The 72,089-nt window shown below is 44.7% G+C and overlaps 1 protein-coding gene across 1 annotated transcript; it reads right to left on the minus strand.

The window, feature by feature from the left end:
* Positions 1-4,301: 4,301 nt before the first annotated feature.
* On the minus strand, positions 4,302-56,873 carry LOC148542088 (cyclic GMP-AMP synthase-like). The gene is made up of 5 exons (XM_088470522.1): positions 55,818-56,873; positions 35,038-35,263; positions 23,382-23,630; positions 16,696-16,795; positions 4,302-6,399 (listed from the first exon to the last, which is right to left on the minus strand). Exons 1-5 carry the CDS (start codon positions 56,871-56,873, stop codon positions 6,024-6,026), a joined length of 2,007 nt encoding a protein of 668 aa, XP_088326648.1. The 3' UTR covers positions 4,302-6,023.
* Positions 56,874-72,089: the final 15,216 nt, after the last annotated feature.

Consider the following 72,089-nt stretch of genomic DNA (forward strand, 5'->3'; position numbering starts at 1 on the left):
GCATTTGGTAGTCCAATCTGGGGTCTTATTTTATTAATTGAGAAGAGGAGGCAGTGGGTATGATTTTATTAATTGGGGGGTGTCAGTGGGTGTCCAATCTGGGGTCTGAATTTAGAGGCGCCAGTGCATTGCTTTGCCCAGGGTTTACTATGCTGTTAAGACAGTCCTGATTATATGCACTATCTGAACAGCAGTCAGCAAAACTGCATAGGTGAAGAATAATTAGTTTATGGGTGCAGGATGTGGTTAATATCCCTACGATCTGGATGCCAACTGACGAAATTCCGATCACCGACAGAACACCGACATTGGAATCTCAACATGACTGAAGGTGCCGTCGTCGGAATCCCGGCAGCTGGCATCCCGATCGTAAGGAGACTGAGGCAAGGTAAGCAGCAGCCGCGGGAGGGGGGGGGTTAGGTTTAGGCACCCCAGGGGGATTAGGGTTAGGCTGCGAGAGGGGGGAAGTTAAGGTTAGGTTCCAAACAGGGGGGGGTTAGGTTCAGGCATCAATGGGGGAGGTTAGGGTTAGTCATTAAGGGAGGAGGGTTAGGCACTAAGGGGGGAGGGTTCGGTTTAGGCACTTACCGGGAGGGTTAGTATTAGAGTACAAAAAAGGGGGGTTAGGGGTCAATAGGACAGGGGAATAGTGCTCACCGCTCCCCTGTCGGGATTCCAGCCGGCATTTCCTCCGTCGGTATTTCATACCGATTCCAGGGGTGCTATGGATGCCCCACTTATATTCCCTCTCTGAGCTCTGCACATATTGCAGGTTCCGATTAATATTTAAACAATAAAAAGCCACAAGTTGATTACATAGTTCTTCACAGTCTAATGCAGCACTACTCTTTGCTTAATTAGTGTTCACTCTAGTTCCGGCGGTTGGCAGGGTGCCGGAGCTAGAGAGGGCACTTCCATGCCACCCAAAAAGGGGGCATGGCCATTGAAAAGGGGGCATGTCTATAAGATGCATCACCTTTTTGTCACTCTTGGGGGTGTGCCCGACACTTACAGACATGCCGGTCAGCCCCCAAGCGCTACTGACAGGTAGAATAGATGCCGGGCACATGCGCCCAGCGTCTATTTACTGGCGGTGACCGGGTCACGGCACATTTCCCCACCCACGGTACACTGCGACCCGCGGGTGAAGACGGCTCCCGCATTCTGTCTTAGCGGTGCGCTGCGCAGTGAGGGCAGGGTGCTTTTTGCCCTCCAGAAGGAGGTCTGGGCACAGCGCCCCGCTAAAACAGCCTAGCGGGAACGCTACTTAATTAACAAATTGAATAACATATAAATTATAAATATGAATGGTAAGATTAAATGCTTGAACACCCTTCCAGTTGATATAATATTTAATGTGTGTTTTTGAGGCCTTTGGGAATGCTCTTACGAGATGTTTCCTTTGCCTAAAAAAACCTTCCACCTTACCAGAATGAGACCAGAGACACCTCCACACTGCTACAGGTACCTGTATCTCCTCCATCAATTAGCATAATAAAGTGTATCTTGTAATAGGATTACCTAGGCAGTTGAAAATTGTTGATGTACTCCTAGCAGGGATAGATTAAGATTTGTGTATGATATCTTCCAGATCCATTCACCACATACTCTAGTTGCCCATCGTGCAGCCTATCAGAAGGAACCATGGGTGTCTGTAAAGTGATGAACTAGGCTGCTACGTGGATATGGTTTGTTAATGAACAGCGCTGCAGATATAAAACCAATAAAGAGATGCAATTGTGCCCATATAATCTCAAACTATATAATTTATTATGTATTATGCACAGATATATAAAATAAAAATAAAACCACATAACAAATCTGGAAAAAAATGCATGAGAAAATCTGTTGTATATATTGTATCACATCCAGATGCTGGAAAAAGTACCAATAGATATACTGTACATATCAATGTATTTAAAAAATGTGTTCTGCTGTCCCAGCCACAGCAAAATCTAGATATAGACAGTTTAATGAATAGGCATTCAGCCGCGTCAGGCTGTAAGCATAAAGTCACTTTTTGGAAAAATTAAATCAAACGTTCTATATATATTCACTGCGACAATCAGCTCCTATGCCGTTTACTGTACTGTATATAGTGAAAACAGACAGTTAGTACAGACCTCCACCGCCTTTGTATTGATAAATCGGTTATTCCTGCCCGTTGCTTGAGTCTTCTATATGGAGGTTGGAACTCCCTAGAAATCCCTATGGGAAGAAATGCATTAGGTAACTACACAGATTTGTCTGCAATTCCCAGCTTATTCAGCATCATCCAGTTGAGTGGTTCGTATGTGCTTGCGTAGTCTAGAATCTTATTCGCCTCTTTGTTATAGTCCTTTGTATTGAGGACCACAATGCTACCCCCCTTGTCTGCAGGCTTTATTATCAGTTTTTTGTTATCGCTGAGTTCTTTTAGTGTCCCAATTTCTGCATTGGTCAAATTCATGCGTCTATTCGTATGTTTCTTTGGGATTTTTTCTATGTCTTTGGTTACTAGTTTTTCGAATGTTTCAACCATATGTCCTCTACAATGTTGGGGATAGAATTTGGATTTTGGTTTTAGTTCTGAATGTTTGTATCTTGTGTCTACAGGTTATCTGTATGTCTCTTGGTTATTGCTGTAATACTTTGCTAATGTTAGATTGGAAATAAATTTATGTAGATCCAAATATGTTTGGAACTTGTCAGCTTGGTTGTGGCTGCAAATTTCAATCCTTTGTTTAACAGTCTTTCGTGGTTCTGTGTGAGTGTGATGTCACTCAGATTGATTATGCCGTTGTCAGTGTTATGGTGTTCTGTCTCTTTGGGTCACTTGCATGCGCATTTCATCTATAGATTGTAAGCTTGCGAGCAGGGCCTTCCTACCTATATATCTGTCTGTTATTACCCAGTTTTGCTCTATTAATGTTTACAATTGTAAAGCGCAACGGAATATGCTGCGCTATATAAGAAACTGTTAATAAATAAATGCGCTGGCTTCCTTCCCACCAGTCCCGCATGCTAAAGCGCTGCTCCTGGCTCATGGACATGCAGGGATCCCCTCTGAGTCCGGTGGGAGAGTCCCTGTCTCACGCCTCACCATTGTAAGTAGTTCAAGTCAGGGGGAGAAAGCCATAGTCCCAGGGGAAACAGAGAACAGTTAATTCTGGCACAAAATGAGACATGTAAATGTCAGTCCCTGGCATAAGTAAAGAATATAATACACTCCATTGTATCACTAATACATCTACAACAAAACATGTACATCACTCTCTTTCTGATAAAATAGAGGCAACCTAACCCCACTGGTACTTGTAAGTGGTACTCTCAAAACTAGGGGTACCACATATGCCACCCCCAGCTCTCCGGCATTTCTGTCAAATGATCTATTGATCCCCCTGCAACCAGCTTTTTTATTACATGCTACCCCATTTTCTCTGACATGCCCCAGTAGTCACCAGCATTTCTATCACATTATAGCCTGCCTGCTAGTTTTTCATACATCATAGTGGTACGCAAACCATCGGCCTGTGTTTTTCAGTGTGGGGACTATAATATCACTGAGCAGAACTGTCTGATTTCTCTCACATAAATGTGATACGCTCGTTGTGTGGGGGCAAGATGATCACTCGATGTGTGTTGATGTTACCAATATTTACGCAGGGAAACGATATCATACACATATGAGACGGCAGCAGTGGGTGTTCTTATGCTCGGGCAAGCTTTGAAACTATTAGCATATTTTTGTTCCTGTGTACCATGCACAATTGTAGCTGCGATCGCATTAGCGTCCATCTCTGAATCAGGCCCTTAGTCCATAAACATGCTAGTTAGATATTCATGTGTTTTGTCACTCGACAGCTGTCTCTGATGTGGCTTGATTATAAATAGTTACATAGAGGCGTTTTACATTGCAGTTTTGTATATATCTCCTAAAAAAGATATGTTTGCAAAACCGAAAATAAGTAAAACAAAAAATTGAGTAAAGCTTCAATATTTAAAATGCAAGACTTCTCCAACTGACTTTTTTTCATTAATTTGTTGTGGAATTTTGCTGGAAGCACCCACAAATGGATCTCCAATGACCTGCATACTGTAATCGTAGCCCAATTATTTCAGATACTTTTTGAGATCTAGATCTTGAAACACCATGCCCCTCACAAAATTAACATGGAGATTTTGGACCCACCATTCATAAAAGGGCACAAATGTTATTATTACCCTGTAATGTCCTAACCCCATTGTTAGATCATTCATGTATCCCCTCTAATTTTTGGCCTTCACGTGTAAAAAAAAAAAGAAAAGCAAATTTTCTGGTCGTCTTTATTACCATGTAATGAGTAAAGGAGTTTACACCACAGTTAGTTAATTATAGCTCTATATCAATTATTCTTTATACAATAAAGTTTACATTTAAACTAGACAATGATTTCAAACTAAGGGGCCTATTCATCAACACTAAAATAACGGTTTTAAGGACATTTTCCTTAATTACCGTTTTTTTTAGCATTCATTAACACACTTAACATAGGAGATATCACTGATATATCCTGGTTAAGTCCATCTGAGTTAATTTCCACACTCCCCATACATTAGTATGGGGTTGCAGAAATTAGGCTATTCATCAAATTCTGAAACTTACGTATTTTCGGAATTTGATGGTGATACTATACGCCACTCTCAGATAGCGTATAGCGGTTTATACTTACCTGCTTTCAGCATGAACAGGTCCTCCTCGGCTCCCTCCATCGCTCCCTGGTCCCTCCTCCAGCTCCGACTGCTGCTTTGACACAGACTGTGTTCTCCCGGCAGAACACAGTAAAGTTTAAAAAAAAAAAATCTTCAGGCGAGAGGTTGGGGTCCGCGGCTGCATCCTGGCCTGGCGGCCAGGTAGGTGGGAGAGGGGAGCGGTGGCGAGGGGGATGGGGGTGGCGGACGGACACAGAATTACAGCAGCTGTAATCAGTGCTGCGCATGCGCTGCTTTTGTGAACGTAACGGCGCATGCTCAGCAATGATTACAGATGCGGTAAGTTAGAGTATATAGGGAAAAGTATCTATTTTCTGAAAAGCTGCCAGCGCAAACATGCTTTTCGGAATAGATACTTATGGAGAGGAGGAATGATAAATTCCTCCGGTAATTAGGTAGAACTCAATGCGAGTTCTAAACCTAATTACCTCCATCAATATTTTAGTAATGGTGAATAGGCCCGAGGGTGAAGACAGAGTTGATACATATAGATGTTTAGGTGTATTAGTATTTATCATGACCGGGTCGCTTTATTCATCATAAAAAATGCATAGTTATTTCAGTTACAATTTTATAATATTGACAATATCACTGATGACTATTTAGCACGGGCAGCAATATTGTTTTTAATCCAACTTACAGTATATCTAGGCACCTTGTTACTTGTATAATGCTTAAAAAGAAAAAGTAGAAATCATCCCCTCAAACCAGTTTCTCCCTATTTTCTTAAATTGCAATATTGCTAGCAAATCCTAATCAAGGCTACTTTAATCCTTTGGGACACCTTTTGGAGAGCCCAGGTATATTTTTTGCCACTAGTTCTAAACCCTTATGATTTTTAGTATTATAGTACTTTTATTTCTCATACAACTAATGACTAAGTGTAAAATTTTTTATAATTGCTAATTATACTGGCGTCACTCTGGTCAGAGATGCCTGTATGTTCTAATCAGATCAAAAATCAGCAGCTAAGACAGGCAGATAGGCCCAAACTGCAGTTTCGCGGTAAGAGGTAAGCACTTCCAGGCAGTGGGTTTAGACTGAAAGACAGGCCCAGGCATTGAGTTCAGGGTGATAGGCAGACAATGAGTTTATGCAGATACACAAGCAACAGGGAAGTGGGTTCAAGGTTACAAACAAGTAGGACGTGTAGTAGGGTTGGGGTGACAGTCAGGCAGCGGGTTCCGGAAGACAGACAGGGAGGTTTACAGGAACGGGTAGAGCTCCGCAGAGTGAGATATGAAATTGCCTTGTGCTGAGTTGCTCCTGTGATCTGATTCAATACTATTTATCTACTTTGAGAGGGCAGTTGGACATCCAAATTCTGGGTAAAATAATGGATAACTGTGATTTTTTTGATATTCGATTTGATCATAAAGATATTTACAGCTTGCTTTGTCTACAAACTCTGAACTAAAAAGATTGTGGGAAGGTATGAAAAAGTTGGGAAGAGTATACTTTATAAGACATGTCTGGAAGAATTCAATGTATGTGTGAAAGCATAAATCCAGATCGTCCAGTTTCCAGTCGTCATCTTTTGTATATTCCGTACACATATGCAGTAATGCAGTCTTAGCATGGTAGGAACAGAACTGGTTCATTCTTCTTTTGATTCCGCTTTCTTTAAGCAATTCCAGCAAGTTCTTCATCAGTTTTAGGCACTGTTTTCTGAGAAAAAAATAATAATACAAGAACATCAGATGCTTTTTTTATTTTACTATAAATGCTTTTTAAATGTTAGATTATTAAAAGATTAATAGAGGTATACTTACCTGCAAGCTAATATGCACTGGTCTCTACTATTTAGACATGGAAAGGTTCCCTCAATAGCTTTTCAATGGGACATTATAAGTAAATCTCTGTATTATTTTTAAAACAAAGTCCTCCGGTCTTGTCTGAAATATCTTTGACTCTGATAAAGCTTTGGAACATTACTTCATTACTTATTTATACTGTAACTATATTTTTGTTAATCATTTTTTATGCATAAGCATCTTGAATTTTTGTTTACACAAATATCATAAAACACAAAAATGATATTGTGGTACCAAATCATTAACTACAGATAGTATTGCTTATTGAAAACACTGTAGAGTTGTAAAAAGACCAGCTAAATCATCTTTCTCTATGACTAGCATCACAGAATTACAGAACCATTTTACAGCCTAGCAATAATATAAGCAAAAACTATGATGTGAGGATATGGGGTTCACAGATCACGGAGACTTGTTGATAGATGAAAACTTGAAACAAGGTTTATTTGTAAGGACAGGCTCAACCACAGCACAGCACAGCACAGCACACTCGAACAATAACAATACCCAGCAAAAAAGCAAAGAGACCAGCAAAGTCCATTGGCTTGGCATAGCCTGCTCATGAGCCAAAGTTAGTTCCAGCAACGGGTTAAGCTTTTGGGGCCTATTCATCATAACTAAACTTTCCCTGGAGGTAATTAGGTTTAGAAATCGCATGGAGTTCTACCTAATTACCAGAGGAATTCATCATTCCTCCTCCCTATAACTATCTATTCCGAAAAGCTGTCATTTTTGCGATGACAGCTTTTCGGGAAATAGATAGTTATCCCTGTCTACTCTAACTTACCGCAGCTGGAACAAGTGCTGCACATGCGCTGTTACATCTGTAAAACCAGCACATGCGCAGCACTGCCTACAGATGCGGTAAGTTTGTGTCCCCCCCTCCGCTCACCTGCCCCCCCTACCCCCCCCCCCTACCCCCCCCCCCCTCACCTCTCCCCCACTCATCACTTACCTGCTCGCGCAGAAGCCTCCGGCTCCGTCTGCTATGCTGTCATGTGGTCTCCCAGCAGCACACAGTACTGTTTAGAAAAAAAATCATTTTTTTTGTCTAAACTCTATTGTGTTCTGCTGGTAGAACACATGACCGCATAGCAGAAGGAGCCAGAGGACGCACCAGAGCGCCGGAGGAAGACGTCCGGGGACCTGCACAGCTGTAAGCAGGTAAGTGTTACCTGCTATTCGTCACCTCACAGTGGCGAATAGTAACTACATCAAATTCTGAAAATACATAATTTTCGGAATTTGATGGATACCACAATTTCCATATCCCCATACTAATGTATGGGGAGTGTGGAAATTAACGCAGGGGGACTTAGCAAGGAGATATCAGTGTTATCTCCTGTGCTAAGTATCTTCATGAATACTAAAATAACGTTAATTAAGGAAAATGTCCTTAAAAATGTTATTTTAGTGTTGATGAATAGGCCCCTTTGTCTTTAAGTTAAGGCAAAGTCTAGGAAAAGGGGTCTGATAAGTATTTCAAAAGTGCTGTGTCCCACAAGATCTCCTGGCAGAGCACAACCTCAGAACCTAAAGCCCAGAAATTACAAGATCACTGTCTGAAATGCTATTTATGCCTTCTTATTCCCTCCCCCCAGGACTTTTTTCACTTCCTAGAGTACCATACACAACGTTAGGTTAGTTTGTTGATTAGCTTATCCCCCGTACACATAGGGCTGCAACTTCTTGAGTGCCCAAACTATGGCCAGGAGAAAAAGGCCACTGGGTATTCACAACCATCCGCTCCCACTTGGTTCAACAAAACTCTTAGGCCACAATCAGAGGCATCTGTTTGTACAATGAACCGCCATCAGAAGTTGGGGGTGGCTAACACTGGGGACTGGGACAAAATCTCCTTAAGTTGGGAAAAAGCCTGCTCATACTCAGGGGTACAGTCAATATGTCGGGTGTACTTTTTGGTTATCAGATCATTCAGCAGTTTGGTGATGGTGCTGTACTGGGGCACAAACTTACGATAGTACCCCGCCATACCAAGGAAGGCACATACCTGTTTTTGGTTAGTGGGGTGAGGCCACTTCAGCATGGCCTTAATTTTTGTAACGCACTTATGTGCAGGTACTAGCACCATCACTTTCTGTCCAAATTGTAGCTCCCTTTCTTGTGTCTGCTGGTTGTAGTACTGGCGCTGCCATTCCTGTGCATCCAGTGCGAAAGCTGCATTAACTGCTGCAGTCTATTTCTCATTTAGACCACATATTCCAGAACAGGAACCTCAGGTTCCTGGAACATCCCTTCCCAGCTTTCCCTAACTAGGTCGAGAGGGGAGAATGCAATAAAATCCTGCTGGAAGTTCTCGGTACGTGAAAAAATAGATGCTACAATGACTTCTCCCAGTCCCCCCTCAAGCTCAGCATTTGCCCGCAGCAACTGCTTAAGGGTCCTGTTAAATCTCTTGCAGAGCCCATTTGTCTGGGATAGTCGGGGGTGGTGGGGAAGGGATGAATCCCAAATTTGTCCCATACTGTCTGCAGCAAGTCCCCTTGAAATTGTGTCCCCTGATTGGTAACCACTTCTTGGGGAAATCCATGAGTGCCTGGGCAATGTGCTTGGCATCTTGGCATTGCCTCTAGATATCTAGTCGTGTAGTCGACTACAGTCAATATGCATTTCTTCCGTGTTCAGCTTGGTTTCTTAAAAGGCCCCATGATGTCACTTGAATAGCTCAACTCACTTGAATAATTCACTTATGATGGGCATGGACTGTAGGAAAGCCTGATGTGGGGATCCCGAGGCACTGGCATACCTCGCTGGATGCCCTATACTGTCTTACCTCCTGGCGTTTTTTCCAGGCCTAAAGAAATAGTTGAGCGTAGGTTTTATGGATTCCCAAGAGGCCTGCTATTGTTATGTTATGAGCAAGAGCCAGCAACAGGGCACGGTACTGTCGGGGAACAATCATCTGTTTCCTTGGAACTTCAAGTTCTAAGGGATCTGTTTTGGTGGGTACTCTGTACAGTCTCCCCTCCTCCTACAGGAAGTGATCCTCCTGAGGTCTCCAAACTGTTTATTTTGCTGCGCTATGGAGGCTAGCCAGGGAGTGGTCTGTCCGTTGAGCTCTCCTAAATGCTGCTCTACCTACCTCCCCCAGGTACCAGTCACAATCTAGCAAGTCTGATACAGTGTTACTCACTAGCGGCAGTTCAGGGGTTAAGGTAGCTGGTCCAAACAAGACTCCTGGTACTGACATGGAAGTGTCCTCCTGTGCTGTCCCTAAAGCCTGTGATTGGCTACGGGTGATAGCTACAACAAAATTACTAACCAATCCATCATTTTCCAGAATAACCTGGGTGGGTACCCCATCCAGAGGTCCCACATTAAATTCCATCGAGCCATAGCCCCAATCTAGGTGTACCCTGGCCATGGGGATGATTGTAATCTGCCCTCCTGCCATGGAGATTTGAATTTTCAGATTCTTCAACAGCTGGCAGGGGGGAACTAAGCCTGGTGGCACAAGGGTGATGAAGGCTCTGGAGTCTCTTAACCTTTGCAGTTCCTGCCCAGGTGCCCCTTCATGTTATCTGGAGTAGCTTTCCCTATAGCTGCTACCACCTCCACCAGGCGCGCCAGGAACATAGTACCCCTCCCCACCCCCAAATGATGGTTCGTGGCAAGCCTACACACGGGGCACAGCTAGTCAGGCACCAGGAAATAGTCCTTTTCCCTTTGGGCAGTCTCGCTGTACATGTCCCACCTGGTGACAGTTGTAGCACAAACGGGGCACAGGCAGCGCTGGTCAATGAGGCCTTAAGTTGATGCTCACGTAGCTGGGGGGAGTAGTAGTCCCTGAGGTAGATCCTGATCTTGCTGGGACCGTTAGAGGGTTTTTGTCCTCTCCTCTGGATTGCCCACTCTCCACCAAGGCCTGTTAGCTGTGAACTGCTAATTGGGCTGCTACTTCTGGAGTGGTGGGGTCTCGATCCACCATCAACTCTCTTGTTAAGCAGCTGCTCTAGGATAATACAATTTTTAACATCCACTACAGTACTGGCCTGCTTTCCTGCAAGCCACCTTTCATAGTTCCGGTGCAGCAGGTTATTGAACTTGTTAAACGAGTAATCCCCTTTTCGTGCTCTGGAAGCGTCTGTACTCAAGGCATGGGATGCTTCCAGAGCCTATCCCCTCAGATTGGGTAACAAATACGGAGGCCACTCTGCTGCCTCAATCCCATACATAGTCATCACGGATTCAAACGTACAAATGGGTGTCAATGTCTGAATTGGCTTCGTCAAAAGATGGGAAATCCTTATACTGTATCTCAGCCTGGCTGTCTTCCTTGCCACTACTGCCAGGACAGGGTTCCAGGTCTGTGCCTCCAATGCAGGTTCCAATAGTGTTCTCCTTGTCCTAGTGATGCCTACGGCTCCCATAACTGATCTGTGCTGCCCATGGTCGGCGCAGCAACTGTTGCAGTTGTCCCGCTGGTTTCCTGACCCTCGGTCGGCTCTGGGACACAGTCCTTTTCATCATCCTCCCCAGGGTACTCTTGGTCCCATCGAGACAGTTTTTCCATTAATACAGTCCTGGTATCAAATGTCTGGAACTTAATCCGTCTTGTTTGACAGAGGCCCTGCAGTTGATCCTTCTTGGTGTATCTATAGAACAGTGGTGCTGCTCTTATTCCCCACTGCAGACATATGCAAACTCCGCCATTACAGTCCAAGTTTTAAAAATATCCATGCTTGATTCCAGATGGTTAACCAAATTTACTAAGGTACTAACTAAGGCCCTCATTCAGAGCCGCACGCTATTTGCGGTCGTTCGTTTAAAATCAAGGGGTGGCTATTTAAATGATCCGTACGCACATTGCAGTGTGGTCACACCTCTAAGTCTGAACGAACGAGCAAAACATACGCTCGTTTATTTGTTAAAAACGCCCCCTGGCCGCACGCATCCTACGTCATGTCCGCTATTTATTAGATTAATCGAGTACATCGACCAGCGTATGAACTGCTCGCTATTCTTGTGGTTGGTGTTTGCTACCACAAATTTGCGTGCAGTTCTGGCTATAAAATAACCCAGTGACGTGGTCAATGACGCTGCTGTTTTAAATATACACACCCATAAAACGCCCGTTTTGACCTTTAAGCACGCCTGCGTTCGGATCTCCACTCCCCATTTTCAAGCACCTTCCCCTGTTACCACCCACATACGCCTCATTCTGTCACTCAAAATAGCAGGCACTCGCTATATAGCGTACAAAGGATTTTCGGCCGCACTGACTGGTTCGCGCATGCGTACTAAAAAGCGTACGCATGCGCAGATATGCAAACATCGCTCGGAACGAGCGTACTGTTGTTAACGAGCGGCTCTGAATGAGGGCCTAAGTCACCTGTGCTCTAACATGGATTTCCTTAAAATGTGCATTGTAATGGCGGAGTTTGGGAACCTCTGCCCTACGTTATTTAAAAAATGTTGTGTTTGGAGTTTGATATCTGAGTGATCCTCCTGTCACTGCCACCAAATGTGAGGATATGGGGTTCACAGATCACTCAGACCTATTGATAGATGAACACTTGAAATGTGGTTTATTTTTAAGTACAGCCTCAACCACAGTATGGCACACTCGAACAATAACAATACCCAGCACAAAAGCAAAGATACCAGCAAAGTACCATGGCTTGGCGGCATCTGTATTTAATGCCAGTGGCTGAATAGAAATACCGACAGCAGAACCCCGACGGACCTAATTCTCGACTGGAGCTGGTAAGATAACCTAACCTTTGTCTTTAAGTTAAGGCAGGATAAGGGCCTAATGGTTCTAAAGTGCTATGTCCCAGCCAACCACCTGGCAGAGCAGAACCTCTTAGCCCAGAAATGACAAGAACACTGTCTGAAATGTTATCAGATAGCCCTTCTTATTCCATCCCCCCAGGACTTCTTTCACGTCCTAGAATACTATACACAAGATTAGGTCAGCTTGTTGATTAGCTTATCCCCTGTAGGTTCTGAATGACGGATAAACATTTTCTCCTGAAAGCATTTATACGTAGTATAAAATAAAGTCCCTGGTAGGTGTCTGTCTTTGTTTGGGCTAATCTCGAGAACCACTGGACAGATTTTGATACAGTTTTTAATATTATATAGAGCATTTGTCATGGAAGGTTAGGTGCATGAAACATTTTATGACAAAAGGGAGCCGAGCAGAGCTGGTTTTAGTAAAGCCAAAGAAAAGCCAATGAAAAAATGGATGTCCAAGCTTACGCTGCCTAAACTGTTAAAGATATATCACAAAGATGTACCTTTTTTTTTAGAGATGAGCGGGTTCGGAACTCAGAGATCCGAACCCACCCATGCTTAGCGATCTGAGTTGGCTCGTATCTCAAAACGAGGCAAATCGTCATCCCACTGTAGGATTCTTGCGGGTTTTGGATTGTATCACCGCCATTTTCATTCCTGCTGTGGAGAGTGTAGGTGCTCTGTCCATCAGGGGTGTACCCCCAGTGTGAAAGATATAAAAGGTTTTTTTGTGTGTGTGTGCGTTAGCCACACTTATCAGCAACGTGGCTGGGGAGGGGTGCTGCCGGTGTCATTTATCAAGGGGCTGCTGCCTCGTTAGGGGGTGCACTCCCCCCCCAAGTGCCCCCCCAAAATTAATACAATCAATGTGTTTTTTTTCTGTGTGTGTTTGCGCATTAGCCATGACATCACAAACGCCTCAGCTGAGATTTGCATAAACATTTTCAAAAGGTGAAAATAGAGGATATGGTTTAGAATAAAGCAACTAAAACTGCATTCTCTGATTATAGTGCCCCTACTCCCCATTCCTACCCATGGCCCCTCTACCTGAATTTCAGCGAGTCAGAGGGGCAACTCCATACAACCATATTCCAGAGTGCAGCTGCTCCTCCTGTAGCCCAGGTCAGTAGATGTGTAGGGGGTGTGGTGATGATATGGACTAAAATGGAGCTCACATCCACTAATGTGGACAATGAATCCAAAATCTGACAGGGAGCGCAGCTGTAATTTATACACAACACAGGATAGGATGATGCTATAGGCTTAGGTGATGGTATAATCTGGGGTGATGTATACATCACCCTTTTCACACAATAGTAATTTGTCCCTGCTGGAATCCACCATTACAGGTGCCTCTGTAATTTTTGCACGTAATTGACGGTAAAGGTCTTTCTCATAGAATTTGTAGTTCATTTTGATGGACATCATCTTTTCCACATTTTGGGGAAGTAATCTCAGGCCGATCACTGACAAAGTGCCCGGCTGTGTTGAAAACTCTTTCTGAATACACACTGGAAGGTGGGCAGCTCAAGTAAAGCAAAGGCAGTTTTGTGTTAGGGCCTCCAAATTGCCTCTTTTCTCCTGCCAGTAGTTATTTACATCAGATCTGTGTCCATTGGGAAGACGAAACAATGTCTTCATCCCTTCTGGGATGAAAATCCACTCCCAGCAGCAGGCATGGTGCTCAAGAATTCTCAAGAAAGACACAAACGTAAGACTCTAGCTGGGTACACACGTAAAGATTTTCTGTCCAACCATCCAACTAGTTGACTGGTTAGAATGAAAATCTGGTAATGTATGAAAGCAAATGACAATCAGCAATTTACTCCCAACGCCAGAAAACAGACAAAAACTGTTGTTTGAACAAATTATTTAGATCAAACAATTAACAAACTTGTCTGAACGACCATTTTCATCTGTTTTCTGGCATTTAGGAGCAAATTGCTGATCATCAGTTGCTCCCATACGTTATCAGATTTTCATTCCAACCAATCAACTAGTTGGATGGTTGGACAGAAAATCTTTACGTGTGTACCCAGCTTTAAACCTTAAATCTGAAATGTTGCATTTGCTGCTCTGTTCCGCTTGTCCACATATTTGCTTGGTTAAGTTGCCAGTTTGAAGGCCACTAAATGTGAGCATGTGGTAGGGAATATAGATTTTATGCTCCATTGGGGCAGGGAGTGATGTGAATGGACAAATAAAGAGCTGCAAAATATATGTGTGCGCTATATAAATAACTGGTAAAAAAGAATTAATAAATAACCATTTTTTTTTAATGTCCCTGTACAGGTTGGAAAATGCTTTTCATGTGGAAGCTTAGCAAAGGATTATTTAACAGTCAATTGTTTTGAAAAGCAGTAGAACTCTTCCTGGTCCCCTTCTGGGATGAAAATCCACTCCTAGCAGCAGAAGCAGGTGCAGGATTCTCAAGAACAACACAACGTAAGATTCTAGCTATTATCTTCTAGAAAGTGCTAGGTAAATGTTAAGTAGAATCTGATTGGTTGCAATGGGCAACATCACTACTAAAACTCACTTGTAAAAACTCTCACTGTAATAAATTAAATGTACTCCTTAATGTTAAATCGTGCGCTTGTCCACATATTTGTGCTGGTTAAGTGGCAGTTTGGAGGCCACTAACTAACTATGTTTTTTTTTATGTCCCTGTACAGGTTGGAAAATGCTTTTTCATGTGGAAGCTTTGCAAAGGATTATTTAACAGTCAATTGTTTTGGAAAGCACTACTAGAAGTCTTCCTGGTCCCCTTCTGGGATGAGAAAATCCACTCCCAGCAGCAGCAGGCATGGCACTCAAGGATTTTTCTGGGGCAAGGACTGATGTGAATGAGTAAAATATTTTTTTGTAAATGCCTCCTCTCCTCCCTCATAAATTTACTTCGGAATCAAAAAATGTAATTACATTTTCTAACAATCAACCCTTCCTGTCTCTACCTTCAACTACATACATACTCCAACTCCCTCAGGCCTCTCTTGAATAATAAAAACATTTGTTTCCTGATGTGCCATGTTGGAAGTTGAACTGCCACATGTTTGTGTCGCTTAACTTAGTCAGCCAGCTAGTTTGGTGCAAATTTTGGGCCTAAACTGAATGAAAACAATATTGTGAGCTGCGAGGTGGTCAAAATTGTCTGGAAACAAGTGGAAATAAATGTTATTGAGGTTAAAAATACTGTAGGAACAAAAACAGGCCCATTTTATGTGATTTTTAGCTGTTTTTATGATTTTTTAAGAAAAAATCCAGATCCAAAACCAAAAAACAAAACACAAAAGGGAGGTTTTGGCAAAACGAATCCAGATCCAAAACCAGGGGAGATACAGATCCAAAACCAAAAACATGGGGTCAGCACACATCTCTACTTTTTTTATACCATGTAGAGCAGGGGTTCCCAACCAATGTCCTCAAGACACACTAACAGTCCAGGTTTTAGATGAGCACAGGTGACTTAATTAGTACCTTTAGTTATTTTGATTTAACCATCTGTGAGAACCAAGGTTGGGAATCACTGATGTAGAGATTGATATGTATTATCTAGTTTCTCCAGAAAAATTTATGTAACCCTGTTTACTGATACAAAATTTAAGTTTTTCCCTCTTTTCACCATGTCTTTTTCATTTATGTGTAAAACTATTCTTTCATTTCATGGGATTCCAATTCCAGCTAAGGGCGATAACGGACGATTTTTGCATGTGCGCTCCCGTTTAAGCAAAAAAAAAGGAGGGGGCAGCCAGGTCGGTTTAGAGAGGGCACGGTGGCCGGGAAAGTGGGTGGTTCAGGGGATGTGTCGGCGCAACCGCTTTATCGTGGCCCGCCCCCTGCTGCAGAGAAAATAGGCATCGTATAGTGGGGGGGTCTATGATGATGACATTTACTGTGAATCGCGTCATCAGCCCCCATGGACCGCCAACTTATGCTCTGTATGTGGGTGGCGCAGGGGGGTTCGGGAGGGGGGTGCGAGCGTATAGAGGGTGGCCGTGGTGTGGTCCGAGTGGTGTGGGAGACTTGAGTAGGCAAGTATGCCATCCACTTGCTGCAGGGCCCCACAGTGACTGACAAGTACAAATGCTCACCCAGTTGTGATGTCAGGTAACACACATCGAGCGGCATATTATATAGCTTACCTGATCAGCCGATGTGTCGGCAGATCTGCCCGTCAGCGGATCTGTTGGCACAGTGTGTACCCAGCTTAATACACAGTAAATATGTATATAATATTGATGAGACTATAAGGATATACACATGATATGGCCAAACACCTGAGTATGGAAGCTGTTTTTGTTATATCATCTTTTTTGTCTAGTTGGTGTTTAAAACAATATATTCATTCTTATTTACTGTATGTGTCTGTAACATTGCTCTCAGTACTGACCTGCAACACATTTCTTTTCTTCTTTCACAACAGATTTTTTGACTCCCATGTTTGGAAATTATTTTCTTTTCAATATTTGAAAATGAAATTCGCCACGTTTCTGTGGAAAACAGCCAACTGCATCAGTATGGTAGACATAATTACCGTAAGACTTTTGAGATATATCATAATATAAAATAATTTTATTTCAAATGAACAAGAAAACATTTTTAATATACAAAATACAAACAAACAATCAGTGGTTCTCAACGCCAGTCCTCAAGTACCACCAACAGGTCATGTTTTCTGGATTTCTTTAATCATGCACCGGTGGATAAGCTTATTTTGCTTGGTCAGTAAATGACCCCTTCTGCTTCCACAGGCAGAAATCCTCAAAACATGAGCTGTTGGGAAAGCTTGAGGGTTGAGGTTGAGAACTACTGCATTCCACAAATAGCATGAACCTTTGCATAAACCCAGTGGTTTCCAAACTCTGGGCCTGATTCAGACCCGCTCGCGAGCGCTGAGCGCTCGCAAGAGGGTCGATGTTGCCCAAGTGCGCATGCGCACGACGGAGGCGGCTTCGTCGTGCGCATGCGTGAGACCCGAATAACGACGGCCAAGCCGTCGTTATGGGTCTCGCACCAAAGGGGGCGTGCTGTCGATGGTGATTGACAGCACGCCCCCTTTGGTGGGCGTGGCTGCCCAGATGGAGGCGTTCAAATGGGAACGCCTACCGTCTGGGGCCGGCCCCACTGACATCACTAGTGATGTCAGTGGGAGTGCTTTTGGCTCTGATAGAGACCCTACCGCAGGGTCTCGTCGCAAGCCCGATGGTCGCGATGGTCTTGACCATCGCGACCATCATTTTGGCCGCTCGCTATAGCTGTGGGTGGTCACCCACAGCTATGCGAGCGGCCAGGAGGCCTCTCCAAAAAGGAGAAGGGACGGCCCTGATTCAGAGCGAGCGCTCTGTCAGAGCGTCCGACTCTGAATCAGGGCCTCTGTCCTCAAGGCACCCTGACAGTCCAGGTTTTAAGGATATCCTTACTTGAGCACAAATGGTTAAATCAAAATTCACTGAGGTACCAATTAAGCTACCTAGGCTCAATATGTATATCCTGAAAACCTGGACTGTTACAGTGCCTTGAGGACCAAGTTTGGGAACCACTAAATAACCTATTTAATCTTTTCAAAGGCAACTACAAATGCTAAGTAATATGAAACTCCTACAGCAGTAAATGAATAAAAAAACATATTGTTTGTCAGTAATGCATACTTGCCTACTCTTCCAGGAGGCTCACAATTTTTCGAGGAACCCCCCCACACCCCCGAAAGAGTAGGCAAATCTCCCGCATCCCGCCCACTTCCTAGTGAAGCTGGCAAGATGGGGAGATTTTCCAAGCAATTTGCTGGTCCGTAGGGAGGGGGTGGGGCTAAATGATGCGAATCGCGACATTTAGCCCCGCCCCCTCCTCACAGACGCGCAAATCACGGTGCTTTCATGTAAAGGGGGCGGGCCTAATGACGGCTATAGTCAGGCTCCGCCCCCCCCGAAGATGACAGCAGTCAGGTCCCCTCCCGGGAAGGTGCAGCAAGAAGTCGGTAAGTATGCAGTAATGTTAAAGAACAAGTTTGTCATTTTCAAAGTTTTATTAGCAGATGTAGTCATATAAGTCTTCTGATGCAACAGACTCTAAAATACATAATGATATTGGGCCCCACATGTTTTACACCCAACTTGTGCTCTATCTTCAGTGTTTTGGGGGGAGGGTCATTAATAGTACCGAACACTTAACATGCATGCATGCTCACTTTACTCACAGAGACATTCATATCAGGCACTAGTCTGTTAAACACTAAAGCCACATACACACTACACGATGTGTGTATGCGGCGATATCGTACTCGGCGGGCCCGGCGAAGGTGTTGGCATCGGCAAGTGTATACACACTTGCCGATGCCAACCAGCAACTGGCGACGGCAGGGCCAAGCCATGATGCATTCAGCAGCATGGCATCGCTCACGATAACCCCAGATTGGGCTGCATGTACAGCCGACTGGGGTCATCATAAACGACCAGCAGGAGCGTGCACTGCTGGTCGTTTTTAGCATAAACACTAGCCGATATTTTTAAACAATTGAATGATAATGACAGGGGAGTATCTAGGGGTCTGAGCGCCCCTGGCAAGCTAAGGGACAGCACCCCCCCCCCCCACTCTCTTGCATTTTCCTCTACCACACAATAGGGTGGGTCGGCTTAAGAATGAACTCTGACTCCTCCCATCTCTACTTATGACTCTTCCTACTTCCAATCCTGAGCCCTCCCATTGTATTGTTATTTGTATAGTTTATATTTGATTAATTTTTTTGGTCTAACGCAACTCTTCACTTATATGTATAGTTAATTTTTTTTGTTGTTGCCTTCACCCCTTCTCTTATTTATAATTAATGATCCCCTATTACCCTTCACGTTCACTTACTGTAAATGTATGTGTGTGTGTTTCACCACACACACACATACATACATACATACACACACACATATATATCAAAAAGAACAAGCCCGTCACAATGAAGAAGATAACTGGCTGCGGTGCCCTCCTAGGATGACGGCCCATCCAAGCAGGCTTCAAGGTAAGTAAAAATCCTTTAATCCAACGTTTCGTATATGTATCCCTGAAGACGGGGGTTAACCCCGAAACGTCAGATTAAAGGATTTAGGGCTTCATTCAGAGGCGGCCGTACGGTCTACAACCGCACGGCCGCCTTGATGTTTGTCCAGTGCGCATGCGCACGAGGGAGCCGGCTCCTTCGTGCGCATGCGTGAGACCGCTACGACCGGCGCTGTCGGTCGTAGCGGGTCTCTTTCCAAAGGGGGCGAGCTGTCGATGTTGATTGACAGCTCACCCCGTTTGGGAGGCGGGCCGGGGGGGTGGCAGGCCAAACGGAGGCGTTCCCATGGGAACGCCTGCCATTTGGGGGAGGCCCCACTGACATCACTAGTGATGTCAATGGAGAGCTTCCAGCTCTGACAGAGCCAGAAGCTCTCCGGGGCTTACGACAAGTGAGACCCTACCCTAGTGTCTCGTCGTAAGCCCCGATGGTTGCGATGGTCTTGACCATCGCGACCATCACCCTTGTCGGTCGTTAGAACTGTGGGTGTTAACCCACAGCCTAATGACCATCATGGAGGCGGCCGTTCAGGATGCAAGCGGCCGCCCTGTTTCTGAACGACCGCTTGCATCCTACGACCGCCTCTGAATGAGGCCCTAAGTCTCTCTCTCTCTCTCCCCCTTGCCTCCTTTCTATCCTCTCCTCTGTCTTTATTCTGGAGGTGGGTCTTGGTTCTATTCTGATAGGACAGCCAGGGGCAAGCGCATGATTTTCAGGGGGGGGGGGGGGGAGATTTTGCATAATATATATACATACATACATACAAGCATACACACATGACATACTTACAAACACACACACAGCAAACATACACATGACATACTTACAAACACACACACAGCAAACATACACGACATACTTACAAACACACACACAGCATACACACATGACATAATTACAAACACACACAGCATCCATACACACACACATAATAAACATACACACATGACATACTTGCAAACACACACATAACATACACACATGACATACTTACAAACACACACAGCATACACACACATGACATAATTTCACACACACACACACACACAGCATACATACACACAGATAACATACACACATGACATACTTACACACACACACAGCATACATTCACACACACATAACATACACACATGACATACTTACAAACACACACACAGCTTACAAACACACACACACATAACATACGCACATTGACTTACTTACAAACACACACACAGCATACATACACACACACACACATAACATACACACATGACATACTTACAAAAACACACACAGCTTACAAACACCCCCCCCCCCCCTCCCGGCCAACATTAACAAGAGACTGACCTGATGACCTCTCAGTGCTGTGCCGCGCAGAACAGCTCCTCGATCCCTTGCACTGGGAGATGAGTCACCTCATGACGTCTCAAGCCAGTGCTTCACAGTGTACCATGCGGGAGCCGAGGGAGGCAGAGCTCACAGGCTCACAACAGGGTTGTGGATAGATCCCATTCCATAGATGTACCTACTGAAGGGGATCTATACACAACCCTCACAGTCACAGCAGTCAGGACAGCCGGGTGCGCCGCTGATATACACCGCAGTGGGCACCCGGCAAACAGAAATTGCAGCAGCGGCCGGGTCAGCATTCTCCACTCAGTGTGGCCACCCTACCTACCTATCCTTTGCAGCGGGTGCCCAGCTACCACACCAGTCTGTCCACAGCTGAGCGCATATATTGCTATGGTGGTACTTGCGGGTGTAGCCCCCTGGCAAGTGCCATCCTGGCCAAAGTATAGATACGCCCCTGGATAATGATATCGTTATCGTTCAGTCGTCCAAAATATTGGCTAGTGTGTATGCCCCTTAAGGGGGGTATTCAATTAATTTTTATAATAAATCTCAGGAGTATGACAGGGGAGGCTCTGCCTCCCCTGACTGCACGTCCCTGCCTATTTTGTTTGTATGTGTTTGTATAAGTGACTGTGTGTATATATAAGTGTGTGTATAAGTGGGTGGCTGTGTGTTTGTGTGGCTGTGACTGTATTTATGTATGTGTGTTTGTGACTGTAATTCATACAAAAACCGATGGCCGCTACCGGCCACCAGCAAGAGTAGGCAAGTCTCCCGGGATGGCCACCGCCCCGTGCGCCCGGGCAGTCTGGGGGACGATGATGTGATTCGCACTGAGCCATGTCATCATAGCCCCGCCCCTTGCCCAGAGGGAGCTTCCAGGATATCAGTAAGTATGCTGTATTTAAGTGTCTGTGTGACCCCCGTATGTGTGTGAGAACCCCAGAGGCAGCAGCAGGGAGAACTACATCTCCCATCAGCCACCTTGACTCCCAGCAGCCCCCTCCCCAGTGCAAAGATGAAGGGGAGATGACCGGGAGCCATGGAGTTCACCAGAGAGGTAAGTATATATATATTTATTTTTTCTCGCAGCCCCCTGGTATTCGGACTATAGATAGACAATTAAAAGGTCGACAATGTCTAGATAGACACCAGATGTTAGACAGGCACACTAAAGGTCGACATGGAAGAATATCGAAAGGTACAAATAGTTGACCGTGTTTTAAAGATCAACACGAAATGGGTGTCACACAAATGGTCGACACATTGCTTTTTTGTTTTGTTTTTTAGGGTTAGGGTTAGGCACTAGAAGGGACTGTGAGGGGTAAATTTACTAAGGTGAGAGTTTTTAGAAGTGGAGATGTTGCCCATAGCAACCAATCAGATTCTACTTAACATTTAACTAGCACCTTCTAGAAGATAATAGCTAGAAACTGATTGGTTGCTATGGGCAATATCTCCATTTCTAAAGACTCACTTTAGTAAATTTACCCCTTAGGGTCGGACACCTACCCTGATGGTTAGGCACCAAGGGGAAGGTTAGTGTGAAGATTAGGTGTAGAAAAAAAAAAATCACGTGTTGACCATTTGTGTGTCGACCATTTCCATGGCTACCTTTTGTCCCTGTCGACCGTTTGCCTGTATAACATCTGGTTTCTATCTAGACATTGTCTATCTAATTACTAATCAGTGCTGAAAACCCTGCGTGCATTTTTTAAAATTGAATACCGCGGGTATCGGGAGCGCGCATAGCCGTGGTAATTCAAAATTGGGCGCAAGGTCGGTTTGATTTTTGTGGACAAAACCTTGCTGCCAATTGAATATGCCCCTAAGCCAAGGAGCATATATTTACTAAAGATTGTTTTTCAAAGCTGACGATTCTTGGTGGCTTTGGGAGCTGGATTTACAAGGGCAATATTACTACATGCAAAACAAGTCTGATTTTGCATGTATTTCTATTGCCCTTTTTAAATTTGGAATAGATGGAGAAAAATTTTATTGGTATTTTCCTGTAGTATGCTGAGAAAAATACCTATCTATGCGGCCCATCAATAAGCTTGGTTTTATAACCTGAATTGCACCCGTCCTATCTCTGATGCCAGAGATCTGTCTGAGAACAGGAGTATATTACATATGCATAACAAATCAAACACCGTTATTTCAACAACATGACATAGAAGCACCCTCCACCCAGTTACATCCCTTCAGCCGCAAGTGCAGATGTGACTGAGTTGCATTGATGCGTTTGCTCTCGGCTACAGAGTGTAGCTCCTATATGGTCTCATGTCATCCATGCATGGCGGAGACTTTATCTCTGTTGTTAGGCAAGAAATATGAAACAGAACAATCAGACCAATATCACTGATATCACCTGGTGCAAAAGCACAGCACCGTGATTTTGGTCTATATTTTGTGCACTTATTGGTGTTTTCAGCCTTCACACTGAAAAAGAGCAGTGTGGTGTTGTCTGGTCATGCAGCCCAGGATTTGAGCTACTGTACTCAGGTTTCTGAGCCCTGGCCTTTTTTCATTGTGTTATACATATTGGAAGAAATCGAAGAAAAGATAAAACTACTTACATAATAAAATATATGTGTATAGAAACAAAAAAATTTCCAGTTAAAAAAAAAAAACTCAGTTAACATTGGAGTATTGTAGGGAACTCAGACAATCAAACTGATAAAAAATGTTACCTGTTTTATTTTCGTGTCCCAAGTTTGCTTGTTTAGGTACCATGTAGAATGGTTCTCTCCTATATTCTTGTTTCACCTTAGTGCCTAGCCAGCTATCGATCTTCATTCCGTCTCTTGTTGTATCAGGCCATGGCTGATTGAGCTTAAGGGCAAGAACCAGGTCCACTGATATAACTCCAGGATTTTTTTCAATGAGAAGAGTTACTGCAGGACTTGAACGATCTTTCTTCTTTAAATGTACGTGCAAACCTGGTATAACAATATATACATATATATGTATAGTTATGTCAGTGCAGCATAAACCTACACCATACATGCTACAAGCCACCACTTTGCCACTAGTAGTGTGTAGCACTTAGCACACTTAGGGCTCCATGTACTGTAGAGGTGAATGCATTTTATAAAAATAAAAAAAAAACTCAGATATAAAATAAGTGACAGGTAGGTAGCAGAATACAAATGACACAATTATGTGTGTATTCTGAGCTCACTTCTCTAATCTAATTAACTATATTATATCAACGTAGCTCTAATTAAGTTCGTTACTGGTAAACTGGGAGACTTGTGATTCATGACAACTCTCAAAGTAGTGCAGTATGCGTTGTCTATAGGTCTTATTTCCCACAGTATTGCCCCTTACCTTGGCTATTATGCCACCCCCCTCCAGCAACTCTCCCTGTGTCGCGCTGGGAGAATCTCACCTCCCCCTTGTGTCCTTCCACCAGCACCTGTATGCAGCCGCAGCCATGGGAAAACAGCGCTGTTGTAATTTTTAATAAGGCGCCGGTCGCCTAGCCAAACGTAACTCGTGGACCAGCAGCCAATTAGCAGTGGACCAGCAGCCAATTAGCAGTGGCTGCAGGTCTGCGAGTTCCTATTGGCTTGCGACCGGTGCCTGATTAAAAATGAAATCTGCGCTGTTCTTCAAGAGAGAAAAGTCACGCTTGTAAAAAACATAAAACATCTGATACATACATGAGAAGGAGATTTATACCCCTTTTACACCAGAGCAAAAACCTGGGTTTTTGCTGGGTCTACCTGGGTCGCAGCTCAGTGTAAAAGGGTCCCTGAAAAATAACCCAGGTCAAGTGACCCAGCAATCCAACCCAGGTAGCTACCAGGGTTGGAACCAGGATGGACCTGGGTAATGGTGCAGTGTAAATGGTGCAACCCGGGTTATCTGACCTGGGTCATGTGTAAAATGAGCTGATTGGTGGTTGTGGAGCATTCACCTCCCACTTTTTATGACCTCACAGGTTTAGAAGGGCAGAATTGAGTTCAGTGTGAACAGGGCTGACCTGGGAGTAACCCAGATCGTAGGTGCAGTGTTAATGGGTCTGACCTGGGTCTGACCAGGATTGGAACCATGTCCAATATTGGTGGAAAAGAGGTATAATTGATCATCCACCTCCGGTTGTTCCGTGCAAACTGGCCTTGGACACTTTGAGGAGGACACCATCTGGGGGAAGCAAGCCGTACTTCACCCTCAATTACATCTGTGATCTGCAGCACAGATGTTAAGCGGTGTGTTTGCACGGCACAACCGGAGGTGGATGATCAATTAATCTCCTTCTCTTGTATGTATCGGATGTTTTTATGTTTTTTACAAGCGTGACTTTTTCTACAAATGGATGTTTACTGATTGGAAGTTTTTTCAATTTCCAATTATTTATTTTATATTGTGGATTATTTTATCCGTTTGAATAAATTCTGTGATTATTCCATACACCTGTTGTGTATGCTATTAACTTTGGAATTACATTGGCCTTCATTTCATCTCATTTGGAAGTCGCAGTGCATTCAAGGTTAGGTCTAGACTAGAGAGCTCTAATGGACCTGTGACGTCACACCCACGTGACCCGGCATGAAAGGGGGAGGGGCAGGGATGCTAACGAGTGACCAACAGTGTCCCCTCGCGGGCTCGCCACGCTTCGGGCACGGTGGCTCGCTACGCTTGCCACAAATATTTATTCCCCCTCTATGCCCACTTGGATGGTACCACAGGAGCGGTCCAGCCCTCCTGCAGCGGTCACGTGTTTGATACGTCACAGAGGTCCATTCACCACATAGGATCTAGCATCAACCGTGCATTAGGATATAAAGAAACCCTGATGTGCATTCGAGATAGAATAAGAAAGTAAGTGTCTTTCTGAGAGGAAATAGTCTTTTATTGCACTACATTGTATCCAGATTAAAAGCACAAAGAAACCTTTTGATTCATGCGTGATAGAAATAGAATGTAAGTGTTTTTTCAGATGGGGGAATCTGTCTCTCATTACGTCGTATCCTGACTTAAGCTGGGCATACACGTGCAGATACAATGCCTGTGAGACCGACAGACATTTTATCTGGCAGCATGCCAGCCGCAGTTGTCCTCGGCATACACTGTGAAATTTCTCACAGTGTATCAGCCCAACATCGGTGCTCCGCCCCTGGGGAAGGAAACATTTCCCTGTTCCTTCCATGTGAAGGTACACAGAAAATGTCTGTCTGTCAGCCGGAGCAGGGCATACACAGTCAGATGCGACCGACAGTTTACCTGTTAAATATCGCATTGGACGGGCATGCTGGACAATCCGGCATGCCCGACACAGCAATATTTATCTCTTGGTAGTCCCGCTCACACGCTGCAATTATCAGGACGATCCGCGGATATCGACGGATCGCCCCGATAATTGTAGCGTGTATGGCCAGCTTTAGTCTCACAAAGATACCTTTACATGCACTCCTGCTGGAACACTAATGTAAGTGTGGTTCCAACTAATGTGAAAGGAAAGAGAAGTCTTATCCACAAAAAAAAAAGGAAAATTAGTATCTAGCACTGGTTACTCCTGTCAGTTTCATTTTGACTTAAAGATCATGCTGATCCTCCTGGAAGAGCCCAGCACTGCCCGAGCCAGGCTACAAGGAAGCTAGGGCTGGGCGGTGGCTATTGGTCCCAGCAGCCGCGGTTTGGAGGCTGGAACAATAAGTCCACCGCCAAGGCCCCGTTTTGTGCCTGCTGGACCTCTGGGTCTCTTTGGACCTTGGGGCCAAAAAGTAAAAAAAATAAAAAAATTGGCAAGATGCAGGGGGTTACTTGCTGGGCTGGTGGGCCCCCTAAGCCGCTGGGCACCAAGCGCAATACCTGCACCCTCTACAGTCACTTTTAGCATAGTATACAACATTATGGGCCTGATTCTTAGTCAGACGCAGTGGCGATGTGTGACACAATGGACTGATGTTTTTCATCTGTACATGGCGTCTGAGTTGCTCCGTTAATACATCTCAATGGTGTTCATACAGAGTCGCAGGACAAGTTCAAATGCAAACACAAAGAAGTGTATTAGAACTATGTTTAGGTTCCTGGACAGTTACAGGGGTTTGGATAATCAGATGCAAATGTAGCATAGTATAGGTTTGTTATTGGAGTAACACAGACGTGTTGCTGAAAGTGGTTACATACAGACAGAAATTACCAGAATGGAGCTACAGTTCTAGGATTTCACATAAAAATAGGCCCATCATATGGCAGATGACGACCAGCTGACCTAGCTGGCCACACTATCACCATAGATCATAAGTATAAAAATTGTATTTCTAATATATTTCACAAACTTATGGAATTTTTCTATTTTTATGTATTTAGGAAGACTGTGAGTCTGATAGTGTAGGAGTGTACATGCCCATGTAGCTCTGAACACACCCACACAGCACTGGATACAGCTCCTCACCTTCTCAGTATCAGTGACGTGCGGTGAGGTAAATGGCTGGGGAGGCACTGGCCAGTATCTTAGCCAGATTTACAGATACATATATGAACCCAAAAGTTCATGTGGGCATTATAAACCAGTGCCACTTACCTCTCTCCCATCCGGTCTCCGTCTCAGCACCCTTCCCCTGCAGTCCACCAATTCCATTCACCTGTCTCCTGGCTGGTGTCCGTCCTAGCGCAACACGGACACCCCTTCCCCCGAGGCCGCCACTGCTGCTGATGTGAAGCAACACATGAGGATCTACATGGAGCCCAGAGCCGCCGGAGGTAAGCAAGGAAGGAGACATGGCCAATAGGATCTGAATAGATCCCTCTGCTCTGGCTGTCTTGTAGATCTTCACAGGCTGCTGTATAAACAGAGTGCGTAGCATACCCTCAGCTTGTTCTGGGAGAAAGATCCAATGTGACAGCTGACCCTGAACCCTGAAGGAGAGAAGATGGGACGCTGCCTAAATAAGCTATTAGGTAAGTGTGTGTGTGTATATATATTGTGATAGAAGCACTGGAGAAGTCTGGGATGGCATATATGTGTGTCCCAGATTCCTTTCATATGTGTTTTAAAAAACCCCAGGAAAAGTCTGTTATGCCAAACAGACCAGAAGTGTTGGCTTTTGGTAAAAGCCGGATAATGGGTCCTGGGGGTGTGGATGTGAGAAGAGAGGGAGGGCTCCATCCACAGGCCATTCCAGGTGTTGGGCCTTTCAGTCTGAGAGCAGGCTGATTAGTAGTTGCACCTGGAAGTGGCTCAGATAAGCTGTTAGGTTTTGGTTCAGGGTCTCACATACCCTGGGGAGAGCAGACACTGAGGTTTGTTCAGAGATGCTGTGATATTTGAAAGTGCTGTCTTTGTGTTTTGTGGTAAGGCAGTGGACCCTGCCACTTGTAGAGAGGGAATACCCTGTCTAGTTAGCGCCCAGACGGGCTAGGATTTATTTTTATGTTTTGTTCATTTTGTTGTTTATACTGCACAATAAAACTGGTTCCGACCAGCTTGCATGAAAAGCCTGGACTGGTGTGCTGTTTCCTAGCTGCTGTGTGGTTGAGAATGCAGGCAGACACATGGAAAACTGCAGCAAGAGGAAAAGTTTTGCAAGAGACAGACGCCAATTTGTTGTTTGGATGTCAACCTCTGTTTTATGGAATCCATGAAGGTGGCATCAGTAAATGCTTAGAGAAGCCAGGAAATCTTAACTCGATTGGGAGTCACAGTATTTGTTCGCGCCCAAAAAGTCCACTGCTGGGAGTTCCAGGCAGAAAAGCCTCCACACTCGCAAAAGTATAATCTCGTCCATCTTACCACAAAATGGTTGCAGCCAGAGACTCTAACAGGAACACAGATCGTGGAAAGGATCATTATGGATCGATATCTGCGGCCTCTACCTGCAACTCTGCGCAAGTGGGTGAGGCATGCAGACCCTAAAACAGCAGACCAATTGATTGAACTGCTGGAGAGGTATGTGGCAGCTGAGGAACTGTTGCGTGTGCCCCACCGAGCCCCAATTCCACAACGGCGATCTCCCGTGATCACTGGTAAGACTGTTCCAGGGGAGAAGCGTGCTGGGCGGTGGAATGTACTTAAGACTGTGGGCTTGGAACCTGGAGGTAGGCCAGCCAGGCCAGGAAGGTTCCTACCCCATAATAGACTTGATAATAGTAAGATTCAATGTTTCCGGTGTGGTGGTTTGGGCCATATTGCTGCTAATTGTTCACTTTACTCTGAACCTATGCAATGTGATACTGCTTACGTCAATCACAGAGTGTCTTTCTTTGCACAGCCAGCCTGTACTGCTGACTGACAGGCTGAGACAGATAAGCAAATGTGTGTAGTTACTGTAGAAGGCAACTGGGTAGAGGCTCTGTTAGATTCTGGTAGCCTGGTTACACTTGTGAAACCTGAACTGGTGAACCCCTTGAAGCATAAGGGGAAAACTATTGGTGTGACCTGCATACATGGGGATACTCGCTATTATATTACTGCAGAGGTGAACATAGAAACACAATGTGGTTCCCCGATAGTCTCTGTGGGTTTAGTGCATGGCTTGATGTATGATGCAATATTGGGGAGAGACTTTGCTCACTTCTGGAAGTTGTGGGAAAGCTGATTTGTTATAGAAGTAAATAACCCCGACCCATTTGAGAAGGATACTAATGCAGTAACAGAGGGAGTTTCTTCAGTGTCTGAGATGTTCCCCTTTCTAGCATGATTGGCGAACCAGAGAATGCTGAGAATGATGGTGGCTCACCAAGTGATGTGCCTCCTATTGAAATGGGAAGTGTTATTGAGCCAGTTGATCATCTGCCTGATCTTGAAGTCAGAAAAGAGAACTTTGCCGTGGAGCAGTTAAATGATCCTACTCTGGTAAAAGCCAGGGAAAATGTAAAAGTGATTGATGGTAAATCCGTAGACCCTGATAGTCCATTGTCATATCCTCACATAGCAGTATGCCAGGATTTTTTGTATCAGGTGACTAAGAAAGGGGAAGATGTTGTGGAACAATTAATAGTTCCAAAGGCATTTAGAATAACCGTGTTAGACCTGGCTCATGTCACATAACTGCAGGTCACCTAGGGGTAGAAAAAAAACACTGAGTGAACTTTACAAAGGTTTTTCTGGCCTGGGGTCCATAAAGAGGTTTCTGACTATTGTGCATCCTGCCCTGAATGCCACTAACCTGCTCCAAGACCGTATTTTAAAACTACACTTGTCCCATTACCCATTATTGAGGTTCCATTTGAAAGAATAGCTATAGATTTGTTTGGACAGTTAATGAAGCCTGCCCGGGGCCATCAATATATTCTGGTGATAATGGATTACGCTACCAGGTACCCGGAAGCGATACCATTGCGCAATACGTCAACAAAGACCATTGCTAGAGAATTAGTCCATGCCTTTAGCAGGTTGGGAATACATAAGGAAATCCTGACTGACCAAGGTACCCCATTTATGTCCAAAATCATGAAAGAGTTATGCCACCTGTTTAAAATTGATCAGTTAAGAACTTCTGTGTATCACCCCCAAACCGATGGGTTAGTGGAGAGGTTTAACAAAACTTTAAAACTAGGGATGTGCAGGCTCGGATAGGTTCGAATTTGCACACCGAGTTCGGATTTTTCCCTCCAAACATCGGGTCTCAGAAAGAGGCAAAACGTCATCTTTCATGGACTTTTGTCATGTTTGTCCATGAAAGATGACATTTTGCCTCTTTCTGAGACCCGATGTTTGGAGGGAAAAATCTGAACTCGGCGTGCAAATTCGAACCTATAAGAGCCTGCACATCCCTATTTAAAACACATGCTAAGAAAAGTAGTGGACAAAGATGGTAGAGATTGGGATTACTTATTGCCTTCTTTGTTGTTGGCCATAAGAGAGGTTCCCCAATCCTCCACCGGGTTTTCACCTTTCGATTTGTTGTACGGGAGACACCCAAGGGGATTACTAGACATTGCCAAAGAGACATGGGAGGGGCAGTCCAGTCCGTATATAACTTATTGAGCATGTTTCCCAAATGCAGGAAAGAATTGCTGCTGCTGTGGTGCTGATAGTGAGAGAGCACTTAGAACGGGCCCAACAGGCACAGCAGAGGATGTACAAACCGCAATGCTCAGTTACGCATCTTTGCTCCTGGGAACAGAGTATTGGTGTTGGTTCCCACAGTAGAAAATAAGCTTTTGGCTAAGTGGCAAGGACCCTTTGAAATTCTAGAAAAAGTTGGGGAGGTTAATTATAAAGTTTACCAGCCTGAGAAAAGAAAGCCAGAGCAGATATACCATGTAAATCTTATAAAACCTTGGAAGGATAGAGCAGCTCTGTCAGCCATCCCAGCCCCTCTAGTAAACCAAGGGCCCTTGATTCCCGAAGTGACAGTAGCTAAAACTCTGTCGGTAGATCAACAGCAGAAAGTTAAAGAATTTCTTATCAGAAATAGGGTTTTGTTTTCAGATATACCAGGCAAAACCACAGTCATTAAACATGACATAATCACTGACCCAGGGGTTAAGATTAACCTAAAGCCCTATAGGTTACCAGAAGCCCAAAGAGAACCAGTATCTAAACAAATAAAAAAAAATTTGGAATTGGGTGTAATTGAAGACTCACATAGTGGGCTTCATTCAGAGGCGGCCGTACGGTCTACGACCGCACGGCCGCCTCGATGTTTGTCCAGTGCGCATGCGCACGAGGGAGCCGGCTCCTTCGTGCGCATGCATGAGACCCGCTACGACCGACAGCGCCGGTCTTATCGGGTCTCTTTCCAAAGGGGGCGAGCTGTCGATGTTGATTGGAAGGCGGGCCGGGGGGGTGGCAGGCCAAACGGAGGTGTTCCCATGGGAACGCCTGCCGTTTGGGGGAGGCCCCACTGACATCACTAGTGATGTCAGTGGAGAGCTTCCGGCTCTGACAGAGCCAGAAGCTCTCCGGGGCTTACGACAAGTGAGACCCTACCCTAGGGTCTCGTCGTAAGCCCCGATGGTCGCGATGGTCTTGACCATCGCGACCATCACCCTTGTCGGTTGTTAGAGCTGTGGGTGTTAACATGCAACAAGCAGGAGTGGTAATCAATGCTCCCCAAGAGATGAAGAAATCCTGGCTGCTGGCAATGAAAAGCCGATGTGTGCAGCCGTCAGCACTGTTAGGCAATGATCCTCAAATGAATGAATAGCAGCGGTAGTGCCTTATGCGTTTCCTCGTGGCTCCTCCCACGGCTTCGTCAGAGGGATATACCGCTCACTCCACACACTGTACTTTAAATAGAGCTGCCAATCAACCTAATTTGTGACAGCTGAATCCAATAAGTCCATTTGTATCCAAATGTAATAGATAAAAAAGTGTGTCTAGTCACAATTCAACACATTAAAATACATGAAAATATACATACATAATTTATATAGAAGGCAATCTATTATAAAACATGGTTAGAAAGAGCTTATAAATAGTTTATTACAAAAGAAGACTGAATTGACTATAATCAAATATATCTTTAATAAATATAGAAATAATCCCAATCCATTAAATTAACTGTTTAAAACAACAAATAAATAAAATAAGATATATGTATAAATTATGAAAGAACAATAAGGGCTATGAAAAAGTAAATAAAAATTGTTAAAACTAGATGATATAATAGTATCCTTTAGCGAAGCTGTATCACCAATCCCATTCACAGGATAGAATTAAGTTCTAGTCCCTCGTTGAGACCTTCAGGATATAGGAAACCTAATCTGAACATCCACAATACCTCTTGTTTGCAAAGTTTTTAAAATTTCGAACCCCCCTGACATTGTATGCAATAGTTTCTAAACCAACCAATTTTAAACAATCAGGTATTGCCCCATGTATTTCACTAAAATGTCGTGAAACACTGTGTTTTAAATATTTATTAATGATGTTTCGACGATGCTCCATAAAGCGAAGCTTGAGGGACCTGGTCATTCGACCAACATATATGAAATTGCAATCGCATTTCAACATATAAATGGTAAACTTGGAATCGCAGTTGATGTATGTGTCTATTTCATACATCCTATCTTCACCAATACAATATATAGTTTTAGTATTGTTAGAAACATGACGACAGGTAGTGCACCTAGATTTCCCACATTTGAAAAAACCCTTAGGTCTGTTTTGTAACCAAGTTTTTGTTGTTGTTGTAGCTGTATTACAATCTTCTAAGGGTTTGAGAAAGCTAAGTGCCAATAATGTTTTTAAAGACTTATTCTTTTTATAAATTACCACAGGTTTCTTTGGAATACATGTCTTTAAAATAACATCATGTTTCAAAATCTCCTAGTTCTTGTTGATAATTTTCTTTATCTCACAAGAAAGGCTGTTATATTTGGAGATAAAGGCCAGGTCTCTATGAGCCTGGTTATCTCCAGTAGGATTGTTCTTATATCTCTTGTTGGTTGTATAGGTGTTCTGTAAATGGGAAGATCTATCCATGGTTCTAACATCTCTTAGAGCTTTATCCAAAAGATGTTCTGGATAACCTCACTCTCTAAAAGAGGCCAAAAGGGTGGCAGCCTGAGTGTCAAAAGTTTCTAATTGGGAACCTTCTTAGAGATTACTGGGTATTATAGGAGATTTATACCCAATTTTGCCACCATTGCAGTCCCACTGACTGACCTTACCAAAGGCAATCAGAAAGTCATGGTTAAATGGAGTCCTGAAGCAGAGAAGGCTTTCCAGGAGTTAAAAATTGCATTGTGTACTCAACCAGTTCTGATGACCCCTGATTTTGACAGGGAGTTTGTTGTGAAAACTGATGCATCAGATGTAGGCATAGGAGTGGTCCTGTCCCAGAGTAAAGAAGGTGAAGAACACCCTATTTTTTACTTAAGCAGGAAATTGAATGTGCATGAGAGAAATTATGCTACGGTCGAGGAAGAAGCGTTGTCCATAAAGTGGGCATTAGAAACTCTCAGGTACTACTTGATGGGAAGGACCATGCCCCTTTGAAATGGATGTCAGAGAACAAAGAGAGCAATGGGAGCAGTGGGAGAATAACAAGGTGGTTCTTGGCATTGCAAAACTTGAAGTTTTCAGTCGATCACAGGCCAGGAAGCCAGCTGGACAATGCAGATGCATTGTCGCGTGTTTATTGTTTGGGGGTTGCAGTTGTTCCGCCCCACAGGTCGAAACAAAGGTGGGGGATATGTGATAGAAGCACTGGAGAAGTCTGGGATGGCATATATGTGTGTCCCAGATTCCTTTCATATGTGTTTTAAAACCCCCCAGAAAAAGTCTGTTATGCCAAACAGACCAGAAGTGTTGGCTTTTGGTAAAAGCCGGATAATGGGTCCTGGGGGTGTGGATGTGAGAAGAGAGGGAGGGCTCCATCCACAGGCCATTCCAGGTGTTGGGCCTTTCAGTCTGAGAGCAGGCTGATTAGTAGTTGCACCTGGAAGTGGCTCAGATAAGCTGTTAGGTTTTGGTTCAGGGTCTCACATACCCTGGGGAGAGCAGACACTGAGGTTTGTTCAGAGAAGCTGTGATATTTGAAAGTGCTGTGTTTGTGTTTTGTGGTAAGGCAGTAGGCCCTGCCACTTGTAGAGAGGGAATAACCTGTCTAGTTAGCGCCTAGACGGGCTAGGATTTATTTTTATGTTTTGTTATTTTGTCGTTTATATTGCACAATAAAACTGGATCCGACCAGCTTGCACGAAAACCCTGGACTGGTGTGCTGTTTCCTGGCTGCAGTGTGTAAGGAGGTGTCCATCTACCCCTGGAGAGGGACCCCTTAACCCGACTATATCACTAACTATATATATATTATGCACAATTTTCCAAGTGGTCCGGCACTCGGTATAATGTACCTACCTAGCTGGTCTAGGTGCTCTTCCCGTTGGTGAATGGTATGTTCACTTTTGGTGAATGGTATGTTCACTTTTCATTGTCTATCCATGTCTTGATAAAGGAGTTTATATCACCCTAACCCTCCCTGGGGGGTGCCTAACCCTAAGTCCCCCCCGGGTGCCCTAAACCTAACCCTCCCCCTGTGGCTGTCCACTCGCGGCGCCCCCTGCATCCCTTCGATGAGATTCTTTTTACAGCATCTGTTCTGGTAACACCATCATACGGAATACCATACCAAGCAGTACTGACTTCATGTTATCTCTGGCCATGTCCCATTATTAGGCTGATGCATGTTATTAAATGTTTTCTCCAGCAAAAGGGCTTTTCGCCTGTTGATAAGGGATTTTATGCTGATCAAATGGGCAAGTACTGTGTGCTTGCCCCCTGTACTGCGTGCTTGCCCTAAAATATGCCCGACAGACCCTGGTCCTTACATTGATTTCATGACCTGAAGATGAAGTATCACATCCTATTCATGTTAATAATTATGTGTTGCATGCTACTTTCAAAATGCACAAGAATAATGTAAACATTAAGTGAAACAACCTTACCTGACACTGGGGCTCGGAATACCTCACTAACAAGCTTTCTGAATTGGCATAAAATCTCTACGGCTAAAATATTCCCATCCTGATCCAGGTATTTAGCCATACATTCTTGTTTTCTTTGTTTATAAGCAAGTGTGTAGAAGCCGCCAATAACATTGGTCAGCTCGATTGTTTGGTAATTAAGGATAGAGAATTGCAGCATGATGTCAAATTCATTTGGCTTTAAAATCTGAAATAAAGAGTGGCTATTAAAACATTCCATGACTTATCGTACATATAGATATTTCTGCTTTCATAACCATCTGTTACTATCAAATAGCTAAATGAACAATGAAAGGGTTAAAATGGAATATTCAACTTCTTTCTGACTTCACTATGAAACTCCGGTTTAGGGTCAGGACATACTGAAATAGGATTTTTTGAAAAGTTGCTGAGGATGGCAGATTGCAGGGTCTAGCAGACTGCTCTTCATTTCACCATCTCATCTTTTTTTGTTTCAAAATATTTTATTGGTGAACTGCATCATATAAAATATATCACAGTCAAACAATATACAAAACATTGCAAATTGAGCATTTACAAACATACAATCGGATAAATGAGACAACAGTTGGAATGAGAAATCCACATGCGCAAGATAAACAATCTATAGTAATAACCACCAGTGGCGTATCTAGAAGGGTTTGAGTATTACACGTGCCCTGGGTGCCGTCGGACCGGTGGTGTGGGGGGCGCCGCCGGGCACGGTTCAGGACACTGGTTTCAGGTAGGGATGAGCAGGTTCGGTTCCCTGAGAACTTTTGGGGATCTGAGTCAGATCTGAGTCGGCTCAGGTTTTCCTGCCTGACTTGGATCTGAAAACGAGGAAAAACGTCATCATCCCGCTGTCTGATTCTCACGGGTTTGGATTCTATAAATGTCCTGCAATCACCGCCATCTTTCATTCTGGCTGTGGAGAGTGAAGAGGGAGGGAGCTGTGCTGTGCTGCTGTGCATACTGCATAGGGGCTGGCTACAATTGTGTTGCTTAAGGGCTGGCTATTGTCCATATAGGGGCTGGCTGGCTGTTGTTGTGAGTCTTGTGACTGAGGTTGTCCTGTCCATCCATAGGGGCTGGCTGTCTGTTGTCCATATATAGGGGCTGGCTGTTGTTCTGTCCATAGGGGCTGGCTGGCTGTAGTCCATAGGGGCTGGCTGTTCTGCTGTGTTGTCCAGGCGGTGCTCTGTCCATAAGGCGGGCTCTTCACCCCCATTGTGAAAAATAAAAAACATTTTTTTCTGTGCATGTTAGTCACCATTGTCAGCAATGTAGGTGCGCAGGGGTGCTGTGATGCTGTCTGTCAAGGGGCTGCTGCCTCTTTCAGGGGTGCTCTTCACCCCCAGTGTAAAAAAAATATATATATTTTTCTGTGCGTGTTAGCCACACTTGTCAGCAATGTAGGTAAGCAAAGGTGTTGTGCTGCTGTCTGTCAAAGGGCTGCTGCCTCTTTCACGGGTGCTCTACACCCCCAGTGTGAAGAAAAGAAAAAAAACAAACCATTTTTTTTTCTGTGTGTGGTTGTGTGCGTTAGCCCCAACTTAGCTGCACTATAATTACTTGGTGACACTGCAGTGAGTATGAAGGACAGTCACATGACTGGAGAGCAAGATCCACATACCAGTCTTGTAGCTGCCAGAAGCAGTCATGATGACGATGAAAGACCGTCAACATCATCTATGAAGGCCGATATACCAGGGCTTAAGTCAGGCCAAAAAAAATCAACTTTTACCCTGTTAAAGCAAAAAAAATCTAAAGCGAAGTCAGCTTTAGCGAAACAAAAAATTGGCAAAATGCCGTTCACTACACGAAGTGGCAAGGAAAGAATAAGGCCTTGGCCTTTATTTATGACTGGTGATGATTTAATCCCTTCTGCTTGTAGAAGAGGTACAAAAAAAATTAAAATGGTCTCAAAGTCACAGATCCCCGAGGAGAGTCCAAGTGTGTCCGCGGTTGCCATGTGTGAGCCTGACCTTTCTAATACTGTACTTGAAGAGGATCGTACTTCCACCATTTGTGTGCCCTCTACAAATGTGGGCATGAGCAGCACAAGAAGTCAACATGCTGACGTAAAAATCGAGGATGCTTCTGTGGAATTGCATGAGGAGGATGAGGAGGATATTTATGTAGTTGATGATAACAACAACAAGGATTATGAGGATGTTGATGCCAAGGATGTTTGTGCAAAAAGTGTAAATCACAATCAGACAACAGTTGTTGCCCATGGTGGGAAAAATCCCATTGTTGGCATGCCTGGACAGCGGCCGGCGCAGGAGCAGGGATTTGGGTGAGTATTGTGTGTTTCTTTTGTGTGTCTTTGTCCTAATATGTAAGGGGCACTGGCACTGCATAGGGTGGGCCACTACTGGGGGCACTGAATAGAGGGGACTACTACTGGAGGTAATGCATAGGGGGGACTACTACTGGGGCACTATATAAGGGGCACTACTGGGGGCACTGCATAGGACGAACTACTACTGGGGGCACTGCATAGGGGGCACTACTGTGGGCACTGCATAGGGGGTACTGCTACTGAGGGCATTGCAGCCCGGCCAATTTGGGTCAGGTGCTGGTTTTAAATTTAGGGGGGACCCTACGCAATTTTTCTCCACCTATATTTAAAACCTGGACTGGCCCTGCAGCCTGGTGTTGGTTTCTAAATTACAGTGGAACCCTACACATTTTGTTCCCTGTAATTTTAGGAGTGGCTGGCAAGCCTGGGGCTAGTTAGGCTTTTGGGGGGGGGCCTATCTAATTTTTTTTTCTGATACTTACATTTTTTTTCTATATTTACGGGCAGAAACACACATGGATCACAGCGATCTGTGTATGCTTCTGCCAAACTCTCAGATCACAGGCAGGTGTATTTTTTTTACGAGTTTTTACAGGAGAGTTTTCCCATCTCATGAGAGTTTAGAAACTCTCTGCTTGGTAAATTCCAGAATCCTATCTTCACTAGTGAAAAGGTTCTCAAGTTTTGCTGATGGTGAATTGAAGAGAGTTTGTTAACTCTCCAATATTTTCCCGTAGCAAAGGAGATCTCTCTCCCGAGTTTGACATTAAATTTGAGAGTGGGAAAATATGCCCAAACTCTCCAGAGTTTGCAAACTCTCCCAAACTCTCAGCTTAGTAAATTTATCCCTAATACTATATAATAAAAAATAAATACAGTTGCTAACACCTTAGTGACAAAAAAGAGAGATAAAGTAGGAAAGCAATGAAAAAGTGTGAAAGTTTAGTATAGTTATAAATACCAGTGTAGGTATTGTGGCAGAGAAAATCAGGTGCCACAGATCAAGGTGCTAAAATGTGATGCGGAACCTGGGAAACCCCACTATTACAGGTTTACAACCTGGGTGTAGTCTGAGAGAGTTTAGTGGGGGTAAGAATAGCACGGCATGGCATGGTAAGGCGCAGTGAGACTTAACAATATCCACGGCATGCAATACACAGCTTCACCGCTGGGTGGCCAGTGCTCCACTGAATAAATGTGAATAATTTGAGATATGGTAAGAACTTACCCTTGTTATCTCTATTTCTACGAAGTCCATATGGTTCCACAGGATACCTTGGGGTATAGGTGATGACGTCAGGCACGGACACCACAGAGTTACATTTTCAGCCTCCCAGGATGCACCAGGGTCCCTCTCCTATACCCCACCCCCAAGCCAAGGCAATTCAGTTTCGTAACAAGCCATAGGCCGAAGGAGGAGAACAAAGAGAGAGAAGAAAGTCTGGAACACATAGGAATCACATTCTCACCAGAAGGAGACGGAGAAACCGGTGACCAGATCAAAACCCATCTGCAGTACAGGTGCGACAGGGCGGGAGTCCTGTGGAACCCTATGGACTTCGTAGAAATAGAGATAACAAGTGTAAGTTCTTACCATATCTCATATTTTCTACTTCAGGGTCCAATAGGGTATCCACAGGATACCTTGGGGATGTCCCAAAGCAGTATCCTTTAAGGGTGGGGACGCTCCTGTGCTGTAAGGAGAATCTGCCGCCTGAAGGAAGCATCCTGAAAGGCGAAGGTATCAAAAGCATAATACCTTACAAAATATGGACAGATGACCACGTGGCTGCCAATCACCTTTGAACCGCTGAGGTGCCACGCCGAGCTGCCCACGAAGGACCCACAGACCTAGTGGAAGAGCTTTAATAGAGGATGGAACAGGAAGACCTGTGAATCCATCCTACCAAAGTTAGCGTAGTGGCAGGCCAACCCTTTTTATGGAAACCAGAAAGGACAAAACCGAGAGTCTGATTTCCTAAATGGACTGGTACGGTCAACTTAAATTGTTAGAGCCCATACCACATCCAAGGAGGCCTCACCAACAGACAGGACTGGGGAAGTAAAGGCCGGTACTATAATTTCCTCATTGATGTGGAAACTAGACACCACCGTAGATAAAAAACCAGGGCAAGTGCAAAGCACTGCCCTGTTCCTAGGAAAGATGAGAAAAAGGGAGGTCTATATGACAGAGCCTCCCATTCTGAGATCCTACTGGCCAAATCAATGGCCAGAAGGAATACAGTCCTAGCCATAAGCCATTTGAAATCCACTGAGCCCAGTGGATCAAATGGCGGTCCTCGGAGAGCCCTAAGGACCACAGCCAAATCCCAAGGAGCCACAGGTGGAACAAAGGGATGCTGAATATAATGTACACCCTGCACAAAGGTGCGGACATCAGGAAGAGTAACAATCCTACGATGAAACCATACTAACAGGGCAGAAACCTGCACCTTCAGGTAAGCAAGGCGAAGACCGTTATCTAAGCCCAACTGTAGGAAAGCCAACACTCTGGATATTCGGAATACCCGAGGAGCATAGCCTCTAGGGCAACACAACTGAAAGAAAGTATGCAATACCTGATGGTAAATTCTTGCAGATAAAAGCTTCCGAGCTCTTAGCATGGACAGAGCCCCTGTTAACTATAGAGCTGGAAAAACTCCTAGACCTTAAGAGGGCAGTCTCCGCCGCCACACTGTCAAGGACAGACAACCCAGGTCTGGGTATCAGCCAGGATCCTGAGACAACAGGTCCGGGCATAGAGGCAACAGCTTCGGAGTGTTAACTGAGAGGCTCCGAAGATCTGAGTAATAGTGCCGTCTGGCCCACGCTGGAGCGATCAGCAGGAGCGTGCCTCCTTCTTGCTATTACTGGAGGAAGAAGGGATAATGGAGGGACAAGGTACACAACTTGGAAGGTCCACTGGACCTACATACGTCTACCAGAAGAGTCTCATCTCTGAAAGGCTCCACTTGTTCACCAGAAGATTGAACACCTCCTGATGAAGAGGACACCACTGTTAGTGTCGCCTGACTTCGGGAACCTCCTAGGTGGTTTACATAAGCCATCATGATGACGTTGTCAGACTGTACCTGCACGGTATTTCCGTGGAGGACCTGTCCTGCATGCTGGAGAACCTTGAATACTGCTCAGAGTTCTCAGCTGTTTATGGGAAGCGCATAATCTGCTGGTGTCCACCTGCCCTGGAACAAGTGTGGACCCATCACTGCTTCCCAGCCACGGATACTGGCTTCCATCATCAGAAGGACCCTGTCCACAATCCCAAAGGGGGTGCCCCTTGTTTAGGTGAGCTTTCCGCAGCCACCAGGCCAGAGAGAGGCAAACCTTCGGGGAAAGCACTAATGACTTTATCCTATGGGGCAACCAATCCCATCCGGAGAGAATCAATTTTTTTCAGAGGTTTAGAGTGAAACTGGGTACTCTCCACCATGTTGAACAGTGACACCCTAGAACCCAGGGACCACATTGCTGAGTGAATAGACACTCGGCGACTCTGCAGGCAACTGCATACCTTTGCCTGTAATGCAGAGATCTTTTCTTCAATCACAAAGATCCTCAGATGTTGGGATATGGAGCATCCTCTGTGAGGAATCAGAGAGGACCATTTCCGGTTTATCAGTCAGCCGTAACGTAGCAACACAGATATTGTCAGTTGCAGATGGCACTGAAGTATCTCTGGAGACCCTACTAACAGGAGGTCGCCCGGATAGGGTAACAAGCAGACCCTCTGCATCCGCAGGTGGGCTGCCATAACTGCCATGACCCTGGTAAACCATGAGGCGCGGAGGCCAGACCAAGGGGCAATGTCAGAAACTGGAAATGCTTATCGACCCCTGCAAACCTGAGGAAAACACTGGTGTGCTAAGAAAATAGGGATATTCAGGTAGTCACCCTGAATATATCCAACGACACCACAAAATTCCCAGGCTCCATTGAATGATGGCATGCAGGGTCCCCCTCCTGAACCGAGGAACCCTTAAGAATTTGTTGAAGGATTCGTGGTTGAGGATGTCCTGGTAAGACCCATGGGGTTTCTGTACCAGAAAGAGGATGGAGTAATACCCCGTTCCCCTTTGGGACAACGGAATAGGTACTATAACTCCTGCCTGGAGCATAGAGTGTAACACCCTCAAAACTTACAGGGCCTTGTCTTGAATTGACAGAAGACCTGTAACGAAAAACCGGTTGGGAGGCCTTTACCGGGAATAGAGGACATACCTTCAAGAAAATACTTCTCTTACCCCAGTGTCCATGGTGGTCAGACACCAGCACTGGGTGAACTGGAGAAACCGGCCTCCAACTCTGGGGTCCCCTGAGAGGAGGCCGTCCCGTGAGGCTGAAGGCTTATAGTCCAACTTGGGAGTAGGACGTCTTGTACTCCAAGCCTGTTCTTATGGCTGAGCAGAGTTCCTGGCTACTGACTGTCTTGGAAAGCTGTATTTTAGACTTACCCTGGCCTCACAGGGCCGAAAAGACGAAGCCCCAGACCCCGAAGGGACTGTAGCCGATGGCAGACATGCAGACGTAGCTGCTGCCTGTGGGGCCACAATTGTGTCCAGATGAGGGCCAAACAGGACCTGTCCCATAAAAGGCAAAGCATTCCAAATGGAATCTACGTCCGTTTTCCAAGAGCGCAACCACAGGGAGCGGCGAGCCGCTACTGCTGCCGAGCCGCTACTGCTGCCGAGGAGATTCTTGAAAGGAGTAGGCTATATGTAAGACTGTCTCATTATGAACGTGGCTAAGTCTCTGAGAATTTGCCACTATCCACCTGCTCTGCTGGAGAGTCAGTGTGCAGAGATCCAGTTACCTACCCAGCACTCCATGGCTCTGGCCCCCCAGCACACGGCCATAGCCGGCCTGGATGCCCCTCTAGCAAGGGAATAATTGGATTTTAGATATATTTGCACCTTGCAATCTGTAACCTCCTTCAAGGAGGACCTGGAGGGCACGGGCAACGTAGCACTCCTCACTAGGCGTGTAACATGAGAATCTATCCGTAAAGGTAACTCCCATTCGGAAAAGTAATTATCCGCAAAGGGGTATGCAAAAGGTCAACCGTTTCTGAGGCTGGAACCGCTTACCCGGATTTTCCACGCCTCCTCTAAATGATCAACCTGACCCTAGAGGAATTACAGTGGCAACACCCTTATCCTTAAAGAAGGCATATGTGGATTTAGCCACGGGGGATATGTAATAACCAAAGCCGCATGGACTGCCCGTATAAGGCCAGGTATATAGACTTTAGACCAAGACGTCATGTCCTTATTATCTTTAGCCGTCTGAGACCCGAAAGGCCGTTTAGAAGGCCGAAATGGTGACTTCCCCTGTAAAACGTCCATCAGGTGCTATACCATTTGGACAATAAATTCACCCACACAGGCTCCTGCAAGATCTGGGGGGGTGAAAAACAGGATACACTGGGGTACCATCAACTGCCCAGGGACCCCTGCATGTGATGAGACCACCACTCGCTGCGATAAACAACCTGCAACACCGCACCGCAAGGGCTGTAGCAGAAGAAGAACAGGGATAGGAAAATGGCTGACAGTCAGAAATGAAAGTACAGGCAAACACTGCTAGCATTTAAGTCACATACAATGCAAAGATAACATCCTGCATTACAAGCACTGCGATCAACTACACAGACCAGAGCCTGGTAGGAAACAGTGCTGCATACACTGACCTTAATTGAAGGAGAGGTATGCGGGGGACCCGGACTGCAATGGCACCTGTATCAGCTTCCAGCAGCGTTTGCCATCCCCAGCACATGTAGAGAGAAAATGGCCACCGAGGAGCAGAGAGGAGGCGGGCCCGGGGGAAGAGCGCTGACACAGCCCGCTCAGACCGCTGTGGAATGGCACTGTGCAGCGGGGGAGACGCCGGCTGTGAGACAGGGAAGGCGTTCTCCCCTGGCCTGCTATTAATCCCTGGGACGCTGCGCTGTACCGCACATGCTGCAGTCCGCTGTCCCTGGTGGTCTAGTGGAAGGCGCAGGATCAGTACCTGGCCCCAAGCGCAGCCGGTCCCCAGGGAGCCCCCTGCCTGGGGACCAAAAAGGACTGTGTTCCCGGTGGGTGTCCCACCACGGGACCCCACCGCTTACCTTGTCCCCCGTACATCCAGCCACAGTCCAGGTAGCAGGGGTCACCGCTAGCTGTGACCCCAGCTACCTACCAGCATCCCCAGATCGGTACCGGCATTCTGGTACCGGCGACAGCATGGGCGGCACTGCAGAAAGTGGTGTCTGGGTATCACACAGTGATGGCATGCCTTAGAAATTAGTAGTAGGGTGAGTTGGATTTCACTGATGCGCTGACCCCGACGTCTGGGTATAGGCGAATTGCCCTAATCAATCGTAGATGTATGGGGACTTTACTCTTGCTTTGAGCAATCTAGTTATCACAAAGGGATATTTAATATGTTTATATAAATTAGGGGTGTGCACCGGCCACTTTTCGTGTTTTGGTTTTGGATCTGGATCTTTCTTCGTGTTTTGGATCTGGATTGGTTTTGCCAAAACCACCCTTCCGTGTTTTGGGTTCTGGGTTTTGTGTTTTGGATCTGTATTTTTTTTTAAAAAAGCATAAAAACAGCTAAAATCACAGAATTTGTGGGTTTTTCTGCTCCTATGCTATTATTAACCTCAATAACCTTAATTTCCACTCATTTCCAGTCTATTCTGAACACCTCACACCTCACAATAGTGTTTTTATGTCCAAAAGGTTGCACCGAGGTAGCTGGATGACTATGCTAAGAGATACGAGTGGGCGGCACAAACACGTGGTCCATCTAGGAGTGACACTGCAGTGGCAGACAGGATGGCAGTTTGAAAAACTAGGCCCCAAACTATACATAATGCAAAGAAAAAAAGAGGTGCAAGATGGAATTGTCCTTGGGCCCTCCCACCCACCCTTATGTTGTATAAACAGGACATGCACACTTTAACAAACCAAACATTTCAGCGCCAGGGTCTGCCACACGACTGTGGCTGAAATGATTGGTTCATTTGGGCCCCCACAAAACAAGCTGGCAATTAATCTGTCCCTGCACAAACTGGCTCTACGGAGGCAAGATGTCGTCCTCATCCTCCTCATCCACCGATTCCTCACCCTCTTCAGTGTTGTGTACATCCTCATCCTCACAGAGTATTAATTCGTCCCCGCTGGAATCCACAACCACAGGTCCCTCTGTACGTTCTGGAGGCTGGTCTCCCTGGAAGAGTTGATAATTCATATTATGAACATCATCTTCTCCACATTTTGTGGAAGCAACCTCCTACGCCTATCGCTGACAAGGTTCCCGGCTGCACTAAACACTCTTTCGGAGTACACACTGGAGGGGGGGCAACTCAGGTAAAATAGAGCCAGTTTGTACAGGGACCTCCAAATTGCTTCTTTTTCCTGCAAGTACAGGTACGGACTGTCTGACATGCCTACTTCGATGCTGTTACCGATGTAATCCTTTAACAGACAGACGCACGCTTGTCGCTGCTGCTTTGTGCTGCCCACACAATTCACAAAGACAGAAAAAAAAAGAAGAATATTTTTATTGTTTGTGTAGCACACTTTGAGGGCATCACCACCCTTTAACAGACAGACGCACGCTTGTCGCTGCTGCTTTAAGGATGCAGGTGCGGCTACAGCCCACACATTTCACAAAGACAGAAAAAAAAAGAACAATATTTTTATTGTTTGTGTAGCACACTTTGAGGGTGTCACCACCCTTTAACAGACAGACGCACGCTTGTTGCTGCTGCTTTAAGGATGCAGGTGCGGCTACAGCCCACACATTTCACAAAGACAGAAAAATGAAGAAGAATATTTTTATTGTTTGTGTAGCACACTTTGAGGGTGTCACCACCCTTTAACAGACAGACGCACGCTTGTCGCTGCTGCTTTGAGGATGCAGGTGGAATCTAGACGGGATTTGGAACCGGGGACACACTACCTCCATCAATTGTCTAAATCCCACTGCACTAATGGCGGATACCGGACGCACGTCTAACACCAACATAGCAGTCAAGGCCTCAGTTATACGTTTTGCTTCAGGATGACTGCTGTCGTACTTCATCCTCATCGCTAGGGACTGTTGGAGGGTCAATTGTTTAGTAAAAGTAGTGATGTTCCTACTTCCTCTCTGGGATAATGAACAACTCCCAGCAGCAGCAACAGCACTAGGAGGAAGTGGTTCTTGATCTTTCCCTATTTTATTTTTATCGGAGAAAGTTTGGTCCTCCATTTATGTTATATTGATATATAAGTGCGGCTAAAGCGCACACAAACACAGAAAATATTTTTAAATTTTTGCTGGAGAGTAGTGCACTTTGTGGGTTACACCACCCTTTAAGAAATGAGCCAGCCGGCTCTTTACTTATGGGACACAGGCGCACGCTTGGCGCTGCTCCTTTGTTGATGCACGTGCAGCCACAGTGCACACAAGTCACAAACACAGAAATAATTTTTTTTTTGGCTTGGACTGGAGTGTACTTTGGGGGTTACAGCACCCTTTAACGGTCAAGCCAGCCGGCCCTTTACTTATGACACAGGCGCATGCTTGGCACTACTTTGTTGATGCACGTGCGGCTACTGCGCACACAATTCACAAACACAGAAAATAATTTTTTTTTTGGTTTGGACTGCAGTGTACTTTGGGGGTTACAGCACCCTTTAACGGTCAAGCCAGCCGGCCCTTTACTTATGACACAGGCGCACGCTTGGCACTACTTTGTTGATGCACGTGCGGCTACTGCGCACACAATTCACAAACACAGAAAATAATTTTTTTTTTGGTTTGGACTGGAGTGTACTTTGGGGGTTACAGCACCCTTTAACGGTCAAGCCAGCCGGCCCTTTACTTATGACACAGGCGCACGCTTGGCACTACTTTGTTGATGCACGTGCGGCTACTGCGCACACAATTCACAAACACAGAAAATAATTTTTTTTTTGGTTTGGACTGGAGTGTACTTTGGGGGTTACAGCACCCTTTACCGGTCAAGCCAGCCGGCCCTTTACTTATGACACAGGCGCACGCTTGGCACTACTTTGTTGATGCACGTGCGGCTACTGCGCACACAATTCACAAACACAGAAAATAATTTTTTTTTTGATTTGGACTGGAGTGTACTTTGGGGGTTACAGCACCCTTTAACAGTCAAGCCAGCCGGCCCTTTACTTATGACACAGACGCACGCTTGGCACTACTTTGTTGATGCACGTGCGGCTACTGCGCACACAATTCACAAACACAGAAAATAATTTTTTTTTTGGTTTGGACTGCAGTGTACTTTGGGGGTTACAGCACCCTTTAACGGTCAAGCCAGCTGGCCCATTACTTATGACACAGGCGCACGCTTGGCACTACTTTGTTGATGCACGTGCGGCTACTGCGCACACAATTCACAAACACAGAAAATAATTTTTTTTTTGGTTTGGACTGGAGTGTACTTTGGGGGTTACAGCACCCTTTAATGGTCAAGCCAGCCGGCCCTTTACTTATGACACAGGCGCACGCTTGGCACTACTTTGTTGATGCACGTGCGGCTACTGCGCACACAATTCACAAACACACAAAAAATATTATTTTTTTAGCACTTGGGGGGAGCACCCCTGATGGACAGAGCACCCCCTGGACAACACTACAGCACCCCTTTAGGACTGGGACACTGCACAGGACTTTGGAGTGGACACAGCCCCTATGGAGAACTGACTGCACAACACAGTCCAGCCAGCCCCTATTGACTTTGAAGTAGTGGACACAGCCCCTATTAACAACAGCAGCACAGCACAACACAGCCAGCCCCTATGGACTTTGAAGTAGTGGACAACAGCAGCACAGCGCAGCACAGCACAGCACAACACTACTCTGCACTACACTACACTACACTACACAGCCCAGCCAGCCCTAACTCCCACCCTCCCTCTTCACTGTCCACAGCCGATTGAGAAAATGGCGCCGACGCGGGTACCTTATATAGGTTCCAAAACCCGTGAGACTCGGAAGGCGGGATGATGACGTTTTGCCTTGATTTCAGATCCGAGTCAAGCGGGAAAAGTCGAGCCTGACTCCGATCTGCCTCGGATCGGGGGGCTCGGGGGGGTTCGGATTTCAGAAATCCGAACCCGCTCACCCCTAATATAAATACTACATTGTCTGACATCAATAAACCACCAGGTTGTTTCAGCAGAAATAGGTTGGAGGTGTCAGGGTCACTAAATATACATATGGAGGTATGGATGTACCGTATATCTAAGGCACAAGTGAGAGAGTCATTTATAGATTTATAATACATTTATATTTATTATATATATTAAAATGATGATAAAGGTGAGATTGTGGGACTTCTGGTGGGTGGATCCGACTTCTGGTGGGTGGATCCTCCTTTTGAGCTCTCCGTCCCTGTGTGCCGGAAAGCCTCCTAGTAACATCTCAGCGCTTGGGCTCATGACCCGCTGACACACCACGGGATACTGGAGATAGTGGTAGGTAAGGGTAGAGTGTTCCCCAGCTGTACACCATACAGGTATAATAATCTAAGAAGGAGTTCGCTAAGTGCTGTGTAAAGAACATTCGGAAGAGCACACGCACACACAGGGGGGGGTTTCCGAGTACCCAGAAACCACCCCTGCCTGTTGCTCCATTCGCCGCTGGCCCGAGCAGCTGAACAATTTAACTTTTTTTTTTCTCCAAGAGTCCCTGTTATACCGCCTGGGCTGGCTGTAGGGGGAGTTCAGCGCGCAAGCCCCTTCCAGTCAGTACCCAGCATGCGAGAGCGAGGATGAGAGTGACTGTCGCCGGGTGACACTATTCAACAGCTGCCATCGCTGTCGAGTCCCGGAGCCGCATGCTGTAGATGGAGGTGCGGGGGGGGGGTGCGGGCGGGCGAAGGTGGTGTTTTTAGGTAAGTGCGCAGTGTGTGTCTGTGTTAGTGCAAGTGTCTGCATGTATGAGTGTGTCTGTCAGTGTATGTATGTAGGCTAAGGGGACAGCGAGAGAGCGTCAGTACCTGTAGGAGTATGTAGCAGCAATTAACTGTAGAGCAATTTATTATAAAAGTGTCAGTATTAGGGACTACTACTGGGGGCACTGCATAGAGGGACTACTACTGGGGGCACTGTAGAAGGGGCACTACTGGGGCACTGCATAGGGGGACCACTACTGCTGGCACTACATAGGGGGGCAATGCATAAGGGGCACTACTGGGGGCACTGTATAAGAGGCACTATTGGGAGCACTCCATAGGGGAAGACCACTACTGGGGCAAAGTATAAGGGGCACTACTGAGGGCACTGTATAGGGGTACCACTACTGTGGGCACTGTATATGGGGCACTACTGGGTGCACTATAAAGGGGCACTGCATAGGGGGACCACTACTGGGGGCACTGTATAAGGGGCACTAAATAGGGGGACCACTACTGGGGGCACTGTATATAAGGGGCACTACTGGGGGCATCTATATATTTGTGGCTAGATGTTTTTTCGGTAACCAAGAATTTGGAAACCCCTCTTTCAAAATCCTGTGTTTGACACTGAAGAGACTATCTTCAATATATGAAAAGGGCCCTGTGACTTGTAACTACATTCGCCAAAAGCTTGCCTGCTTTATTGCCCTACCAAAAGTAACAATGCTTTTGATAGTCTAAATTACACTGGGTATGTTCCGTACATAGGGTGTCATAGTTCTTTAGTGTCTGCATACGTATGGCGAGTATCCGGAGTATCAATTCTGAGCATTTCCGCATAAGACTTTGATAATGCCACGCTTGAAATTTTTGGTTGAGGCACTTCCGTTTGTCAGCCATATATGCTATAATCTGCCCTCACAACAACGGTTTAGAAGCCGCTCAGAATAAATTTATATCTTCAACATGTTCTATGTTATCATCAACGTAATTTAAAAATTGTCTTTCCAAATACAATTTAAAATCAGGAGAGTTAAACAAATATGTGGGAATTCACCAGTTAAATAAAGACATTTTGGGAGTGGAAAGGGACAAAGTGAACCAAGCAGGAGCATGATCAGAGAGTACAATATTTTCTACATGAGAATCTTAGATTCTGGGGATCAACCCAGATGAAAGCAGCGAATAATCAATCCTAGTGAACGTGTGGTGTGGGTGAGAATAGAATGTATATTCCCATGCCACGGGATGTTGGTATCTCCAAGGATCTATTAACTGAAAATAACTAACTAACAACTGCAATGCTGATGGCTTGCTGCCCTGCCCCCCACTAGAGTGTCCATATTTATCCAATGTTGGATTTAATGTAGCGATAAAGTCATCACCCAAAATTATACCACCCTCAGCCCAGTTCTGCAATCAGGTATATGTATCAGAAAAAAACACAGTATTGGAGCCCGTGGGAGCATAAAGCGTGGCAATAGTACAGAGCTCCCCTTACAAATGTAATTTAATAAAGATACATTGCCCATCCTCATCACACAATGTATCTAAATGTTATAAGGGAGAGACTTATGAAAACTAATAACCACTCCCCTCTGTTTTGAGGTGAAAGAGGCCATTTTATATGTACTTATCCAGTTATTTCTAAGGACATTTGGATTCCCTTCTCTCTAGTGGGTGTCTTGATGTACAGCAATATCACTTTTCAGCGTTTTATAGGTGTATTCAAGCCCTCTACGTTTCATGTGAGGAACTTAATATGCCCCTTTATTATCGAGGGAGAGGCTGTAATAAGTGCAGAGTCAGCCAATTCCCAATCTATCAAACGTGCAGCAGCAAAAACAAAAGAACAACAACCCCACACGTCCCAGCGAGCAGGAGGGTAACAGTTAAGTAACAAAAGGAAACCTCTATGTGTATGCAGATTCTCATGCTGGAATCCCGGCAGCCGGCTTCCCAACTGCTTTATCCCGCCGTGGGATCTAGACGCCAATCATTTCCCCGACGCCGGGAGACAGGCGCCCGGCATCCCGATTATATCACTGCTGGTGTCAGTGCGGCCGCCCACACAAAACGGTAGGGGTTCCTTAAGGAACGCCTCCATTTGTGAAACCACCCCCCGCCCCGCCTACAAAACGGGCCGAGCTGTCGATCAACATCGACAGCAGGCCCTTTTGTAGTGAGCTCCGGAGCGAGAGAGTTTCTCTCTCACTCCGGGGCTTGTGCACGCTCAGTGCGGCCGCTGCGCTGGCGCAGGGCCTAACCATCGACCCAGTTGCGAGCGCTCAGCGCTTGCGACCGGGTCTGAATGAGACCCTAAACCCATGAGATCTTTTGTTTTTATGGATTCAAGGAAACCAATTATACGTAAGTTAATAAGGTGATTACGATTTCAACTCCAGTTTCTCCTGCATGGCTGTAATTGAGGATTCTTGCGAGTGAAGTAGGGTTTGGGCCACCATGAGGTCATTTTCTAAAGTGGAAATTAATTTTTCAGCTTCATCAGAATGTGCCCCATGTTCTTTAATTTGAGTCATAGCTGAATCAATAGACTCTTTCAAGCCAGCCATTTTTTTATCCAGTAAAGGCGAAATTATATCAGCAACCTCTTGAGGTTTAGCTACAGAGGACGAGCTGTATTTAGAGGGATCAGAGACACCTTCCCTTATATTCTCTCTAGCTGAGGATGATGAAGGGCTGGCTGCTGTAGAGGGAGTAGATCTGGTCTCTCTGGCTTTAACATTGGAACCTCCTCTGCCAACCCTCTGGGGTTTACCCATTATCCATGTTCCACTATATGCTCCCCATTTGTAATAAGCTAAAATAGAGGAAAGCACAGTGTTGTGTTGTAGCGCTCTTGCTGTTCCTGACTAGCAGGGCTGTCAGGCAGCTGCACACTTCTGTGCTGTCATGGCTGCCTCAGGCTGTAGGTGATTTCAGTGTCCCAGAAATGAGCAGGCGGAGTCCAGGAAAGGGGCAGAGGGAGAAGTTAGCGGTGACTAGGAGGCCAGGAAGCCAGGTAAGTAGCCCAGGGAAGCTGCAGAGAGAAGGGAGAGATGCAGGAGAAGGGGACACCCAGCCAGGCTCCAAGATGGAGGCTACGGGCAGATGCACACAGCATGTGTGCAGAGTTCCATGGTGTGCAGCTGGTGGGGAGCCGGAGAACACTCTACCCTTACTCACCACTATCTCCGGTGTCCCGTGGTGTGTCAGCCGATCATGAGCCCAAGCGCTGAGATGTTACTAGGAGGCTTTCTGGCGCACGGGGAAGGAGAGCTCAAAGGAGGCCATTAGCTAGATCCGCAGACCCGAAGTCTCACCATCTCATCTTTATCATTTTGTTTCATCATTTTAATATGTATAATACCTATAAATCTATTATAAATCTATAAATGACTCTCTCACTTGTGCCTTAGATATAAGGTACAGCCATACCTCCATATGTATATTTAGTGACCCTGACACCTCCAACCTATTTCTTCTGAAACAACCTGGTGGTTTATTGATGTCAGACAATATAGTATGTATATAAACATATATAATATCCCTTTGTGATAACTAGATTGCTCAAAGCAAGAGTAAAGTCCCCCATACATCTACGATTGATTAGAGCAATTCGCCTATACCCAGATGTCAGGGTCAGCGCATCAGTGAAATCCAACTGACCCTACTACTAATTTCTAAGGCATGCCATCACTGTGTGATACCTGCACACTACTTTCTGCAGTTCCACAGTGACCGGCACTTACTGATGTGTACAGATTGGCGACATGTTGTACAACCTCCTAGTAGCACAGCAGTGCCGACATTAACGCAAGTGTGCGGAATAAAACGCACAGTTTGTAACCCAGAGACACCTCTTTCTGGGCTGAGACTTGTAGTTCAGTGATGGTTTTATGCACCGCTACTCAGACCCCACTACTAGTTTCTAAGACTTGCCATTACTATGTGAGCCCCGCACACCACTTTCTGAAGTGCTGCAGTGACTGGCACTTACTGATGTGTACAGATTAGTTGTACAAGCTCCTAGTGGCACAGCAGTGCCAACATTCCCGCAACTGTGAATCATCTCTTTCTGGGCTGAGACTTGCAGTTCATTGATAATTTCATACAGGACTGCTAAAACCCCACTACTAATTTGTAAGACATGCCATCACTGTGTGAGTGATGCACATCACTGCCAAAAATAGCCTGCCATGCAGAATTACTGCATACTGTATTAAAAACACTATTTACAGGCTTACCTTAGCAAAAAGGGACCTCACTAATTTTTAGAAATTGTGTGTCACTCCACTATCCCCCACTCATACAATATCTGCCCTTTATCAACTATTATTATCCAGTCAAGTGTCTAGCATTCCACCTTGGGCTAAGGCTTGGGAGAGAGATTTAAATCTAACTCTTTCTGATTCGGACTGGCAGACTATCTTTCTTAAAACCCACATTAGCTCTATTTGTATTACCGTTAGGGAAACACAATATAAGATTTTAATGCGATGGTATCGTCATCCGGTCATATTGCATTCCATGTTCCCATCAGTTCCCAATACTTGTTGGAGATGCTCTTCCGCTGTAGGCTCTCTCCGACATATTTGGTGGGATTGTCCTTCACTATCAAATTTTTGGTCCGATGTTATCTGTATCTCTCAACAAATTTTAGGCTTTCCCATTCCCACGGGCCCTGAATTTTGGTTAATTAACCATTCGTCGGTCCCACTATCCCAGTTCAAGAAATCCCTGCTTCGCCATCTGAGTAACGCAGCTCGTGCTGTAATACCTGTACTCTGGAGTCTACTACTCCTCCTACACGTAAAGACTGGTTTTGTAGGCTTGATTATTTTATGTCTATGGAGGATATTTTATATTCCTCTCTAGATAAGCCCTCTGACTTTGCCAATACCTGGTCGCCTTGGCTAGACTATAAGTCTTCAGATACATATAGGAATTATATGTCTTCCACCTCATCCACAACATAAATTATGATCCTTAGAGTAACAACTATTATTACTCTTATACATACGATAGTCCCTCTTTTTCTTCTTTCTTCTCCTCCCTTCCCTTCTCTGCTTTTCTATTCTTGTCCTTCTCTTTCTCTGTTTTTCAATTTTTTTTTATTTTTTTATATAAGATTGTGTTATTTGTGCTATTAGCCTGATTTTCTAAGAAAACGAATATTTAATTATTATCTGCTTCGGGTTTATCAGATGTGAAATGTTTACACTTTGCTCTATTGTATTCTTTAGTGCCATACTGTATCTATCCACTGCTGTATTATTCACCACTTATTCACATTTATTCAGTGGATCACTGGCCACCCAGCGGTGAAGCTGTGTATTGCATGCCGGGGATATTGTTAAGTCTTACCGCGCCATGCCGCACTATTCTTATGCCACGACTTAGAAGCCTGTATGGCTCGCTATGAGCAAAGATGTAGCCGGATACAGCTGTATATGCATGCAGCAAAACAACAACAAAAAATAGGGAAGTTTCTTTCTGCGTCCAGGGAAACTCAGATTCTTGACTTCGGGATGGAGTTCCCCCACTAACTTTTGCTATCAGCGCTAACAAAAGTTTTTCTGTTTTGTATACATATATGGCATTAATATTGCCATGCTGCTGGTACCATGTATGATATGGGTAAAACCGAGCGCAGGCATATTTCTTTTCTGTTTTGTTTCAAAATTTTGTCTTGTGCTATCATGGCAGCTTTCAATTAAGGCTATAAAAAGCCAAGTTGGGTGTGGCTAACAGCCAGCTCCTGTATAGATGTGTCCCTCTGTATCTAGGAGGTGAGTACATTTAACTGCAATGTAATGATGTGCTAGGCATATATGCTAGTGTTAGGGACCTGCAGAAAAATGGGGTCCCTTGATGCTGGGCTGCAGGCTTAAATGCTTTGATCAAATCATGACAAAATCTCCTTTGTTTTATTTGCTGCACACACATAAATTTGCAGTATATTATTGTTAGCGCCGATAGCAAAAGTTTTTCTGTTTTGTATACATATATGGCATTAATATTGTCATGCTGCTGGTACCATGTATGAAATGGGTAAAACCGAACGCAGGCATATTTTTTATTCTGCTAATCTTCCAAACTGTATTGCTTATACAGCAGTGCTAAAATCATCATTACATTGCTTCAGTGATATGGGAAACAGTCTCGGGACCATTACAATAGTGGATTAACATATTGGGGCATAGTAGGAGGTGTATAACTTAGCACTCACTGAGTACTATGTGTATTTAAATAGAAACTTGTTGTAAAATGTCTGAGAGTATTGATGTTACTTATGTTATGTTATGTCTTGATAATGGTTTTACAGAGAACCAAAATGTTATTTTACAATAATCTCATTATGTATTGTATATAAATTTGTTTTATGTTCTTGTCAATGATGTCATTTCTGCACAATAATTCATTGATATCATCAGCGCACTACTTTCTTTCTTACCTAGACTTTATTCTGGAAAGTATAATCTTACATATAACTGGCTATTTAACAACATGTTTATATAAATTGATTGAACTAGTTTAAATGCTTCCCAACTGTCCAGATTAGGTAGGAAGACTGCCCTTAGGGGAGGGCTGCTGGTTAAGTGTAGCCTAGCACTTTAGAAGCTCTAGGCATTCCCCCTGGCTTGCCCAGAGGGAATATTTATGCCATGCTCCATGCAGTCCTGCTTAGAGGAGTTGAAAAGATACTATGTAACAATAGTCCCTTCTCCTTTGCCTCCTAGATTCTGACCTCTCTTTCATCCCCCACATTCAATCCCTTTCTCAATATTGCTGCTTCAAACTGCATAACATTTCCAGAGTCAGTCCTTTTCTCACCATGGAAATCACACAACTTCTTATCATTGCCCTCACCAACTCTCACCATGATCACTGCAACTTTGTTCTCACCGATCTTCTGATCCCTCACCTTGCCCCTATTCAGTCTATCCTCTGCCAGCTTAATTTTTCTCTCTCGTCATTCTATATCTGCTGCCCCTCTCTGCCAGACCCTCCACTGGCTCTCTGTACTATCCAGAATCAAGTTCAACCTACTCTCACTCACCTACAATACCCTCAGCCACTAAACTTCTCCTCCACATATCCAATCTCATCTCCAAACATACTCCAATGCCCGGAACCTCACCTTCTCTCTGATCACTTCCCCTCACTTTGGGCTTCAGAAGTTCTCCCATGCTGCAGCCAACCTCTGAAATGTCCTCCCATGCTCAATTATATTTTCACCCATCCTACCAACTTTCAAACTCATCTCTTTATAACTGCCCACATTTCATCTAGAATGTAAGATCTTGCAAGCAGGATCCTCTCTCCTATTGTCTCCTCTATGTGAATATATAGCTTACACATCGTGTTTATGTGATAATGTAGGTATGTAGATATGTAAACTGTATAATGTTGTTTTATGTTCTATCACTAATGTACGGTGAAACAAAACCCATGTCGCACAATATACAGTAAATAAATGGTGATAATAATAATGATGATAATAATCAAAGGTTGGTATCTTACCTTGAGTTTTTCATAGTAGCTTCCAGTAGAAAATGTTTCTATTTTACTGAAAAGAACATCTTTTTTTAGATGGTCAGATGTGACAATTGCATTAATGACCTTTTTAACTGTGTCTGCTGCATCGGAAATGTCCTTCATCTTCATTCTCAATCTCTCCACCACATCCTTCAGTCTCTTAGGGTTTTTGGAATTAACAGTTCTTTTATCCCTTGCACTGTGCTCTGTTATCTCACCATTCCCTTTGTTCAGGATGTTGCTATTTTTTTCCTCATTTACTTTAAAATTTTTTCTTTTTTCTGCAGATGTCTTTACCAGGCAGCGACTATCTTCATGTTTGCCATTGTCTGGTGTATGTTTGATCTGTATTGGCTTATTGTACATTTTGTTGCTTTTTTGGCTAACATATCCATACCTCCCATCATGCCCCTGATCTGAGAAGGTTTCAAACCCTGCTGCACATGCCCCGCCCCTATTCTCCAAGAAAAGAGCATTTTGGGGTGAAGCGCCAGCCCTTCCAAGGGCTACAAATTGGGATTGCCCCACTAAATTAGGGACAGTTGGGTGGTATACATCACTCTCGTAACTCTCTAGACTTAGTGACCTGAAATTCTCACTAAATTTTGATGGAAGAAAATTGATTGGAGGTGCGCTCATTGTTCTGTTAAATGTCTTTTTCCTGTTGGTTGTATGTTGAACTATATCCTTATTATCTGTTGGTGTGGTTTCAGTTTCTTTATCTCCACTTCCTGAAAAACTCCTTCCAGCTTCTTTTCGGAGTGGTTTTCTCTGAGGGTGCTTACTTTCATCTGTGCAGTGTGCAGGATTATCCTTAATCGGATGAGCTTGTTTTGATTTCTGTTGCTTTTCCCTAACAGATTTGTCATAAATCTCTGATGTTGCCATATATCTTTCAAGATTGTCTGATTTCCATTTTCCTGCTGCCAATTCATCATTGCTTGATTCACTGTGCGTAGAAGTCTGGTATTTCCTGCCTGTGGGGTCCTTTGGCCGTTTTGCCACCTCTTTCCGTCCACCTTTCTGATGTCTGTCTCCCATTTCTTACCTGCTCCTGAATGATGTGCATGTGTTAAAAAAAGATGCCAAGTGCTTCCTTTTATTATCAGCTCTCCTCCCACAGGGGAAACTAAGAAATGAAACTAAAAGTGTTTCTTGCTAACCTTTTCAGTTTTAAGGAACAGCACATACATAGTTGTATGGTAAATTCTGGCCACACCTTGCAGGGACAAAATAAGATTTGGGTGGGACCCAGAGTAAGTAACTTTTAGATCAGGGGCTCTTGTAAATAAAATTAATTATCAAAATTATACGGTGATGCTATAATACAGCATTGTGCTTGTATTCCTCAATCCTTGCTGGCTGACATGACATGACATATTTTGAAAAGTAAAACAATTTAAATGGCTTTTTATAAATTTCATGTAATAATATAACTTTTACTTTATTTTGTTCAAAACTGATATGCGTAAGGCTTCCACATATCACAGGTTGTACTAAAATAAGTTTATTTGGACATAAAATGTGCTCCACAACTTTGTGAGATACAGATATTTCAGTGACATTTTTAAAATACCAGTTCCTGCAGTATCTCATTTTCAGTGTTCATGAAATATTTATTTGATTCCCTTTTATTTTTATAGAGTGTCTTTTCTTATCTTCATTTTGGAGAAGGTCTGACAATCATTGCAAATGGGCATCATTAGGCTGATTACCAATTAGTGCAGTGCTGCATGCTAGTGACACCTTATACTTGCATTTCCTATGTATGAACAGATCTTGTAAACCCTTTCTCTACCTGCTGTTATTGTTGTCTGTCCTCATCAGATCACTGAGCGCTCACAGCTATCTCAACAGCAGGCAGCAAAACTGCATATGTGAAGAACAATTACTTTGGGGGTGCCATAGTTGCCCCACTTATATTCTGTCTCTGACTTCTGGTCAAATTGCAGGTTTCCTTGAATGATGACCTATTTCTACACAGTCTAATGCAGAACTACTATTTGCTTAATTAACATATTGAAGAAAAAGTTACACAATGAACGGTAAATTGAAAAGCTTGGCCACCCTTTCAGTTGATATAATATTTTGTGTGTGTGTTTTGAGGCCTTTGGGAATGCTCTTAGGAGATGTTTCCTTTACCTAGAAAACCTCCCAGTATACCTCAATGAGAGCAGAGACACCTCCGCACAGCTACCTGTCCCATCAATTAGCATTAATAAAGTGTATCTTTAAATAGGATTTCCTAGACATTGAAAAGTTGTTGCAAAATTGTGGACACTCCTGGCAGGGATAGATTAGGATTTCTGTGGGGTCCAGGGTAAGTAATCATGCTGGTATCTTCCAGAACTATTCCCCACCTACTCTACTTGCTCATCGTGCAGTCTATCAGACTGACCCAGGGGTAATGTGGTGTTAGTCTGTAAAGTAATGAACTAGGCTACTACATGGATCTGGATTGACCTGTTTCTGCTGCTAGTAGCAGGGAGAGCGAGGGGATGGACTGGAATGGCTGTGTTGGAGAGAGAAAACATGCCCAGAAGACAGGCATGTATGTAAAGTGCATTGGTGAGGAAAGTCTGCAGCACACCAGAAAATGACAGGTATGGCTGTAGGGCAGGGAGAGCGCTTTGGAGTGATACTACAGTACCTGACTTACTACTATAACTTGCTAAGTGCTCCTATTGAAAACAAGTGTAATTAATACTAGAGGATTTGCTGTTCAAGATGAGTTGAGGTGCAGCCTCTTGTGCAAATGATCTTTTGTCACCTCATTGACATCATCACCCAGATCATTTGCGCAGTTTGGGAGTGTCCCCTTGCCCAAATCCCCTAAAATGACCTGATCTGCCAGTATACCATTCTTCCACTTAGCATGATGTATTGCCACATATTTCATGCACTGACAGTGTTCTCTATTGAAGCTGCACTTTCTGTGCAAGTGGTTCCGCCACACAGAGCAAACAGCACCGCCGCTCACCCACAGCCCCTGCACCTGGCTAGCAGGATACCTGGAACGACCCTGCAGCCAGAGTCGCTGCTGCAGTGCCACCCAAAGACGTGCACACTGCAGCTCTTACAGACCTGAGGATGCTAAAGGCAGTGTTGCAACTTTCGGGCCGGCGTTATGCGGTTTAGGGGCGTAGCTAGCACATGGCGCAGTAAAGTCCTGTTACAGTGTCGGCAGTGTCCATTCACACAGCAAAGGACTGAAGAAGAGTTTTGTGGCAAACATCTGTCACATGGCTTCGCTCCTGTGTATGGCTCTGGCCTCATGTACTGTACACTGCTCCGGACACAGGGTCTCATTCAGAGCCGCTCGTAAGCGGCCGCTCGTTCGCTCCGAGCGATGTTCGCACATCTGCGCATGTGTATGGGTTTTAGTATGCATGCGCGAACCAGTCAGTGCATCGAAAATTGTGTGCTCGCAAAATAGCGAATGCCTGCTAATTTGAGTGACAGAGTGAGGCGTTTGTGGGTGGTAACAGGGGAAGGTGCTTAAGAAACGGGGAGTGGAGATCCGAACGCAGGCGTGCCAAACGGTCAAAACGGGCATTTTAAGGGTGTGCATAATTAACAAAGCAGCGTCATCGACCACATCAGTTGGGTGTCTTTTAGCCAGAACTGCTCGCATGATTGCGGTAGGAAAATGCTACCACAAGAATAGCGAGCAGTTCATACGCCGTTCGATGTACTCAATTAATCTAATAAATAGCGGAGATGACGTATGATGCGAACGGCCAAGGGGTGTTTTTTACAAAATAACGACCGCATGTTTTGTTCGCTCGTTCAGACATAGAGGCGTCAACAGACCGCAAAGAGCGTACGGTCAATTTAAATAGCCAGCCCCTTTTTCTGAACGAGCGAGCGCAAATAGCGTCCGGCTCTGAATCAGACCCACAATTCTATGTGAGAACTACTTGCCAGAAAGTATTGTTAATTGTTTCTACTCTGAAACCAGGCATTTCCAGCCCCTGTTTTGAGAATCTGTTTATTCTCTTTTCAGTATGTTATTTACTCATTAGGCCCTAAATGTTAACATAGAGAACAAAATCCCAACCTGCTTTGGTCCATGACAACGTCCTCTGGAGGCTGCCAAATCTTGAACTGGTGATGTCCGGGAAATCCCATGGAGGGGCGTGGCGCAGTTTTCATCACTTTCAGTCAGTGTCCCATCATGATAGTGTGCCACCAAAATGGGTGCAGCCAGTTGCAAGAGGGACATGTCCAGTCACCAGAGAAGCAAGGACAGTCACTATAGGGAGTGTGGACAGCACTGGCAAGCTATAGTGGTGTCTATATATTTAGCAGCTAATATATGACAAAAAAAACTTTTATTTGATCTAAATAAGAAAAAAAAAGATATACAGTTGTTTCATATATACCTTAACACACAGCCTGAATACAATATTTTTAATAATTTTGTGCTTAAACAAATGTTTCATTATCTCAGTCATGCCAAAAAAAATCCATATTTCGGAATATTCCGTATTTCAGAATATTTGGATATGGGAGACTCAACCTGTATTTAGCATCTATTTTAATCATAAAAATTTAAAATATCTAATTACAATTATAATAGATAAAAATACATCCACTTACTGTACCTATCAAGATAAATATAATCTCTTCTCTCAATCGTCTGTCTTCTCTCTTCTGATGTCTGGAGTGCAGCTTTGAATGCGGTACAGAAAGACAAACTTAGGGGAGAATATAGGAGGGCGAGGTGCAGCAGCAGAGGTTCAGGCAGAAGGGAGGAGAAATATGCTGGTGGAGCAGCTGTGTTGGGTACTGACAGCAGGGACCAATGTGACAGAACGGAGAGGGTGTAAATCAGATGGGATGTCTAGCAGCAGATGTGGGGCAATTGTGATAGATGGAGTGTCTGGCAGTTCTTTAATAGACCACTGGCTTTAATATGCTCTGAGCAAGCCCTACCACCTTTGCGAAAGACGTCATGACATCACACACGGGGCGGGGCCAGTCAGCATCCAGAAGCACTGCAGTGCACGGAGCTGTATACACAGCAGGATTCCTGCCTGTAGCGTCCACAGGACACTACAGGCTCCGCTGCCGCTGCATAACTGTCTGCACTCTGCAAGGTGCTGTTCCAGGCACCCTGATAACCAGAAGTAAGGGCAGTGGAGCAGCGATGGTGCCACCCACAGAACCCTGCACTCTATACGCCAGCATCGGTTGCCCACCCCTAGTTATGGCCTTAGTGTCTGGCATTAAAGACGTTGAGTGTGGCAGTTGGGGTGTCTGGCAGCACAATAGGCAGGGTGAGTGTGGAAGGTGCTGTGACTGGCAACTTTGAGGGTGAGTGCAACAGGTAGGGGGTCTGCGCTTTTTCACCTTTCAAGTCCTCCAGATTATCATTTAATTATATTTTGCCACAAAGTGTCTGTAGCTCCATACATGGACATTACAATAAACCAATCAATACAATAAGCATAAACAGGCAGTACAGCTGTAAGATGGGAGGGCAGACAAACAAGATTCATGCTGAGTGAGTGGGGGTGCACTGGAGGGTGAGAAACAAGTAGTTGGTGGGACCTGCCCATGAAAACTTACAATCCATCAGGCATCTGAGCAGGCACTGCGATATGGGGGTGGTGCATATACAATGAGACGCCAAAGGGTGCCACATGTGCCTGATTACATGCATGGGGTATGCAGGAGAACCCACCACCAGCCCTGCCTCTTACATACTACACTCCTCAAAGTGATTGAAATATATATATAAAATAAATTGCTATCTTTACAGCACCAATGTAATACATTACTAATATAGTACAAGTTCATAAATAACTGTACAAGACATTATGGAACTATTCCTGTAGATTGGCTACTCAGGGCTAAGTGGGGCTACAGAATAAGACTTATAAACCTTATAAACACAGGTTGAAGGTTAATCTTTATCTTTATTAAACATATTAACTATATATTTTAATGGAATGTTTTGCACAGGCAAAAAAAAGAAAATATATTCCTTTTTGGGGCACACCTATTTGAAATCTTCAATGTATGTGATATGATTATATTTAAAATATACCTTTTATTATTAAGTAACTTAAAAATTGTGTTTATAAAGGAAGAAAAAATTCCTATAGGCAAAAATATATAAGTAATTAAATAAATTGCTTCTGCTAAACAGTCCAGAAAACTTGTTTATAGAAGCTAACAAAACATTTAGGCTTCAAATGAAGTGCAATCACTACCAATCATCTGGTTTGGGCAGTGTTGCCTAAGGCTGATATTGCACAGATAAAAATTAAATAGACAAATTGTTTTGCATCAATCAAATTGGCATAGATCAAAATAGCATAGATCAAAATTGCATAGATCAAAATTGCACAGCATTCAATAGAGTGAAACAATAATGCACAAGCTACAGTACACACTGATATTGCACAGATAAAAATGAATAGAAAAAAATTGTTTTTGCCCAATCAATTTAGCACAGATCAAAATTGCATAGATCAAAATTGCATGAATCAAAATTGCATGAATCAAAATTGCATAGGTCAAAATTGCACAGCTCCCATGTGGCAATAAAACGATATGAGTGTTAACAGTCATAACAATAACACAGAACACTATTAAATGGATCAGTTTATAAATCAAATTTGCATAGACCACAAATGCATAGATCATATATAGGGGTCTATTTACTAAGCAGTGTTAGGAGACAGAGTGAAAAGTGATAAGGTGCCAGCTCCTAACTGCCATCTCACAGGCTGCGTTTGAAAAATGACAGTTGGGAGCTAATTGGCTGGCACCTTATCACTTTTCACTCTGTCTCCTAACACTGCTTAGTAAATAGACCCGCTGTACAATGGGCAAAAGTAGAAGTTGGGGACACTTAGGGTGTCTTTCTTTCTCTAAATAAATATCAGGTGGTCACACCATAATATTACTACTCTGCTACTAAAGGGATAAATGTGATATACAGATAGAAACACAATCCGCATATTGTTTCATGGCCTTACTTATAAATGACTATGGGGTCTATTTACTAAGCAGTGTTAGGAGACAGAGTGAAAAGTGATAAGAATGTGATAAGGTGCCAGCCAATCAGCTCCCAACTGTCATTTTTCAAACACAGCCTGTGAGATGACAGTTGGGAGCTGATTAGCTGATCACAGACTTATCACTTTTCACTCTGTCTCCTAACACTGCTTAGTAAATAGTAGGGGTGTGCACCGGCCACTTTTCGTGTTTTGTGTTTTGGTTTTGGATCTGGATCTTTCTTCGTGTTTTGGATCTGGATTGGTTTTGCCAAAACCACCCTTCCGTGTTTTGGGTTCTGGGTTTTGTGTTTTGGATCTGTATTTTTTTTTTAAAAAGCATAAAAACAGCTAAAATCACAGAATTTGTTGGTTTCTCTGCTCCTATGCTATTATTAACCTCAATAACCTTAATTTCCACTCATTTCCAGTCTATTCTGAACACCTCACACCTCACAATAGTGTTTTCATGTCCAAAAGGTTGCACCGAGGTAGCTGGATGACTATGCTAAGCGACACGAGTGGGCGGCACAAACACGTGACCCATCTAGGAGTGACACTGCAGTGGCAGACAGGATGGCAGTTAGAAAAACTAGGCCCCAAACTGTACATAATGCAAAGAAAAAAAAGAAGTGCAAGATGGAATTGTCCTTGGGCCCTCCCACCCACCCTTATGTTGTATAAACAGGACATGCACACTTTAACAAATCAATCATTTCAGCGCCAGGGTCTGCCACACAACTGTGGCTGAAATGATTGGTTCGTTTGGGCCCCCACAAAACAAGCTGGCAATTAATGTGTCCCTGCACAAACTGGCTCTACGGAGGCAAGATGTCATCCTCATCCTCCTCATCCACCGATTCCTCACCCTCTTCAGTGTGTACATCCTCATCCTCACAAAGTATTAACTCGTCCCCACTTGAATCCACCACCACAGGTCCCTCTGTACCTTCTGGAGGCTGGTCTCCCTGGAAGAGCTGATAATTCATTTTGATGAACATCATCTTCTCCACATTCTGTGGAAGCAACCTCCTACGCCTTTCGCTGACAAGGTTCCCGGCTGCACTAAACACTCTTTCGGAGTACACACTGGAGGGGGGGCAACTCAGGTAAAATAGAGCCAGCTTGTACAGGGGCCTCCAAATTGCCTCTTTTTCCTGCCAGTACAGGTATGGACTGTCTGACATGCCTACTTGGATGCTGTCACCGATGTAATCCTCCACCATTCTGTCAATGGTGACAGTATCATATGCAGTGACAGTAGACATGTCAGAAATTGTTGCCAGGTCCTTCAGTCCGAACCAGATGTCCAAACTTGGTCCTGCCTGCCCTGCATCACCGCCAGCGGGTTGCTTAGGATACCTAAGTTTTTTCCTGGCAGCCCCAGTTGCGGGAGAAAATGAAGAAGGAGCCGTTGACGTGTCACGTTCCGCTTCAGCTGACAGTGTGTTCACCAGCAGGTCTTTGCACCTCTGCAGGCTTGTGTCGGCCGGAAAGAGAGACACCACATAGGCTTTAAACCTAGGATCAAGCACGGTGGCCAAAATGTAGTGGTCTGATTTCAACAGATTGACCACCCTGGAATCCTGGCAAAGCGAATGAAGGGCTTCATCCACAAGTCCCACATGCCGAGCGGAATCGCTCCGTCTTAGCTCCTCCTTCACTTTCTCCAGCTGCTTCTGCAAAAGCCTGATGAGGGGAATGACCTGACTCGAGCTGGCTGTGTCTGAACTGACTTCACGTGTGGCAAGTTCGAAGGGCTGGAGAACCTTGCACAACACGGAAATCATTCTCCACTGCGCTTGAGTCAGGTGCATACCCCCTCCTTTGCCTATGTCATAGGTGGATGTATAGGCTTGTATGGCCTTTTGCTGCTCCTCCATCCTCTGAAGCATATAGAGGGTTGAGTTCCACCGCGTCACAACCTCTTGCTTCAGGTGATGGCGGGGCAGGTTCAAGAGTGTTTGCTGGCGCTCCAGTCTTCGGCACGCAGTCGCTGAATGGCGAAAGTGGCCAGAAATTTTTCGGGCCACCCAAAGCGTCTCCTGCACGCCCCTGTCGCTTTTCAGAAAATTCTGCACCACCAAGTTTATTGTGTGAGCAAAACATGGGACGTGCTGGAATTTGCCCAGATGTAATGCCCGCACAATATTGGTGGCGTTGTCAGATATCACAAATCCCCAGGAGAGTCTAAGTGGGGTAAGCCACTGGGCGATGATTTCCCTCAGTTTCTCTAAGAGGTTGTCGGCGGTGTGCCTCTTACTGAAACCGGTGATACACAGCGTAGCCTGCCTTGTAACGAGCTGGCGTTTCTGAGATGCTGCTACTGGTGACGCTGCTGCTGTTGCTGCGTAAGGTGATACATCTACCCAGTGGGCTGTCACAGTCATATAGTCCTTAGTCTGCCCTGTTCCACTTGTCCACATGTCCGTGGTTAAGTGGACATTGTGTACAACGGCATTTTTCAGGACACTGAGGACACTTTTTCTGACGTTTCTGTACAGTCTCGGTATCGCCTGCCTAGTGAAGTGGAATCTAGACGGGATTTGGAACCGGGGACACACTACCTCCATCAATTGTCTAAATCCCACTGCACTAATGGCGGATACCGGACGCACGTCTAACACCAACATAGCAGTCAAGGCCTCAGTTATACGTTTTGCTTCAGGATGACTGCTGTCGTACTTCATCCTCCTCGCTAAGGACTGTTGGAGGGTCAATTGTTTAGTAAAAGTAGTGGTGTTCCTACTTCCTCTCTGGGATGATGAACGACTCCCAGCAGCAGCAACAGCAGCAGCGGCAGCAGTAGGCGTAGCAATGCAGGATCCTCCAGAGGAATCCCGGATAGGAGAGTCAGTCATGCCAGTGACATGGCCTGCAGGACTACTTCCGATCCTGACTAAGGAGGAAATTGACGAGGAGGGAGTTGACGGTGTGGTTTGCAGGCGCTTGGATACAACAGGACAACGGGATTTAGGTGTCCCTGGACTGCTTACGGTCTTAGCCAAAGTTTCTGAACTTGACAGTAACTTTTTATGAACGCGCTGCAGGTGCCGTATAAGGGAGGATGTTCCTAGGTGGTTGACGTCCCTACCCCTACTTATTTCACCTTTACATATGGTACATATGGCAAGACAGTTGTTGTCCGGATTTGGATAGAAATATTGCCAGACCAAAGAGGTGGAATGTTTGGTCTTCTGCCCAGGCATGACCGTGATGGGCTTTTTCATCCCACGGACAACAACTGTCTCCCCCGGAGCCTGATTTAAACAAACCACATCACCATCAGAATCCTCCTCGCCAACTTCCTCCTCAGCGCCAGCTACACCAGTATCCTCATCCTGTTGTACTTCAACAGTGACATCTTCAATTTGCATATCAGCAAGTGGACTGTGGGTGCTCCTTTCAGCACTTGCAGGGGGCGTGCAAATGGTGGAAAGAGCCACCTCTTCCCGTCCAGTGCTGGGAAGGTCAGGCATCGCAACCACCACCACACTTGGACTCTCCTTGGGGATTTGTGATATCTTCTTAGAAAGCACAGTTCTTCGCTGTGCTTTTCCAGCTTAACTCTTTTGATTTTTTTAGTGGGAGGAGGGCTTCCATCGTCATGTGAAGCTGAACCACTAGTCATGAACATACTAGGGATCGACCTTAGCCGTTCCTTGCCACTCCGTGTCGTAAATGGCATATTGGCAAGTTTACGTTTCTCTTCAGCTGATTTAAATGTCTTTTTCAAGGTCATTTTCCTGAACTTTGCCATTTGGGATTGTATGTGCCCTCTACTATGACATTGGGCATCGGCCTTGGCAGACGACGTTGATGGCATGTTATCGTCTATGTCATGACTAGTGGCAGCAGCTTCAGCACTAGGAGGAAGTGGTTCTTGATCTTTCTCTATTTTATTTTTATCGGAGAAAGTTTGGTCCTCCATTTATGTTATATCGATTTGATATATATGTGCGGCTAAACACAGAAAATAATTTTTTTTTTGGTTTGGACTGGAGTGTACTTTGTGGGTTACAGCACCCTTTAACGGTCAAGCCAGCCGGCCCTTTACTTATGACACAGGCGCACTCTTGGCACTACTTTGTTGATGCACGTGCGGCTACTGCGCACACAATTCACAAACACAGAAAATAATTTTTTTTTGGTTTGGACTGGAGTGTACTTTCGGGGGTTACAGCACCCTTAACGGTCAAGCCAGCCGGCCCTTTACTTATGACACAGGCGCACGCTTGGCACTACTTTGTTGATGCACGTGCGGCTACTGCGCACACAATTCACAAACACAGAAAATAATTTTTTTTTGGTTTGGACTGGAGTGTACTTTCGGGGGTTACAGCACCCTTTAACGGTCAAGCCAGCTGGCCCTTTACTTATGACACAGGCGCACGCTTGGCACTACTTTGTTGATGCACGTGCGGCTACTGCGCACACAATTCACAAACACAGAAAATATTTTTTTTTTGGTTTGGACTGGAGTGTACTTTCGGGGGTTACAGCACCCTTTAACGGTCAAGCCAGCCGGCCCTTTACTTATGACACAGGCGCACGCTTGGCACTACTTTGTTGATGCACGTGCGGCTACTGCGCACACAATTCACAAACACAGAAAATAATTTTTTTTTGGTTTGGACTGGAGTGTACTTTGGGGGTTACAGCACCCTTTAACGGTCAAGCCAGCCGGCCCTTTACTTATGACACAGGCGCACGCTTGGCACTACTTTGTTGATGCACGTGCGGCTACTGCGCACACAATTCACAAACACAGAAAATAATTTTTTTTTGGTTTGGACTGGAGTGTACTTTCGGGGGTTACAGCACCCTTTAACGGTCAAGCCAGCTGGCCCTTTACTTATGACACAGGCGCACGCTTGGCACTACTTTGTTGATGCACGTGCGGCTACTGCGCACACAATTCACAAACACAGAAAATATTTTTTTTTTGGTTTGGACTGGAGTGTACTTTCGGGGGTTACAGCACCCTTTAACGGTCAAGCCAGCCGGCCCTTTACTTATGACACAGGCGCACGCTTGGCACTACTTTGTTGATGCACGTGCGGCTACTGCGCACACAATTCACAAACACAGAAAATAATTTTTTTTTTGGTTTGGACTGGAGTGTACTTTGGGGGTTACAGCACCCTTTAACGGTCAAGCCAGCCGGCCCTTTACTTATGACACAGGCGCACGCTTGGCACTACTTTGTTGATGCACGTGCGGCTACTGCGCACACAATTCACAAACACAGAAAATAATTTTTTTTTGGTTTGGACTGGAGTGTACTTTCGGGGGTTACAGCACCCTTTAACGGTCAAGCCAGCCGGCCCTTTACTTATGACACAGGCGCACGCTTAGCACTACTTTGTTGATGCACGTGCGGCTACTGCGCACACAATTCACAAACACAGAAAATAATTTTTTTTTGGTTTGGACTGGAGTGTACTTTCGGGGGTTACAGCACCCTTTAACGGTCAAGCCAGCCGGCCCTTTACTTATGACACAGGCGCACGCTTGGCACTACTTTGTTGATGCACGTGCGGCTACTGCGCACACAATTCACAAACACAGAAAATAATTTTTTTTTTGGTTTGGACTGGAGTGTACTTTCGGGGGTTACAGCACCCTTAACGGTCAAGCCAGCCGGCCCTTTACTTATGACACAGGCGCACGCTTGGCACTACTTTGTTGATGCACGTGCGGCTACTGCGCACACAATTCACAAACACAGAAAATAATTTTTTTTTTGGTTTGGACTGGAGTGTACTTTCGGGGGTTACAGCACCCTTAACGGTCAAGCCAGCCGGCCCTTTACTTATGACACAGGTGCACGCTTGGCACTACTTTGTTGATGCACGTGCGGCTACTGCGCACACAATTCACAAACACAGAAAATAATTTTTTTTTTGGTTTGGACTGGAGTGTACTTTCGGGGGTTACAGCACCCTTAACGGTCAAGCCAGCCGGCCCTTTACTTATGACACAGGCGCACGCTTGGCACTACTTTGTTGATGCACGTGCGGCTACTGCGCACACAATTCACAAACACAGAAAATAATTTTTTTTTTGGTTTGGACTGGAGTGTACTTTCGGGGGTTACAGCACCCTTAACGGTCAAGCCAGCCGGCCCTTTACTTATGACACAGGCGCACGCTTGGCACTACTTTGTTGATGCACGTGCGGCTACTGCGCACACAATTCACAAACACAGAAAATAATTTTTTTTTGGTTTGGACTGGAGTGTACTTTCGGGGGTTACAGCACCCTTTAACGGTCAAGCCAGCCGGCCCTTTACTTATGACACAGGCGCACGCTTGGCACTACTTTGTTGATGCACGTGCGGCTACTGCGCACACAATTCACAAACACAGAAAATATATTATTTTTTTAGCACTTGGGGGGAGCACCCCTGATGGACAGAGCACCCCCTGGACAACACTACAGCACTCCTTTAGGACTGGGACACTGCACAGGACTTTGGAGTGGACACAGCCCCTATGGAGAACTGACTGCACAACACAGTCCAGCCAGCCCCTATGGACTTTGAAGTAGTGGACACAGCCCCTATTAACAACAGCAGCACAGCACAACACAGCCAGCCCCTATGGACTTTGAAGTAGTGGACAACAGCAGCACTACACTACACTACACTACACAGCCCTAACTCCCACCCTCCCTCTTCACTGTCCACAGCCGAGTGAGAAAATGGCGCCGACGCGGGTACCTTATATAGGATCCAAAACCCGCGAGACTCGGAAGGCGGGATGATGACGTTTTGCCTCGATTTCAGATCCGAGTCAGGCGGGAAAAGTCGAGCCTGACTCGGATCGGACTCGGATCGGGGGGGCTCGGGGGGGTTCGGATTTCAGAAATCCGAACCCGCTCACCCCTAGTAAATAGACCCCTATATAAGATCTATGCATTTGTGGCCTATGCAAATTTGATTTATAAACTAATCCATTTAATAGTGTTCTGTGTTATTGTTATGACCCTTTAGAACACTCACATTGTTTTATTGCCACATGGGAGCTGTGCAATTTTGACCTATACAATTTTGACCTATACAATTTTGATTCATGCAATTTTGATCTATGCAATTATGATCTGTGCTAAATTGATTGGGCAAAAACACATTTTTTCTATTTAATTTTGATCTGTGCAATATCAGTGTGTACTGTAGCTTGTGCATTATTGTTTCACTCTATTGAATGCTGTGTAATTTTGATCTATGCAATTTTGATCTATGCAATTTTGATCTATGCTATATTGATCTATGCCAATTTGATTGGTGCAAAACAATTTGTCTATTTAATTTTGATATCAGTCTTGTTTTCCTATATCAAACATTATACACACGCAATTATAGACACCTTTGCCACAAAGTGTGAGCGGAGCAGTAATTATAGTACAAAAGGCAACACTGCCCAAACCAGATGATTGGTAGTAATTGCACTTCATTTGAAGCCTTAGGGCGGAATTCAATTGTTTACGCGGTCTGGATCTCCCATCTAAAGTGACAAGAGATCGCAGGACGCTATTCAATTGCTGCCATTTTTCGAGCTGATCGCGCCCAAAGAGGTCGGGTTTAGCCACGTAAAGCAGCTACCCCCAACCAAAGTGCTGGGCGCGACCACGAAAAGTGATGTTTGGGCGCCCAAACAGGTCAATTTTTGCACTTTTCAGCTCGCACCCTGCTGGTGCTGCGAGCTGAAAGGCAGCGTTGGAAGCTGATCGCGCCCGACAGGAGCAACAATTGAATAGCTCCGTCGGGCGTGAAGGGTGGTAGAAACAATTGAATTCCCCCCTAAATGTTTTGTTAGCTTCTAGAAACAAGTTTTCTGGACTGTTTAGCAGAATCAATTTATTTATTTACTTGTATATTTTTGCCTATAGGATTTTTTTCTATCTTTAAAAACACAATTTTTAAGTTACTTAATAATAAAAGGTATATTTTAAACATCCTAATCATATCACATACTATACATTGAAGATTTCAAATAAGAGTGCCAAAAAAGGAATATATATATATTTTTTTGCCTGTGAATTAGAATTTCTGTTTTTTTATTCCTGGGAGCACCACTAACACCTATTTTGTAATAAAGAGGGTCCCCTCTTATTGACTTGCTCTAAGGTACTGTTGGTTTATTGACTATATTTTTTTCACTATTTTCTCATCTAAAACCTGTGCAGGAATCCTCCTAAATCCCCATTTCCCAAATCTGATATATTAACTATATACTCAGTATTTAATTCTCCCACCCACCCTTCATTTGTTGCTTTCAATAGTTGGTGGCAATATCATATAGGTAAAGTTATTTTGTGTTTGTTTATTTTTATAAATAGTCACTAAAATATCAGTAGCAATATTTTATTTCTGGATGCATCAGAATGTGTTTTCTCACAACCCACTACAGCACCCATGTAGTAGAAGCCTCAAGTCCTAGAACTTTACTAAGAACACAGCTCTCTTTCAGACATTGAGGCAGCTCCTGCCCGCTGCAGCTGACACATCCATCAATTTTAGACTAGAGCTCTCCCAGGCAGCAGCACCCTGGACTATTGGAAATAATACATGTGCATGTGTTGATATTGCAGTTATAAAGGCACACAACAGCGGATTACTCAAACTATGAACAGCTCAGTTACTTAACCAGTGGTGGTGGTTTATTGATAGATATAGTAGCTACAGCTGTTACGCGTACACTGGTGATTGAGTGGAGAGGGGTTCTATACAGCTATGTGCTGCAAATGGGTAGCAGTACAGGATTCTGGAACAGTGTTATATGCTGGTATTAACTGGGTCTCTCATATAGGAGCTAAGTAGAATTCTGTCTCCCACCATGTCACTCTCTCACAGTAAAGACAAACTAGATGGCCTCTGCTCATGCTCAGTGGCCATCTCAGAACAGGTAATGAAGTCTCCCTAAAGAGACAGGAAGACTGGAGTCAGCGCAGTAGCACACTCCTCTTACAATATCCCCTTTGCTACAAGCTTCTTCATGTTAAAAAAACATTGAAATTAAGCTTTCTCGTAGCAATCTGAAAAAAAAATTTGGTTAAACACATAAAAATGCATCAAATTATCACATGACTTTAATTTGGCTTTCTTGCTTTAGCAAATGTTCCTTCACTGATAGGATGGGCCCTAACAATAGTCTCCCAACTCACAAACTTTGGACTGCTGCAACTATCACAATTCTTGAAGCTTTTCACACGTATGGTTTTTATATCTTGCAGAGTCTGTTTG

The sequence above is a fragment of the Taudactylus pleione genome, unplaced genomic scaffold (genome assembly GCF_031769625.1).
Source record: "Taudactylus pleione unplaced genomic scaffold, aTauple2 ptg000015l, whole genome shotgun sequence".
Lineage (NCBI taxonomy): Eukaryota > Metazoa > Chordata > Amphibia > Anura > Myobatrachidae > Taudactylus > Taudactylus pleione.

What these genes read in the sequence shown, in the direction of transcription:
- LOC148542088 (XM_088470522.1), bottom strand. Translation starts at nt 56,873, where the DNA reads ATGGGAGACAGACATCAGAAAGGTGGACGGAAAGAGGTGGCAAAACGG. An exon ending in ATTCCGAGCCCCAGTGTCAG is followed by an intron (nt 23,631 to 35,037) that starts GTAAGGTTGTTT and finishes TTGTTATACCAG; the next exon opens with GTTTGCACGTACATTTAAAG. An exon ending in AGAAAAGAAATGTGTTGCAG is followed by an intron (nt 6,400 to 16,695) that starts GTCAGTACTGAG and finishes TTTTTTTCTCAG; the next exon opens with AAAACAGTGCCTAAAACTGA.